The sequence below is a fragment of the Medicago truncatula genome, chromosome 2, assembly GCF_003473485.1.
Source record: "Medicago truncatula cultivar Jemalong A17 chromosome 2, MtrunA17r5.0-ANR, whole genome shotgun sequence".
Taxonomy (NCBI): domain Eukaryota; kingdom Viridiplantae; phylum Streptophyta; class Magnoliopsida; order Fabales; family Fabaceae; genus Medicago; species Medicago truncatula.
The window spans coordinates 38,985,035-39,045,982 of record NC_053043.1 but is presented as its reverse complement, the minus strand read 5'-3'; the positions used below and the strand labels follow the sequence as shown (position 1 = coordinate 39,045,982).

At 32.0% G+C, this 60,948-nt stretch overlaps 4 protein-coding genes and 1 non-coding gene across 7 annotated transcripts; 1 reads left to right on the top strand and 4 right to left on the bottom strand.

Annotated features, from left to right (window-relative positions):
• Positions 1-4,893: 4,893 nt before the first annotated feature.
• LOC25487306 (germinal center kinase 1) lies at positions 4,894-17,822 on the top strand. Of its 3 annotated transcripts, none has more exons than XM_013609199.3 (22): positions 4,894-5,032; positions 5,677-5,805; positions 7,282-7,338; positions 8,513-8,540; positions 8,624-8,746; positions 10,947-11,058; positions 12,169-12,206; positions 12,339-12,392; positions 12,800-12,868; positions 12,997-13,113; positions 13,395-13,463; positions 13,910-13,989; positions 14,279-14,410; positions 14,489-14,762; positions 15,036-15,125; positions 15,434-15,523; positions 15,607-15,771; positions 16,121-16,245; positions 16,334-16,466; positions 16,971-17,095; positions 17,179-17,352; positions 17,456-17,822. In XM_013609199.3, exons 2-22 carry the CDS (start codon positions 5,711-5,713, stop codon positions 17,493-17,495), a joined length of 2,190 nt encoding a protein of 729 aa, XP_013464653.1. In that variant the 5' UTR covers positions 4,894-5,032; positions 5,677-5,710; the 3' UTR covers positions 17,496-17,822. The 3 variants fall into 3 exon arrangements, with proteins under 3 accessions (XP_013464653.1, XP_013464654.1, XP_024632446.1); XM_013609200.3 differs by having other exon boundaries at positions 14,486-14,762; XM_024776678.2 differs by lacking the exon at positions 4,894-5,032 and adding an exon at positions 5,238-5,347 and having other exon boundaries at positions 14,486-14,762.
• Positions 17,823-20,064: 2,242 nt separating this feature from the next.
• LOC112419540 (U2 spliceosomal RNA) lies at positions 20,065-20,260 on the bottom strand. Its single transcript, XR_003009673.1, has one exon. It is a non-coding gene; the product is annotated as a U2 spliceosomal RNA (small nuclear RNA).
• Positions 20,261-20,495: 235 nt separating this feature from the next.
• LOC25487305 (D-amino-acid transaminase, chloroplastic) lies at positions 20,496-23,363 on the bottom strand. The gene is made up of 5 exons (XM_013609197.3): positions 23,056-23,363; positions 22,838-22,890; positions 22,116-22,291; positions 21,243-21,916; positions 20,496-20,820 (listed from the first exon to the last, which is right to left on the bottom strand). The coding sequence occupies exons 1-5, from the start codon at positions 23,087-23,089 to the stop codon at positions 20,723-20,725; spliced, it is 1,035 nt and encodes a 344-aa protein (XP_013464651.1). The 5' UTR covers positions 23,090-23,363; the 3' UTR covers positions 20,496-20,722.
• A 15,558-nt stretch (positions 23,364-38,921) lies between these two features.
• LOC25487304 (protein CUP-SHAPED COTYLEDON 2) lies at positions 38,922-41,263 on the bottom strand. The gene is made up of 3 exons (XM_013609196.3): positions 40,896-41,263; positions 40,534-40,817; positions 38,922-39,889 (listed from the first exon to the last, which is right to left on the bottom strand). Exons 1-3 carry the CDS (start codon positions 41,101-41,103, stop codon positions 39,236-39,238), a joined length of 1,146 nt encoding a protein of 381 aa, XP_013464650.1. The 5' UTR covers positions 41,104-41,263; the 3' UTR covers positions 38,922-39,235.
• A 12,910-nt stretch (positions 41,264-54,173) lies between these two features.
• LOC120578405 (putative pentatricopeptide repeat-containing protein At3g15200) lies at positions 54,174-55,914 on the bottom strand (the record flags this gene model as incomplete). The annotated part of the gene is given in 1 exon segment (XM_039831097.1): positions 54,174-55,914. A coding segment is annotated over 1 exon segment (1,473 nt), but the record flags the coding sequence as incomplete, so codon positions are not given.
• Positions 55,915-60,948: the final 5,034 nt, after the last annotated feature.

Below are 60,948 nucleotides of genomic sequence, written 5' to 3'. Positions count from 1 at the left end.
AAAATTATCTTTTTAAAAGAGGAATCAGTTATGATCCATTGTGTGTTTTTGGTAAACATCATAACGACAAAATTTCACACATCTTTATGATGTGTTATTGGTCAAAACATATATGGTTTTCCTCCCTTTTAGATATGATATTTAATTTACATAATCTCATATATGTATCTTTTCAGGAGCGTGGTTGGAAAAAAATGTTTTGAAATATGATGTGCTAGAAATAAAAAATACTTTGAAAGCACTAATTTTGATTTGACTACCATTGTTCAAAAGACATAAAGATCTATTGTTAATTTTAATAGTGTCGGTGCGGTGTTGTTGGAGACGTTGAGTAGACGTGTTGAGGCAAAATCCCTAATTAATTTTAAAGATAATAAACTTTAATGATTAAGGATTAAATGGACTTTGATTAATTCCTTGGTATTTAACTTGTGCTCTTGAGTGTTTTCACTAAGACAGGAACAAGGTTTGAATCATACCAAGATGCATAAAATCAAAGGACATTGAATCCATGAACTAATTCTGAAGTTCAGAAAGTTAGTTCAGAATGTTGATCAGAGAGTTTGATCAGAACGTTCTGATGAGAGCTCAGAAGGTTGTTCAGAACTCAGTTCAGAAGGTTGTTCAGAAGCAACTCTGTTCAGAAGCAACCCAGTTCAGAAGGTTGTTCAGAACCCTGTTCAGAAGGTTGTTCAGAAGCAACCCAGATTCATCAAGAACATGCAAGACATGAAAAAAAGGTTCAGAAAAGTACATCTGCATGGATCTATCAACAAATAAAGGCATGGACAAGGAACTATGTCAAAAGGATCTTTAATGTTCATCCAAGACTATGAACATTAAAGTACTAGGAATATTCCAAAGAGAACATTGTCCTAGATGATGCATTCACTGCACTTCAGTTGTATCTTACTATTAGGTTTGATTACATTAAAAGTTAAGTCTTACAAATCAACCTAAAGTAAGAACAAATGGAACATTCTGAGATCAGAATGTTCAATTCTGCACATGCTTCCAGCCATGAACAGTGTAGTTGGTGGAAAGATGGAAAAGCTAGCAAAAGGAGATCTTGCATCAGAGGTAACGTGTACTCTGAGATGAATCAAGCAAATCTCCTTGAAGCATGGGCCTGAAGATTGCAGATCCACTATCCTCTCTCTCTCTCTCTCTCTTTTGCACCAAATCCAAGACAGATTTGATTCAACATTATCCTACTTTTTCAAGCAACTTTTGATGCATATGGAGAAGTAACTTTTAAAGGATAACACTTGAACAAATCTCATGTCACGTATGGAATGGATCCAGAAACTCATCTGACATTCATCCTTGATGAACCCAGATGAAGAACATCATGAATATCAAACATTCTGATGATCAGAATGTTCAAGCTTAGCTCATGCTTACTTTATGAACAGTACAGTAGATGAAAAGCAAAAAGCAAAAGCAAAGCAAATCTCTCATCTTCAACAAGAGATAGACACGTCTGAGAGTTGGTACTGAACAAGGACAACACAATCTCTCAAAGCATGGGCATGAAGATGCAGAATCCCACAAAATCCTCCTGCACCGATTCCAAGACAAAATCTGGGAAAGGAACATTCTGATGTATGAAGAAAAGTCCATACATTGGTTATTGTCCAGAAATTCATATGAAAAGCATATGCATAGCCCAGAACTTCATGTGTTCATTCATACATGATGAACCCAGATGAAGAACATGATGAACCCAGATGAAGATCATCATGAACACAACAACATTCTGATGTTCATCAGAGATCAGAATGTTTGTCCAGAATTTCAAGTTAAAGCTTGTGGGACCCAGGACACATGACATAACACCATTGGACACCCTACAACGGCTATATGAGCCCAAAGACTCTATAAATAGAGGACTTGGCATTAGCAAAACTTGCACCATTGCAAAGCATACAAGAAAACAACTTGATTTTGTTTGAAGCTCTTGCAATTGAAATTGATCAATCTCTAAGGCTCTTGTTTCCTTAGTGCACATCAATACTCTTTGTTATCTCATGCAAAGATAACTTTCTTCCTCCTCCTCCTCTGTTTGATTCTCAAACATTCAAACTCCACACAAATTGCAAAGCATACAAGAAAAACAACTTGAGGTTGTTTTGAAGCTTTAGCATCTGAATTGATCATCACTGAAGATTCTTTAATATCTTCTTGTAGTGTAAATCAATTCTTTCTGCTATCTCTTTAAAGATAACACTTCCTTCCTTTCTTCTCTTGTCTGATTTCATTCATTCAAGCTCCATACAAATTGTAACAAAGTCTCATCTAACTTTTAGAGGTCCTAAAGTGTTAGGTTGAGCAAAGGTTGTAAAAGTCTAAGTGGTTAACTTAGCAAGAAGGTGCAAGCCTGCTGAGGCTTAGAGAATACAGGATTGTAATTGTTCAGGTGAACAAGATTGTAAGGTGCAGGATTTGAGAGGTTATCTCAAGCATCATAGTGGAAACTTTCACAAGATTGTGAGGAGTGGACTAACCCACATTGGGTGAACCACTATAAATTTCTGTGTGTTCTTTCTCTCTTCCATATACTCTTTAATTACAGTATACACAACACACACTTACACATTTACTTTATTAAACTGTTTATGTGTATGAACTTCAGAACGTTCTGAAGTCAGAATATTAACTTAACTATTCCAAGTAAACTACTTGAGAATCACTTTTAAGTTTCAGGTTAATTTTTAAAGGGTCACAATTCAAACCCCCCCTTCCTTGTGACTATTTTATCTACTTCAAGACGTCCAAATCTGCCTGAATCTAAATGGTTGGAGAATGGCTAGCAAATTGAGTTTTTCTCTCACTATTGTTGAGATGGACTACCTCGCAATGGTTAATATGATCATATTCAAGAAGGCTCACAACCTTCACCTGCTTCCCCTCCTACTTGAAACTTTATCTCTCATAGATCGACCAGACTGGAATTATGAGATCAAACATATTTGCTAAGAAGTCAGTTGTTGTGTTGACCGTCTTTCAAATCTATGTCATGGTGACAAGCTTGATTTCTTAGAGTTTCTATATCTTATCTTTTATTTTCACTACTTTTTTTATGATTGTATATAGACCTCTTTCCCCCACATTGTTCCCAAACTTTCATTGTAATTTCAGTTTTTCATTGGAAAAAGGGAAAACTATACACTATGTCACAATATTATGATCATCCTCTTAATAACTCTTAAATGAGATGATAATAGATCCCTTCCATCTTAACTGAATTCTCTGAGTTTAAATCCAACCCTAAGAATACAACATTGTTAAATCACTTAAGAGGGAGCTTTGTCACTCTTAGAGATTTTATCCGACTCAATGGATTAATCATTGTAGTTGCATGCAGACCAGGGATACCCATTCACATAAAAAAAAATACTATGATCCTCTCACGTAAGTCACTTATGAACAATGTTACTCTCATATTTAATGTAGAAAAATATTTTAAATGTAGTTTTGGTCCCCTTGCTTTGGAAAAACTGCAACGTTGGTCCCTCTGTTTCGAATTGCACAATTTAGGTGTTCGAGTTCAAATTTTTGACCAATTCATGATTTCGACCATCCAAATTGATTGAAAATATGATGATTTTTACATGCATAATTGTCACATTTGGTTTAAAATCATGCTATTAGTGAGGCGAACACTTTTTCATTGAACCAGTTTTGAGATTTGACGAAATAGAAACGAAGATATATTTCAAAATGTGAAGAAAGATACTTTGGCTTCAGTTAACACTATACTCTCTTATCATTCTTCAATGGCCCATGCGCTCAGTCCCACTAACAAACATTATGTGACTTGTCAAGTTCGCTGGAATCTCCCTAAAGGATATATTAAAGTGATTGTGGACGACTCTTCTTTTGGTAATCATGATAATCCAGGTTTTGGAGGCCTCAAAGAAACAATATGAGAATTTGGGTTCACAATTTTTTTTGGATCACGTGGTAGAACGTCAAATTTATTGGCTGAACTTTTGACTATTTAGAAAGACCTTGAAATGGCTTGAGATTTTGGTTATCCGTCTATCATCATGGAACCTGATTCCCAGTCAACTTCGGATCTGATCGCTGATACTAACTAGCATGATTTTCATCCCTATGCAAACTTACTTTCCCTCTCATTAAGAAGCTCTCTTATCTTCCTTGGATAGCCTTTTTTACTCGTACCTTTCGAGAAGACAACACATATGCTAATTGATTGGTTAAATTTAATGTTATTAATATCAATCATTTTTTCCTGTCCCTTATTTTCCTTTTAATAAAAAAAATTGATAGAAAATAATTTCTAATTTCTAAAATTATGAAAACCTTTCCATCAAAGAAATAATATTTTTTTTGTCATTCCTTCAAAAAAATAACATTTTTTATTACAATTTTTAATTTCTAAAATTATGAAAATCTTTCCATCAAAAAATAATATATTTTTGGCTAAATTGCATTTTTGGTCCCTTAACTATTTAGGTAATATCGCTTTGGTCCTTTAAATAAAATTCGATTTATTTTGGTCCCTTAACTTCTCTTTGTTACACATTTTGGTCCTTTCCGTTAGTTTTAATTAAAAAACGTTAGGTTTTGTTCATTTTCTTCTAGAATTTTTCTGGGATTCTTGTTGTTGAAGGTTGATGGAGATGATATGAAGATGAAAAAGAGGAGAAGAAGATGAAGAAAACCTGACGTTTTTGAATTAAAACTAACGGAAATGACCAAAATGTGTAACAAAGAGAAGTTAAAAGACCAAAATAAATGGAATTTTAGTTAAGGGATCAAAGTGATACTACCTAAATAGTTAAGGGACCAAAAATGCAATTTAACCTATATTTTTTTTTGACAAAATAAAAAAAATAACATATGAAAATCTATAATATTATTTATTTTTATTTTATCATCCAAAAAAAAAAATCAAGACAAAGTTTGTTCTTCGATCGTTGAAGGAACCTCCAAACTGCAACACAACACTCTTCTCTGTCTCTCAAATTCATCAACAGATCCATCAATCAACCCTAAACCATTGGTAAGTTTCAATCTCAATTTTCCCCAATCTTATGCTTCAAGATATTCATTCAAATGCTTCTATCAAATCTCGATTTCGGTGTTGTTGTTTCGCTCTCCCTTTCCATCGCACTGTTTCGTTTTGTTGGCTAGTCAATTTTGCTTTTTGCACCCTCTCACCTAACTTCTCATACCTGTTATGCTTTGTTTTCAGTCTAAAGTTTCACTTTTTTTTTATGGGTTTTGATTGTTTCATTTACTTTGATAAGAAATTGTAATTGGGTTGTGCAATTGTGTAAAAAGTTTGGATTTTTGGATTGGTTTTGTTATGTTGCTTGTAAGTGGGATATTTTGAAAATTTGTAAATTTTGAATTCAACTTCATTCTGTATTATTATTTTTCTATGATGGGTTTTGATTATTTCATTTAATTTCTTCATAAATTGTGTTGCTTGTGAAATGGGGTTGTGCAATTTGTGTAAAAGTTCGTTTTTTTTGTTTTGTTTAATTTCGTTATGTTGCGTGCAAGTTCTGTTTTGAAAATTTGTATATTTGAATGAAAAAGTTTGTTTTTGATTTTAATTTTGATGGATTGAATTTAGAGAGTGTTGGGGGAGTTGAAGATGTTTGAATTTCACTTTAAGCTCATGGTTGTTTGGTGTTTCAGATGTGTATAAGGCGTTAACGACTTGCTGTTAAAAATGGAGGATCTAGCAGGTCTTGTTGAGGCAACAGGAACGAGATTCACTTCGTTGGAGCTTATTGGACAGGGGTCATTTGGCGATGTATATAAAGGGTAAGTGTTAGTTTTAGAACTGGTTTCATGTGCCCTGCAAAATCAAAATGCCTTCGAGTGTTGACAATAAATCAAAAGAGTAGATCTAGGTGCACATTGGTAATACAATTGGGTGATTAGCAGTTCTTGATGTAAGACTTTCTGTATTGTTGATTCTGATGGTGGAATATTGAGAATTCAATTATTACGGGGCTAAAGTTTTTAGGTTTGTTCATTTGATATCATGAAATAATATAATGTCTGAAATCTGCAAACTTGATGCTAGTGTGAATATAGAACCTTTAGAGGATGCAACTTGTTATTACAAATCATATGCATCAATGAACTCTGTCCTTGGATCTCAAAGAGACTTGTGAGAACATCTTGAATCTGATCACTAGAATTGATAAACTCAATTGGTATTTACTTAGCGAGAACTTGTTCCCTGATAAATAGTGACTATCAATTGCTATATGTTTGGTTCTTATATGAAAGACTGGGTTTGATGCAATGTGGAAAGTTACGTGATTATCACAGTCCATTTTCATTTGATCAATATTTCCAAACCTCAACTCGTAATGTAACTCTGTTCCCTGTGTAAGCTTAGAAGTAACCATTGTTATTACTCAATATTCAGGCCCAACATTGGATCAAGCGACCACATTTTGCTTTTCATTGTTCCAGATAACCACCAAAGGCACAACAGTCCCTTAAACACAAAGGCATGTTTGTATGCAACAGCATATTGCAGCCTCAATTAAGATAGGAATTTTTTCTTTAAGCTAATCTATTTTGTCGAGTTATACACATTGATTGATGTAAGATGTCATGAGTGGACATACATGACAAAAATTTGTGGGAGAAATAATCTTTTGCATTGTCACTCCTCAAAATCTTAATTGATTTCTCATTCTCCAATTGATTTGAATTTTAGTCTAGAAAGACTTGAATATGGATAGTAATTTAGAAAGGTGTGTTAGGGTTTTATCACTATGACGTACTCAGGCAAATAAGTTATTGAATTACTTGAGAACCCCCAAAGCGCAACCAATTATATAAGGAAACTAAGGAAGCAAATTATACGAGAGCTTATATACTAAATAGGTTATGTTCTCTCTATATAGGAGGTACTCTCTGACACTTGGATTTTGCAAACTGAAACCTAATGTGCAGAGTGCAGTTTTTCAAGTTGTGTTAGTTTTCATATATGACAATAGAATTTTGCTTGCAAGGATGCCAGAAAATAATATACTCTAGCAAGTTTGAAGATATTGTTTATAGAGCACTTTCAATAAGAAAATAGTAATAAAAGAATACATTAGAGGAACTTCCAAAAATATGTTTGTTTTTTTGTTAGTTGTCTTTGTAATAACAAATATGTAAAACTGTCTGATCTAAAGAACTAGTTTTTGTTCTCCAAATCTCTTTATTTACAGGCCTTAAGTTAGACATGGACAATTAGTTGTTTATCGATTTGTCATACTATCTTATTTTCAGGTTTGACAAGGAGCTCAACAAAGAAGTTGCCATCAAAGTGATTGATTTGGAAGAATCGTAAGTTTGTTGTCACCCTTCTATTATTTTCAAGAACATTCTATAGGAACATTCTATAAGAACATTCAAGGAACTGAAGTATTGGCCACATTAGGGGCACTGACCAATTTTATAGGAGCATTTGATAAAAGAATTTTCTCCCGTCATATATTCGATTATACCTTAATGAAGTAGTGCTAAGCTCTTACGATTGTGTTCCAGTGATGTGGTAAGGGATCATTGTTGATAGGATCCAGTTTACATACTTTACCAAAGGGTATCCAACACCCGTAAAAAAATGAAGATAAGTAAAATAAGAATATCTGCAGGAGTTGTTTGGGTATTTTATTTATAAATTTAATGGAGTTGTGCTGTCTTTCTCTTTCAAAAAGGAGTGATGTTCTGCATCATTCTCCCTTTGACATTTAGTTGAAAACCAGATAGCACAATCTAAAAGTTCTGTTACCTAAAATTTTCCCATATTCAGCTCTCCTCGTTTTCTTCTGTTGTAAACTGCAAATGGAAGAAGTGAAATATGTTGAGGTTGGGCTAAGAAACGTTTTGACTCAACTACATAAAGGAATAGGACACTGGGTCAGTAGGCAAAAGTCTGGTAATGAAATATGAAGTTAGTCAAATGGGCATTGAAAATTCAAGGTGCTTGATTTGTGCCTTAACAAACAATCTTCGTCTGCAATGTAAATTAGAAGGAATGTTACCACTCACACTGTGTAGGACTTCATATGCATGGAGTTAGAGTCTGACTTTAGAGCTCTTATCTTGATTAAAAGTATATAATAGATACAGATATCATCATCATTAGGCTCCAATATCTACATGCGAGGAGTGATGTATAATTTGGTATCCATACAATAGGTACTGTGATGTAGTAACAAATTTCTGATCCCTATGTATCCTTTGAATTTATTGAACTTTATTGATGGAGCATGGAAGTCTTTTATATCAGTTTACTATGTACATTTCATGTTAGGTATGAAGTTTTGAACACGTAGCAAAGCATTTGGGCCTCATTTTGTAATGTGTATAAGTTTGACATTCTGTGAGTACATTTTTGTAGTTAATATTAGGTTAGGGCGTTAGGCTCATAGTTGTGCCGTGTTGCACTCAGAATCCTTGTGCATTTCATGCTTACAACTTTCTAATTTGTATTTCCTTTCATTTCGGTCCTTTACAGAGAAGATGACATTGACGATATTCAGAAGGTATAATCTTATGGGATTACTTGTGGCTTCACATTTGATGTACCCAAATGATTAAAATTTTCATATCAATTCATTTTTTTCAGGAAATTTCCGTTCTGTCGCAATGTCGATGTCCATACATTACCGAGTATTATGGTTCTTTTCTCAATCAAACAAAACTATGGATAATAATGGAATATATGGCTGGCGGCTCTGTTGCTGACCTAGTAGGTTACTTCTATTTATTTGTTCTATCCTTTCACTTGTTCAGCAATGCTTCTATTTGTGAAACTTCTCCTGCTTGCCCTTAAACTGTGTGTAATTCAATTTAATTTTATGTGTATAACTATAAAAGAAAAACAATTCTGTGACTGAAAAGATTACCGGGAGTAAAGGGTATAGGAAATCCTTGGGAAAAATGCTTTACACCAAAAGAGGACAACTTGGAAAAAAGCTTTACACCAGAAGAGAACAAATAAACAATCAAGAAAAGAAAAAAAATTCTGTGACTGAGAAGATTACCTGGAGTAAGGGTATAGGAAATCCTTGGAAAAAAATGCTTTAAACCAAAAGAGGACAAACAAATAAACAATCAAGAGAGAAAATTGTTACATGAGTTCTTAGAACACAATTATTGTCAGGACAAAATGGTTACAACTTGAAGTGGATGTATAGACATTCAGAATATGGCCGAATGCTCAGGGAAAATGTATGGCTGAGCACTTAGTACTCCATCTTGGACTAAAGGTTCAGACTCCATTGGGAGTTTAAGGGAAGGGGATTGGCTACCCTATCCTGTCTTATATAGACTCGACCAAAGAAAGAATATGCATAAAACTGGATTGTAATGTTGCATATTTCAATAAACATTTAGATGTTTTAGTTATACTTCCTTACCAATGGTACCATATACGTTTTAAGTATAACCTTGTCATTGTCAAGGGCAATAGAATTTAGGGTTAAATGCACTTTTACCCCCTGCCATTTGAGCGATTTTTGGTTTACTCCCCTATAATATTTTTTTTGGATTACAACTTCGTAATTTAAAGATTCTTCTCTTTTACTTGTGGCATCAATTTACAGAATTAAAGGCACTTTCACCCCCTGTCATTTGGGCGAATTTTGGTTTACCCTCTGCCACATCATTTTTGTACAGTCAAATGCTATGAAGGTCTAAAAGCAAAGATTCTTTAAATTACAAGGTTGGAATCCCAATTTTTTTTTTACAGGGGGGTAAATCGGAATTCGCTCAAATGGCAGAGCGAAAAAGTGCATTTAAACTTAGAATTTATAGATATGTTGGTTAATTTAGTTTCGAGGACTTGTACATTTTGGAATTTTGTCTTTTACATTCACTCTCTTTTGTTATGTTTGTTTTATTTGCTGTTCTGGGAATATTTGTTATCCTTCTTTGTACTTTCCTTATTAATTTTTCTTTAGTTAAAAACCTAGAAGCTAAAACACTAGGCTTGTAGGGCGTTATAAATATTTAAACAGTAATATTTTAGGAAAAAATATTCCATTCTGTTCTTTTTTTCCTTTTTTTTGGACAACATATGACCATGATGATAGCCTGTCATTATTTGGACAACATTTAATTTCCGTTTTTCTTTGTTAGCTTGTCATTATTCGGACAACATTTAATTTCCCTTTTTCTTTGTCTTCTGATTATCATATATTAGAATTAGTCTGTATAATAGTATTGATGTTTGTACTTTAACATCATCCGAATTAGTAGTGTTAAGTTTTTCTCTTTCTTCTCAAGGTTAATGATTTAAGGTTTAAATATGTCTTTAGTCCTTGCACTTTCATCAGATTTTGGCATTGGTCCCTACACTTTTTTTTGTTTGGAATTGGTCCCTGCACTTTGTAAAAATATTGGTATTGGTCCCTGCACTTTGTAAAAATATTGGTATTGGTCCCTGCACTTTGTAAAAATATTGATATTGGTGCCACGTGACGTGAAATGATTGGGCCACGTGGCACTCCGTTGGTTTTGTGTTTTTTTTTTAACAGAAAGTTAACAGAGGGACCAATACCAATATTTTTACAAAGTGCAGGGACCAATGCCAAAATCTGATGAAAGTGCAGGGACCAATGACATATTTAAACCATGATTTAATAAGTATGGATTATCTCCATTTCTCCAAAGAACTGGAGGCCTTCAATACCTAGGTCTTTGGTTTTGTAAAGGCTTATATCATTAAAAATGATGACATATATTGTGCATTATTAGACCCTTACGCACTCAAAACATTAGTAATGGAGGCCTCCATTTCTTTTGAGAAATTGAGAGGATGCTTACCCATTTTTAAGGGTCTTTTTTTGTGTACCACTATTCATCTTTTTCTACATTTGTTAACATCAATTTTCTGTATGGTGTTCGTTTGCTATTCTATGGGGTTAATGCTGGTTTTGCTTCTGTAGCTCCAATCAGGTCCTCCCCTAGATGAAATGTCAATTGCTTACATTCTTCGTGACTTATTGCATGCTGTGGATTACCTACACAACGAAGGAAAAATCCATAGAGACATTAAAGGTATCAGCAGCAACCCTTAACATTGGTTTTGCTGTATTTTTAAAGTTTCTTTTCTTTCTTCTGTATGCAGTGACAAAATTATAGGGTTTAGGCATAGGATGACGAAAGGAATACTTAGAATAATAATAGCATGTTTGGATCTGAGTTGCGCAAGGTTTTCTCACATTCCAAAGTTATATGGACATGATAATATCGAATCTATGAATTGTAAATTCAAGTAGATGTGCATTTTCATCTTGTTTTAATGGTTTTTTAAACATGCACTAAAATCATCTTGATATTTGTGTGAATGATGTGATTTAAACGACAAAGAACTGAGTTCTATTTGTACTAATAAAAGACAACTAATGATAATTAATTAAGGATATAAATAAAAAAATATATAAAAAGAAATATAGAAATTATTCGTTAGAGTTCTTCTATGTTACTCGTTACTATAAACTATTCAAAGATATAAGTAGTTCTTATAAAACTTAGGCCATGCTCCCCTTGTACACTAATTTTGTGGGGTTTAGTTAGACCTATCGCCAAAATTTTAAAATGGTATCTGAGCCTATCTATTTCTGTTAGTTGGCCATGATCTGTTTTATTATACCTACACTTGTCCACGCTCCAAAAGTCCTTCGTGTGAGAGGGTGTCAAGATTAGGTTATTCCACCCGTATTAGTCCATGCTTCTGATGTCTAATCCCAAGTGTGAGGGGGTGTGTTGAAGGTCCCGCATCGATTAGAGATATGACCTAAGTTGTGCATGTAAGGCTTGGGTAATCCTCACTTTAGAAGTCAGTTTTCTGGGGTTAAGTTGGATTCAAACCCAAATTCTAGAAACAGCAGTTTACACACGCGCACCCACCCACACAGACACACACACTAATAGAAGATTATTAATCCTAATTAAATAAAACAAAAAAACAAAAATCTGAAAAATTAAGGATAATGGAAACTATTACCAAGAGATGATTTAAGATACTCTAAACTATTTGAAGATATAAATATGATATTATAAGATATCCTCTGGATATTTAACATAGTTCTGTAGTCATGGAAATGTTCTTTTTACATATTTACATTTAACTTTGTAATTGACATTATTTGCATATCTATTATGCAGCTGCAAACATTTTATTGTCAGAGAATGGTGATGTAAAGGTATGCTGTACTCTGAAAGAGTTTATAATTCGTATTTTTGTATTTCACATAACTTAAAAAGTGATGCACATAATATTGTGAGATGTGGACTTAAATGCATAAATCTGAATCTTGTGTAAAAAATGTCACCAGGTTGCAGATTTTGGTGTTTCTGCCCAGTTGACAAGGACTATATCAAGGAGAAAGGTAAACACATTTCATCAAGGTTAAACCATTTATCAATTTAACATGGATGGGTTATTGATATAATATTTATTTGTTGCATCTAAATTTAAACTTATGTCTGTTATTTTATAATTTATCATCCCGCTCTTAACCTCCTCTCAAGAGCACAAAGTGCCTTTTTCAATTGGGTAATCTAATCAATGTATAGACTCACCAAGTGAAAGAAATGTGGTGCTAAGTATTTCGTGTCTTGGTGTGATATGAGTTCAGAAAACTGAATGTCAAATTGCTGGTTTATATTAATAGATCTAAATTTTTGTCGTTACTAGAACAAGTGCATCAAATGCTTTCTACAACGAAAAATATGTGGAATCTAAATTATTATTTTCATCTTTGACTGGATATTCTAATATATTTGATAACAACAGACATTTGTAGGAACACCATTCTGGATGGCGCCCGAGGTTATTCAGAACTCAGAGGGATATAATGAGAAGGTTGTAATATATTATTCAACTACTCTTTTGTTATCTTACTCTTTGGTTCTGTGCTTCCATTTTTATGTTGTCGTGCCCTAAATTCATTTTTTACCCTAAGAATCATCTCTGTAATTCTGTATACGCAGGCAGATATCTGGTCTTTGGGGATCACTGCAATTGAGATGGCAAAGGGGGAGCCTCCACTTGCTGATCTTCATCCCATGAGGGTGCTTTTCATCATACCACGAGAAAATCCTCCACAGGTTGCGTTCTTCAATATCAGACAAATCATTATTTCGTTTTGACTTTTGAACTATCTGAAGCCAACAAAGTGTTCTTAGTGGAGATGTTTGGAAATGTCTTTGTATTTATCTCATGTTTTCACACTGGATTCTGTCCCAAAGATTATTGCAATTTGTTTTCGTCATTTGTTTTATAAATATTTGAAAACACTATACAAAATGAAAACAAATGATATTTTCTAATTATTAGTGAAAATAGGAAATGAAAACAAAGGGTTGACATTTAATCTCCTTTTCTGCAGCTAGATGAGCATTTTTCTCGCCCCATGAAAGAATTCGTTTCATCATGTTTGAAGAAGGTTCCGGCTGAGGCAAGTATCTGTGCTTTCCATACACCTGCTACTGTTTTCTTTGTTTCTATTGACAATACTGGTAGTTCTCATATATTTGTTAATGAACAGGTTCTTTTTTATGTTTTAATTTGAGAAAAATGTTCAGTTTTGTCAATAGTGTGAGAACATCCAATTTTATTTTACCATGCTTTGTCTGGAACATCTTTTTATTGAGAAAAGCTTCATAAGAAATATTAATTAAATTATTTAGCTTTTGATTTCTATAGTTTGCATCCTAATTTAACAAGAACAAAGATACTAGAATTATTGACCCTGTTGAAATTTCTCACTATTATCTTGAAGTGGTGGATTATTTAGTTTCCTTAATTAAAGGCTTTTTTAAACTAGACAAAATTTGGAACTGGTGAAGTTGTTTCATCTATATCAATCTCTTAATTTCTCTCTTGTAATGGTTTCAATTCCAGAGGCCAAGTGCTAAGGAACTTCTCAAAGACCGTTTTATTCGGAATGCTAGGAAGAGTCCAAAGCTTTTGGAAAGAATAAGGTGTGAGTGAGTTATTGATAAATATCTTGCTATATTTAGTTAAAAATGTTCTACTCTTTTTTGCTTTTAGCTACTTTTTTCTTCTCTTCGTTGTATTTATTCTGAAGTTAGTGTATCTTAGAAAAATAAATGCTGAGATCTTAAAGTAACATCTGAAATCCTTTATCTTTTAAAAAAAAACATCTGAAATCCTTTTCACCATGCGTTTTTAGCAAAATTTTTCATTTGAAATTTATAATATAATTTCCCAGCTCGTGGTTTGACAAGATCATGCCTTGTGGTTTCACAGTAGAGAGCGTCCAAAATACCAAATTAAGGAAGACCTGGAGGCATCTAGAAATGGCGCAAGAGGGATGAGCGAGGCATCGAATACTATGAAGGTAGCAAGAGATTCTAGAGTTGAAGAAATTAGTCGACCCAGGTTGGTTGTGACTGTTGGCTACTGGTTTTTAATTTTGAAAATTGATTTTTTTTGTTAACAGTTTGTAATTTGCAGCAGTCAGGTTAAAACCTTGAAAAGTTCTGAATGGGACTTTAGCATTGGTGAATCGGAGGGTACTGGAACCATTCGACATGCTTCGCGGCCACCTCAGTCTAGAGATAAGAAAACCGACGTTTCATATAATCAGCTTACCCAAAGAAAAGCTCTAGACGCTGGCTATCAAGGGGGATATGCCAATAGAAGTGCACCCAATCAATCACTTGAAAGTTCCTTAGGAAAAGATCCTAGAGCTCCTTACCATCACGAGCATCCGGATAATCAGTTTGAAGATGTAATTGATTCTTACTATGAATATCTGTCTTTGTTACAGAAAATGAACTTAATGAATTGAATGATATATTGAGTAGCCATATCTCTAAAGGGGAACCTCGAGGTGTTTCTGGTATTTACAAAACATTGGATATATTTATATTTTTCCATCCTATATTGCTACCCATTTTATCTGACATAAACACCAACTTAAATGTCTTTGGTTTTATAATCATTAAAGGAGTTCACCTTGTCAAACCGTATGTAAATGCATTCTGTAATATTGATTTTGCAGGATGAATTATCTGGGAATGGATCTGGAACTGTTGTTGTACGCTCTCCCAAAGGATCAAGGCCATCTGTGTTTCGTGACCATAGCTCCCAGGTAGTGCTCAAGCTGAGTTACTCTGATAAGAAACTGATCATTTGTGCAGTCAATGTGAATTTTAATCCATTGCTGTCTAGCAGCATCAGTTTCTGTGTCCATCCTTTGTCGCCACCAAACGATTTATTAGCATACACTAAAATTGATTAAAATGTCTGTGGTGGTATAATACAGAGATTTCCTCTTTAGATCTTCAGTGAATGAGTTGTGTCAGTCATAAATTAAAGATGGATTTCATACGAACTCGATGAAGTTTCATTTTAAACAACCATAAAATGTTTTGATCTTCTGAAATCTTCAATTTACAGGATGAATTGTCTGAGAATGGATCAGGAACTGTTGTTATTCGATCTCCGAAAGGATCAAAGCCATCTGTGTTTCGTGATCAGAGCTCCCAGGTAGCATTCAAGCCGAGTTACTCTGATAAGAAACTGATTTTTCATCTTTGCAGTCACTTATTGAGAATTTTAATGCAATGTAGTCGAGCAGCAGTTATGCTTCTTTCGATGATTCTATGAGTGGAACCGTTGTTTTGCGTAGCCAACATGATGATTCTGATTCTCCACGGACTCCAAGGTCCCGACTAGGACTTCATGACAGAAACTCAAATGCCTCCCTTGAAGACAGTGCTGCAAACCTAGCTGAGGTTCTCTTCTTTTGTAATATATGAGTTGTGATTTCACTTGTGAGTTGATCAATGTGCGGCATGATGAGCCTTTTCCCCCTCCCCCATTTCTTGCATGAGTTTGTTTCCAAGATGCATTTGGTTTATTCAAAGAACAGTTACCATTGCATTTTCCCATTTTATATATTTGCTAGTTTACCCAGACAATTTGTAGGGTATATTTGCTTCTTAATCCACTTTTTAAGCACCCTTTTTACTTTTTCTTCTGCATATTTAGCCGTTTATTATTACAGAAGACACATGTTTGTGATTACTTGGTCAAATTGGTATTTCTTATAAATAACACGTTCTTACTTTTTCGTCTCTACAGGCTAAGGCTGCTATCCAAGGAGGTCGAAAAGTGAATGCTCGGGAAAGACATTCCCGGGGGAAAATCAATAGCGATATACAGGAAAGCAAAAGAGACCAAATGACCAGCAGCACTGATTCTTCCAGGTACTTCTATAGCAACAATGGTTAAAGAAAATTCATTTGATGAAATAAAGTTTTGATCGTAAATTATTAAGGAACATTTTGTTTCCAGATCATATCGTGAATATATTGATGCACAAAGGGGCATGTCAAAATCGCATTATGCCAGCGATGATGAAGAAAGTGCTAGAATATTATCATCGTCAGCGCCATTATCAGTTTTACTCATTCCTTCATTAAAAGAGGTGAAGCCGTGCATATATTTGATCCTTATTATTTCCAACTGTATGTTAGAACAAACATTGTGTTATGCCTTCCTCTTGTTCTAAATTAGCTTTCTGTGCCAAGTAGAGCATCTTGCACTGTACTTTGGTTTCTTTCAGACAATATTTTGTTTTATTTGATTCTGGACTGTTCTAAATTATCGTTACATCTATTGTAAACAATAAGGATTTAATTTATTTGGAAATGAAGTGAGTATGATGCACAACACTATTAACTATACATTTAAAGTTGACTACCATTACTATTTGATAAAGCATGATGATTTTTACGTGATGGTTTTTTACACACGCATACTTTTTATATCATTAATTGGACACATAAATTTTTATATGATAAGATGGAAGGTTTTGTATGCTTCAACAACTAAGAGTATGAATAGAATCTTTTCTAATCTGTTATTATTTGTTGTAGCATGTTTGTGTTGGTTGCTTAGGCCATTGCTAATGTTTTTGTTTGCTATATAGGCCATTGCCGACGATCCAGAGGGGCCAATTATGCGGGCAGTTATCAATTCTTTAATAAATATGGAGGGCACAAAGCCTAGATCCTCTGATGTTCTTGTCAAAAAATTGCTTCAGAGATTAGCAAGGTTTGTCTTTTACTAATTTTCATTACGCAAACCAATTTTAACGAAAACGAAAGTATTTCTCTCTCATTCGCTTGTGTGTGCAGTTCAAAGGAAGATTCATTGAAAGACCTGCAAGGATTGGCAAGTCAACTATTCAGCAAGGCCAAGTTAACCGAAGAAACCCAAAATGCAGAGGCTGATAACCGAAGGAAACAACATAGCAAGGAACCTCATCCAAATAGCAACTTAAGCCCACTTGCAAGATTTCTTCTATCAAGGTTCTTGAAGTTACCATTTTTCCCTTTGAATAGTTTTACTATAAATTGTAAATTATATGGCTTGGAGCATGCTTGTGAATAATCTTCATTCTTTGTTTCACAGATGGCAAGGCCAAACCTCACGGGATCTAAACCAGTCTTGAGCCAAGTTAGAAGTTACTATTTTGTCATTTTTGTGTGTGGTTTATTTTGATGCATTTATTTTGATTAAATGTACATATATATCATTATAAGAAATTGCTTTTCAATTTTCTATTAGTATTATTGTTAATCAAATTGTTTTTCTTTTTCTTTTTTTATCCTTCGTAGTGATAGTGATTAGTGACAGCAGTGCTGTATAATTAAGGTTTTCTCACAGTAACATACAAATTGTAACAGACTTCATTGATTCTTATATTCCAATAGTTCTCTCTTTGGGTATGGGAGAACAAGTTAATGCATAAATCACCCCTTCTCCCCATTATTTATCAGTTATACAGGTTTTTGTTTAATGGATGCATAATTAGACTGGTGTGATTCTTCAATGAATAAGTTTGCAGCTACTGAAATATCTCATTGGTTCTTTTCTTTTGTTTATTTTACCAAGAGAATGATGACATGAATTATGAATTCTACAATAAGTTATAGAATGTTGCTGGGCTCAATGAAACAATCGTCATCCTTTTGGATGAAAATTAGAGGTTTCTATTCGAGACGCCTTAGTGGGAGAGTGTTTTATATCTGCCGCCATGGGCGAGTGAGCTTATGCTAGATCTGACTTTACTATATCTGTCCATCAACTCTTCTTCCAATTTCTTAACATGTGCAATCTACCAGCAAACATGTCCTTCATTTTCAAAAAAATATTCAGATTTGTTCCTTTCCTTAAGATTATTGCTAGAATCAAATTATGTAATTTTCTCTTTGTTAACTAACTATTATTGGAATCCCTTCTATAATTTTTCAAATAATTGCATCCACTATTAGAGATCAAGTCATTAGGTGTGGAAGGTTGTTAAGATTTATTGGACAAGTTCTGCAAGTTTAATGCTTTTCTTCTTTACTGTTCCTCTTAAGAGAGAGAGATGAAGGGAAGAAAGATAAATGAGATGTGTAAGGTATTAACGATCCATGATAAATCTGTGAAACATCACTCATCAAACGACTCACATAACTCGTCCACGGTAGGAGATACGAAACCCTCTTCTACCCTAGTCTGAGCCTCTCTTTAATACTAGACGACGCCAATAATTTTTATTTTCTCATTAATTGATTCCTTCTGTCAATATGGTTAATGCAACATAGATTAAAATAAACATGAAAGATTCTTCTTCGGTGCTTGAACAAGGTATGACAATTTGCAGATATGGATTATCTGGATTCAATAATCAAACAAGGGCTAATCTTTAATCTGATGGTCTAAATTACGCAATTGTACATTATCAGACAGTAAGAACTCCACAACAAAATACAGAACAAGGGCTATAAAACAAATGTATTTGTCCTTGATAACCGTGTTCTCCAATAATATTTAAAGTTATTTTGAACAATTATTTTCTTCATTTGATACACAGCATTTGGATGATGAAGACAAAACATGTACTAAGTACTAACATCTCTTATCATTGCAACCTCGGGTGCATGGTCAAAGCAAGTTCAGCCAAAATTTGCTTATCATTGCAAATTCACAAATCTAACTTACCGTCACCCCAGTCCCCACCCCTAACATAAAATTAACAATAAATACGTTTTAGAATGGGAAATCATTCATTAAATTAATGTAAAAATTGATAATAAAATCAATCAATTTAGGGTCCGTTTGTTATAGTTTTTTTCAAAATAGATTTTTGTAGTGTAATATGTTTTTGTTATAATTTTTTTAAGGGTTAAATATGTTTTTGGTCCCTATAAATATATCAATTTTTCGTTTTAGTCCCTCTAAAATTTTCCTTCAACTTTTAGTCCCTATAAAATTTTCAATTACTACTTTTGGTCCCTATTTTTAATTTAATTTTTGTATTTTTTAATGAAATTGTGCAGAAATGTGTCAAATATTCTAAAAACAATTCCTAAAAAAAATTAGATTTTTTTAACTAAACACAAATTAAATATGAATTTTTAACCATAAACAATATAAAAATTCATATTAAATTCATGTTTTGTTAAAAAATTCTTAATTTTTTTTGAAGTCATTCTTATAATATTTTGAATTTTTCTGGAAAATTTTATTAAATAATATGAATTCTACATATGAGTTTACTTTAAAAAAAGGGACTAAAAGTGAAGATTGAAAACTTTATAAAATTGAAGGAAAATTTTAGAGGGACTAAAACGAAAAGTTGACATAATTATAGGGACCAAAAACATATTTAACCATTTTTTTAACAAGGAAATTTTTAAGGAAAACTTCAAATGAAAAATCCGTTTGAATAATCATTTTTGAAAAATATCATTTTGAAAAAATATATAATTTTTACTATGTAAAATCTCGAACAATGAATATTTAGGTTAATGAATGTCAAAATCTCATTTTTAACTTATACCAAATGAGTTTGAAATAACTTATACTATTTTGACTAAATTTCTAAAAAAATCTATTTTTAAAAATACAAAGAAAAATCCATTTTTTAGAATCTAAAACAAATGAGCCCTGCTTTACCTTTGGACCAACAAGACATTGAATGCAAATTTTTTTTAAAAAAATTCCATATACAAAATTTAGAACTAGGATTGGTGAGGTGCGCCAAACTAATGCTATAGTGCAACGCATTAGCGACACAAGAGAAGCAGAGTAGCAAGCTACTGCAATGGCTTCTCCCCCTCAAAAAAGTAATTTAATATCGTGTGGACCATTGGTCCACATATCAGATATTAAACTGATAAGAACAGATACTACACTTGATCTTAGCCAAAAGGCCGAGAAAGGTATGAGTTGAATGTAGACTAGCTGCTGCTTTTATATCTGCATTTTCTATGTTGCTTTCTTGATTCCTCGATGTGGGACTATTTCCTACTGTACGCATGTTCCTTGCTATGTTTGACTCAAATCTAGAAAACCATCTAATATCACACCAGATTAAACAATGTATTTTTATCATCGGAAACTTATGCTAAAATTGCTGTTGCAGATACAAAACTATTAGAAAATAAATGCATGCAATGCATAGTAGCAAAGAACATAGAAATATTCAAATATGAGTCTGCACACTATAGTGCAAAATCTTGTTTACAACAACATGAAAAACTTCAAGGACTATTTATTTATTGCTTCACTTAAAGGACTTGTTCACACTTGAACTACATAATGCAAATACAAAACAGAAACTACATTGTAAATCAATACAACAAGGAACATAAGGAACATGTATTCCCAAATGATTTTGTAGGTTCATTAAACATAAGGAACAAGTATTCTCTGTGTGTCAGGGCCAGCTACCATATCATCCCATAGCAAATCCGAAAGTAACATTGTTAATTCTCCAACCTTACCTGTAGAAACATAGACAATCAAGATTTGTGAATCAGAAGACCTATTTTCCGTATCGTGAATTGAATCTTTTTACGAATCGTAAGATACATTACTAACAAAAATACGACAATTTTTTAGTAAAAGATAATTGGGATGGAAAAATTATAAGTTCATATTTCATCTACTTATGTCATCACAATGAATTAAGATTCAGCATACTGGGACTATATTCAAGATGAGACTCGTACTAAAAATAGATACTTGTTAGAGATTTATATCGGTTAAGCTCAATTTTGTTTCAATAGAGATACGAATCGCATGTATTGTGAGATAATGATAAGCATGGTTCATGTTCTAAAATAATAAGAAGAAAGCATTAAAGGTTAATGCTTCATGCCAAACAAGGATAGATAGACACAGACAATTTCTGTCATTAACTTACCATCACCAATTGGTTGATCATCCCACATGATGATAGGCAAGACAGGAAGTGTGCTTCCTACATACATCATTTCAACAGCACCTCTAGCTTCATCCACAGTCATATTTTTTGTTGTTACACTTTTCAGAACACCTTGATCAACCAACTTTGGTGCAAGTTCAAGAAGCCTTTTAGCAGTGCAACCATATAAAATGTTATCAAAAAAAGGCATAACAAGTTCCTTTTCTTGGGTTATGAAAGCAACATTCACATTTGGTCCTTCAGCAATATAACCAACCTCATCAATCCATATAGAACCAAATGCACCTTTCTCTTCAGCTTCCAATACTGAAAGTACATTAGGAAGATAGTTCACATTTTTCATTGTGGCGAATAACGGTGCCTTCATTGGTACACTGGAAGTAATCACTTTGACACCTTCTTTGCACTGAGAGAAATCATGATCAATTACTACTGCGTAGAATGCAGGTGTTGGACATCCTGAAGATGACAATAAGAAATCTCCAGGACCTGCACTTAACCAGTATCTTAGAGTTCCTTTCTTCAATTTTGATGCTGCCGTTAGTTGTATTAGAATGCTGCGAAGAGTTGATCGCGGAAAAGGCGAGGATATCTTTGCTTTTGAGGCTGACCTTAAGAAACGGTCAAGGTGAACATCCAACTCATAGAGGTGCCTTGAGAAAACAAACAATATAAACATCAAGATCAAAGAAAAAATATGAACATTCAAAGTAAAACCAATAATGTATTTTTTTTAACTCTAGTAGTTCCTGAGAGATTCGACCTTAACTAAAGTTCATTAACCACTTCAAGCCATCCACTTGATTTAATAATGCTTTATTACAATAAAAAAAACAAATAAATTAGCATTACCCTTCGAAAATAATAGCAGTATCAAACACACCATGGCCTCTATGTACCATGTGATCATCTATTGGGATTACCATCATTGCTGGATCAAGTATGATACCTCCATATACACTAGAATACATAGCTGGATATGGTTGTTTCTCCACTGAACTCCATGTTTGATGTAGCTTTTCTAGTAACTGAAGAATGTAAAGCCAATGAAACTTGCAAACTTTAATTTATTGATTGTAGTAGTTAATCAAAGAATATCTCTACAACAACAAGTCTTATCTTTTGAAGCACCGAATACGACACTGACACTAAAATGGTAACACGCAGTGACGCAGACATCGGTAATGATTTGAAAAAATGGAAGTGATTGAATGTAACCACATGCGTAGTGTCGTGTCAAATAAAGACATGTCAGACACTGGAGACACTTCCAAATTGAAGTGCCGATGCTACATAGTTATTATTCCACTAGGTGAAGTCAGCTACATGTATTGAACGAACGACACTATAATGATTTGTGAAAATGGAAATGATTTAATGTAACCAGATGCCTAGTGTCGTGTCAGTGTCAAATAAAGACATATGTCAGACACGAGAGACACTTTCAAAATGAAGTGTGGATGCTACATAGTTCTTATTCCACTATGTAAAGTCAGCTACTCGTATTGAATGATGCTATAATATTCTATCATTATAAGATGGTACTACAAAAAAGTGAAGGCTGAAAATCTTACCTCAGATGATGAAGAGAACACATGAACTTTAAAATCACCATCAATTTCAATCTCTGTACACACCAAGAAAGAAAATAAATTTAGCCACAACAAATACAGCAAGAACATTATACATTCATAATCACTAAAGTTTCAACCAAAATATGAACTAGTAAAGCAAAACCAATGAAATTTCAAATTATAATAGGATCAAAAAAACTGAAGGCAGCCCAACTCACCAGAGGTTGCAGTGGCCTCAGGAGGATTCCCCATGAAGTAAAGGAAAAAGTCAAAATCACAAATGTATGTAAAAAACCTGTGTACTTTGTGAAGAGCTACAAAGCAAGAGAAGGAAGGGTGGTGGTGGTGATATACTAATTAACAGCAGGAAAAGAACAGAAGAACATGACAAAGGTGGTTGTATAAATTATTATTGTTTGTTTTGTTCCTTTGTTTGTTTGTTTGTTTAGGACGGAATGAACACTTTGCTGTGTCTGCTTTCAGATTTTGATGTTGTTATACAATTGGAAACCACTATCTCGCGTCATTATGATAATGATTAGATAACTAGCCATTGTGTTGCTAGTGGAAAAGTGTTACATGTGGTTTATTGTCTCTAGCGATCTATGAAGCACATGTATCTAATCTTCGGATCAGGCGTGTTTAGATGTCAGATATGTAACATATCCGACACCAACACATGATTCCAATAAATCATGTCAGTTTTTTAATAATGTCATTTTTTAAAAATTATTTTCTGTGTCAAATTATTTGTGTCGTGTCTGGGATCCAATTGAAAGTCATTCTAAATTTTGATCATGATTGGAGTTGTCAACTTCAAATAGAAGTTAAGAGTTTCTATATATATGAGAAGGTCACCTAATTGACGTAGATTCAACTAAAACAAGATAAAACGATGTAAGTAGATATTTGAGACACTAAGAGCACCCACATCCATGTCATCCATATGAGTAGTATAAATGGGTCCCATATAATATTTTATATTACTTCACACTTTTCAATTATTTAAACCACTCAACTACATTTTTCTAAATATCCATACCACTCTCAAAAACTCTAAAATAGGTCCCACTAATCTTACAATATACTTCAATTTTATATTTTAAACTAATAAAATATTGATAAAAGGTGAAAAAGGAAGAGAATGGCACCGTTGCCATTCTTGGCACCGTAGTAAACAATTGCCACCACCACAATATCAATTACCAGTGTTCGAGCAGTATCCAAACTGACACACACATGCACACGTTGGTAATACCACTGCCGATATTTGTGCTCTAATATTACTTTGAGACACATAGTATAAATCAACTCACTCGTTAAGATGAATAATATCAAGAGTTTTCTATTTACGGAGAATGACATCAAGAGTTGCTACAGTTTAAACAATTTTTAAGCATTGGTCCATTGTAGACCGTATGAAGGACATTATGTTATTTAGAAAATAATTATAAAAAAATAAAATAAGGGAGAGGTTTTTTAGTGTAAAAAGTACTTTAGCCAAATTCAGGTGTGGTTAGTAATATGTCTGTGTGTGTAGCAGCAGCCATAAATTATTGCAACATAAATTATTACAAGTCCACATGATGAACATGTCACAACATATCAAAAATATATTCGGTCGCTATTATTCTCACCCCACTTTTTGCTACTACTCGGCCACTGCATTATCCCCAATCCGAACGTATACATATAAACTAAACTGAAAAGGGTTTTGCTAACATATTTTTTGAAGAACACATATAAAGGAGTCTAAAAAATATAAACATTGTATTGAAAAAAAAAAAATTTAACTTTTAATAAAATGGATGTATGATTTCCAAGACAACATTTTTATTTCCGTTCGCGTATTATGCATACAATATTTGTCAACCGATTTTCATTTAATAAAAAATAGACACGCCCTTAATCATCTTTAATTTTCATTTTTAATAAATGAGACACACCCTAACTCATCTTTTTTTTTGTTGACAAAAACAAAATGATATTCATTCATTCAAATCGAGAGATTACATCTAAAATCGTAAAGGATGAATCTGCGAACATACTCACAACATCCAAGTTAATAGCATATAACGGCATAATGCATACAAAAATATATGATAAAATTAAAGTGACCGTAATATCCATGGCCTCCGGATCTGCAACGTTGACGCCCAAATCTTTGATTGAATAATCGATCTTCAATATGAATCAGATGAACACCGTAAGAAGACGGAAAATCAAACAGCGCCGCACAAGACGACGAACAACAAACCACCACACTTAGATGATGAAATCACAAAGAAAAAACCTAGATCTATGTGAAAATCACTTATTTAAATTGAAATATAGAGAAAAGGATCAAGAGGGGTGATTTCAGGTCAAGAATTGATCCAAAACCACCCCTCGATTTAAAATCTAGAAGAGAAAACCTAGAGAAAGAAAACTTGTACGTGTGTTTACTGCTTTATTTAGTTTTCTAGTAAATTGTATAATGTAAGTAGTACCCTAACTCATCTTATATGCACTACAATTTCTAATGCCCATTTAGCACTCCATTAATCATATTTTGACACACAACTAACCTCATAACCATTCAATAAATCGTTCTACTGCCTGTCCTTTCCTTTTACACAGCTTGATAGAGATAGTTATCAACCGAGAACATTACTCTCTATATGATATAACTATTTCATTTTTTCTACATAATTTCATATATTTATATTTTTCTTTTGCACTCTCCCGCTTAGGAAAACATATGTTGCATGGTACTTTTCTCCAAATAGTAAACATTTAAGATTGCTTAAACATCAAAATGACACACAATTGTTTGGTACATTTGGTTGCTCCATATAATAAGATTACTTTGAATGTGGTTGGTCACTCTTTTCTGACTGGGATTGTTATAGCAGACTCAATTCAGCGTATGATCCTAAATGGTGAATGCTATTTATTGGTTTCTGCATGATAGGTAAATGAGGTTTATCATGGTTTGGCATGCTGGTTTTAAATTTAGTAGGTTGCTGTATTTTATTATGCAACTATAACTTTGTTTGTTGTCGCAATTCTCTTGTTCATGACCATCATGCATTTTATATGTCACTGCTAGTTGAACTGAAGCACATGCAGTGTTAGTTACTAACGGTGCATTTAGTATTTTGGTTAATTAGCATAATGAATTAGTATGTTGTTGGTTGGTGTAGTTAATATGAAGCTCTTATTAATTGTAACACCCCGATATCCCAAATATATTAAATATAAAATAATCATCAGAGTTAAACATCAAACGGGTATGCTACATTACATTTTCAAAATTTCTTAAATAACATATGAACTATTTAATTAAACCACTTTCAAAACATCATTAATCTTGCAGCGGAATATTTGCATTTAAAACAACAACGACAACGGTTAAATTCTCCATCAAATTATCCTGGCATAAAAGCCTCATCAAAGAAATCTAAACAATCATAGGGCCACATCATCATGTTCCAAAAATTGATACATAGGAAAGAAAACAATAAGAAATCTCATCCCACGTATCAAAGCCCTAGACACGACACTTGAGCCACCACCGACTACTCAGGATCACCTGCAAGTTACCCATAGAAATGGCAACATTTTCAAGCAGAAGGGGTGAGATTCACAACAATAAAATATAGATATTAAAATCGTCAATTGAATCTAACACCTTATTAAACATCAATACGTCATCTTGTAAATATAAATATATATATTTCACAAAGCAACATCATCATCTTCAAATCAATTCATCATAGTATATGTATAAATATATATTCATCAACAACATCATCATCATCATCAATATGGCAATTACAACCAACAACAAAGACTCATGCATGACATGACGACACCACTAAGACCCCTCAATAAATGCAATTATGCATGTGGTACCAAAACAGGACCGAAGCCCTCACCGCTTTTGAATGGTTAAAGCATTCATCAGGACCGAAGCCCTCACGTTGTGAACAACTAGTGCTCCAGGACATGAGTCCTCCCGCTGTTTATGCATATGCTATGCACCCACTTGTGTATATCTACATACAACTTGACCATGCATACATTCTCATATGACTCCGGAATTTATCAACATATATGGTTTAGCAAATACAACATACATCACAGTCATTATCAATATCAACAATCAGTAATCCAGCAATCCAGAAGAAGGTGCACAATTAAACATAACAATGCTCAAACATCAACATCATTCAACAATATTCAAAACAGAATAAACCCCTCAGGTTCTGGGCTACTCGCCTCGCGAGCACATCTGCTCGCTATGGCGAACTCATAAAACGGGTTGCTCGCCATGGCGAGTTCAAGGCGAACTCGAGGCGAGTGAAAATAAGGTGCTCTCGGGAGTTTTGACATTTTTCTCACTAAATCTTCATTTTTAAGTTCCCTATTCATCTTTTTAATCTGAAAATTGTCCCAGACCTCTCTAAAATCATGTAGGCACATAAAACTATCCATATTACAGCTTATAACAACACTTCAAAAATCATGTTTTCAACTGGGTTACTCGCCACGGCGAGTTGGTCTGCTTGCGAGGCGAGCTATGAAGTTGCTCACTCGCCTTGGCGAGCACAAGCTACTCGCGAGGCGAGCGATGAACTTTTGTATGGGCAGAAAACAGGTTTTTCCCCAAAATCCCATTTTCCTCCAAATCACTCCCCAAATTAGTTTACAGATAAACAATGAAGTGTCCTATGCAACCAGAACCTAATTCTAACATCAGAACAGCAATATCTACCCCAAAAACCATTAATTCATCTTAGACCCAATTTCTCAATTTCCACCAAAAACCTGTTAAACTCCAATTCAGAATTTCATATCTATACTACTGAAGTAAAACTCACCCTTACCTTAATTCAATTGAAAGAAATGCACAGCAATTTGGTTCCTTGGCCTAACTTGCTCTTCTCTCCCTTCTCTCCCAACTTGACAGTTTTCACGTAAAATGCTTCTGACCTCTATCTTCCTAACTTCCCATTTACTTAACTCCCCTTATTTTCATTTAACTCCCCCTTAATTCTATTAAATATTAATTAACTCCCTAAACTCCAATATAATATTAATTTCTCACTTAGTCTAATTATTATAAAATAAACTATATAATAAAATACAACACATCACATAAATCACCAAATTTATTTAAAATCACATACAAGACTCTAAATAAATTAAAATAAATAAAACAACAACTAGAGCGTTACATTAATTATTAGTCAAATTCATATATATGTTTCTCATTTAAATTGTAAGTTATAGTGATCAATATGATTTGGTTGCAGAGTTGAATTGGAGGTAATGGCATATAATGCTTGGAATGCAAATGTTGCTTCCATGATCAAGTATCTTTTAAAACCACGTTGCAATAATTTATGAGCACATGTTGCAGCACACCAATTCAGTAAGTTCCTGCTTCTCTTTTGGTGAACTAGTTCATGTTTATAAAATAAGAAGATCAAATAGAGATGAAAAATAGGATCATGCCACTTTTTCTACGGACACAAGTTAAGAAACTAAAACAATAAATAACAGACAAAATTTATTTTGAAAAAATCCCCAATTTTACTTAATAGATAATTATAAATAATTTTGTAATCATACGTTACTTATCTCCCGACAAAACTCTGAATTATTAGAGTCACTTACGATTGAGAATCAGAAGGTTAACCTATAAAAAAAAATACTTATAAATAATATTTAAAATATATGCGACAAGGCCTTGAAAATATTATATAAGTATTAATCAATAATTAAAATAATAAATCATTATAGCAACTATTTAAATTTTGTTTTATAATAATGCAATAAATTAATTATAAATAAATGAATATTATTAATTTGGGTTGTTTACTTATATTATATGAATGACCATTGATCCATGATGAGTTGAAATGTCCAATAGATCAGTCGAGAGGTTCTTAATGTGTGAATATATACTTATTAGAACCTGTGCCATAAGGATAATGATTAAGCATCCAAAATAAATAAGTTTTTATTAAAAAAATGTTATGTAATAATTACTTTATCAAAAGTAATATCTTATATTTCCAAGACAAAATTTATATTTGTATATTTCTTAACCTTTGTTCCAAGGGCACTGATTAACAAGATCTTATTTATCACTATCTCATTTGGTCGTATTAACCCTATTTACACGTTCACAAAGATATATATTTTAATATGTCTATTCATATATTTGTGTGGAAGGAGGAGATGATGGAGAGTGTAGTGAGTTGCTATCTAACATTTTTTTTTGCAAGATGATTCAGAAGATAGATGGAAATGGCTTCTAACACCGGAAAAGGTTATACTGTCAGGGAGGTGTATCAGTTGCTCACGAAAGAAAAAATGAAATAAATGTGAACATCACTTATTTCAATAAAAGGGAATTCGAAAAAACGAGTTAGAGGGATCATCGGTTTTTGATGGATGAAGGAGAAGAAACTAGGGTTTTGGTGACGGCTCACAAGAGAGAAGGGGGAAGAGAGAGTGGATATGGTAATGCACACAATTAAAGTTTTGTTCTACAATTCATAATGTCCAAAGTTTTGTTATTTTAATCTAGCGTTCCGACGGACACTCTATGCTCATTTGTTCGCTTTTTTATTGCATTAACGCATGTAATTATAAATAATATTTTTTATGAAATTTAGAATTTGATTAAAATTATATGTATAGATGTTTGTGACTTACCGTAAAAATGTTTATCCTTTTCATTTGCATAACAATATAGAAAATATAATATAAACTCTTACCTTTTCAATGACACCAACAATATAACATTATTATAGGAAATTTGTTTAATCATATATAATTGGAATAATGAAAGATCCAGCCTAAAATCTTGTATTTCCTTTATATAATTTTATGATAATATATTGTAGTGAGGTAGTTCATATTTTAATGAAATTGAACTATTTTTTAATTAATTTAAATAATATTATTAAATGGATAAAATAGTAAATAAAATACTTTAAATGAAAGGTAGAATTAGAATGGGAAAAAGTCCCCCACTCATTCCCATATATATATACACTTTTTTTTAAAGAATATATGTATATGTGTGTGACCGGAATTTTAAAACTCATGCAACTTTTCTAACACTCTAACTTAAAACCACTCCATAACATAATTATTTTCACGAAATTTAATTTTCAATACACAATCCTACCATCCATTGACTCTATCAACATCATTTCCTTTCTATTTTTTGCGCATTTTTCCTTTAGATATGAAGGAAAAAACAATTTTGGAATGGTCAATATGTTAGATGTTTTCTAGTTTTTAAATTTTGTTTCCATTTCATAGTATCATGTAAGTTATTGTGGAACTCCTAGTTGTTTTGAAATCAGACATTGGTGTTAAGGAACTTGATTTTATGAAAAACTTTATCACTTATAATAAATTTATCTCTCAAAATAATTTGTTGAATTGGGTTGGTTGTGAAACAACTAAGACTAAGTTAGATTTTAATATACTTGTTTCAAAGTCCGATCTTAATTCTAATTGAAGACTTTTCAAAAATAAGAATCTAATTGAAGTAAACAATTTCTTCTATTTGAGTGTGAAAGGGTGGTCCAATGATGCTCGATTGCTCGACATTGAACTCCATATGGACCCTTCTACATGGCTTGCTCCACTTAGGTCTACTTTTAGGTCTTCTTGGTCATATTGAGCCTTTAATTTTTAGTTTCTAGATTTTTTGTTTCACTTTGGCCGGCTGTAAAAGATAAGAGAAAAATTAAGAGTGGGACATGTCATGTACTACCTATCGTTTCTTTAAAAAAAATTACTACTTAATATTTAGTTTCTCATGATATTTTTTTTTTCATATTTAGGTAAATATTTTTCAACTTACAATACTTCATTACAATTTCCCTAAAAAAAAAGAAGAATATTAAAAAAAAAATACTTCATTAGACTTCTTTCGAAATAATTTTTTAACGACGAGCTAATATATATTTTTTGAAGGATGACGGGGTTAATTATGTTAGAAATTTTTCTCATTTGTCAACATTCGAACTCTAAACTTTTAGCTTCTCAACTCCTATAATCTTTTACCTCAATAGTATTCTATGAAAGGTTAAAATAAAACATTGGTTTTCTCAATAGTGATATTGATATTATAAGATAAAATCTTTTGAAAACAAAAACTATTTAAATAAATAAATAAACATCATTGTTTTTCGTAATTCCTTTTTAAAAATGTGGAGTCAAGTCTATTTTACAAATTAATTGTATGGAATTTGAAGCGAGTACGGTGACATATTGTGATTTTGTCAAAGTTTTAGTATGTAGTTTTTGTCAAACTTACACTGGTTCAAAACCACCGGGATTTTGTTAAAGCTCTAACTTACTACTTGAACAAATTTCTACCCTCTTTAAACTAAATGTCATGTTTTTGGAAAAACCATTTCAACAAAAGAAAAAAATCGAACAAGTCCCTCCTATCTTCTGTTTTTTTGTCCCATTTGAAAAACTCTTTTAGGGAAAGAAGAGAAAGCCATCATAAGGGCCGGGAGTACTACTAGGAATCATGTTCTATAATTCACCACAAGGGGAAAAAAAGAGTTGGATGATGTGAAGAACTAAAAAAGTGATTGAACCCTTTCTACATCAATGAAGAAAAAAGCTGAAAGAAAATTTGTGGTTCCATAATGAGACCAAAAATAATGAAAACTATATATAAAAAAAACCCTAGTAAAAAAAAGTTCAAAACCACCTTAGTTTTGAAGCTCATGATTCCATTATGTTTGTATAAGTTCCAAACCTAAGCTTTTGGCGTTTGGCCTTTAGCACTTACTTAATATTCCTTACCTTATTTTTCAAAGCCATCACAAAATCATTATAAAGAGTGTGACCATAAGATCTTAAATTAAATTATGAAAAAGTCCAAAGTATTGTACACCCCGTGGTATTCTATTTTCATGCACACGCAGCTGGCTGCTCTTTAATTCTTTGTCCATATACATAACGTTCAATATATAACTCAAACCAAAATTGGTGCTATACTCATTGCTTATTCAATCATGCACATATCACATATATCCAATTTCAACCTTAATGTACCTTAAATAAAGGACATACTGTCCAATTTCATCATCACTATCATTATGATAAATTTTTGCAACCAATCAAGCAAAGCAATTTCCCTTTGCTAAGGCTATAAGTACATAGCACTATGATGGTTTTGTTAGTGGAACTGTATTTTCAGTCTGGTGAATATTGTTAGAACTGGAAACGATGTTTGTTTCGTTGTTGGGAAGCAAATAATGGGGGTGCAATCATTTTTATTCTATTTTGGAGTATTTGAATCTATGTAACTTAATTCTTTTTACCAAATTATGTGTTTCCTACTTTCCTTAATTTAGTATCATTTCATTTGATTTTTTATATGAAAAAATGACTATGAACTTCGTATCAAATTGATATTCCAATCCTCGATTGAAAGAATTATATTTTTAATGGTAAATCAAATTTTAGTATGATTGTTAAGATACATAATCAATAAAAATAGAGCCATGCTATATAGCACAACACATCTCACACACGAAAGATAAAACAACAAACAATTTACCCAATTAAAACAAATCTAACACTTCCTATGTAAATACTTAATTCACATAACACTTTAACAACACCAAGTATTTGAATGTTGATACTTATCCTGAACCAATTACTAAAGTGCAACACTTAATAAGACAAAAAAGATATAAGACAATAAAATCCAGACTTGATGATGTGTGGAAAAGTGGCAAAAATGAGTTGTAATGTAACTTCTCATAAACAAATCAATTGCCTAGACATTAAATTGATCATTTTATGTCAAACAAAAATTAAAATGAAAGCATTTTGTACTGTCGTACATTTGGCACAAAACAAATTGTCGTGCATTCAAGTATTTCTCATAAAAATATGATATTTTTAAGCAAAAAGCACTTGTTACTAAAAAATATAAGCTAAAATTTAATATACAAACCTTTAATCATTTCCAAAAGTGTAGTCCAATGATATGAGTTTGGATGTTGTAGAGTCAAGTGTTTGATTTCTTATAATATAGTAACATTAATTTTCAATTGTTATAACCAACTAACCACTAACATTTGTCCGTAAAAAATTCAAAATCAAGTCCGAGATCAATCTAAATAACAAAAAATATTATGAGATTTATGGAGTCATTGTGATACATATTAAATCACTTCCAGATTCATCATAGACACAACAATTTTAGATAAATTGGGTTTAGTTCACTTTCGAATCGATCAAGATGCACCTTTTGGGATTTTGTTTTGGTTTAAAAAAATTGCATCAGAGATTCTATAACTCAATTGAAAGATAAGGTAATGTGAATTTGAATTGTCGCGCTTATTTTGTTTTTTAAGAAGTAATTTTACTCAAGAGAAATTATTAAACTTTAAATATGAACATCTTTTTCAACCGTAATTTAAACATTCGTTCGTCACATGTGGAACACTAACCCTTCCTATAGTTCAAATTTCCTTTGGTTTCTATCGCAAAAATAAAATAATTTAGAGACATCAATGTAAAATAAATGTGTCACGCTAACATGTACTCTTAGAGCATATCTTAAAAATTTCATAAATAGTAAATATTTATTACAAAACATTAATTTTCAATCTCCAGAGAAATAAATTAGTACAATTTCCTAAAAAAAAAAATCATTCTAGATTTCTTAACATGTGTCTGAAGGGCACAAGTCAGCATTTTTCAAGATAAATTGATGTTAGCTTCCTTTGCTTTATTAGTAAAAAGTTCTATGCTTTTACTATGTGATTATCACTAACAATCGCTCAATTAGAGACATCAATGTTATCATCATTGAATATCGTTTAGCCATACCAATGCCAAGCACCAATTTTTCAAAGTGTTTTTTTATCCAACTTTCCATTTTCATGCTGTTGGATGGCATCATCTGCATCACTACACTTACAATAATGTAACTGTTGCAATCTTTAGACAATAGGACACAATAGGGAGGGGGCCAACCAGGGGTAAGGGTTTGAATGGATTGATGAGTAGTTTGAAAAAGGTTACTTGCTGATATTATTGGCTTTTAGAGGTTCACTGCACTACCTGCTCTAAAGTTCAAACAAGGCTAAGTAAAAAAATATTTACAATGTTAATAGGAAGTGCATTAAATTTGTCCCTTCCACAAGTAGATAGGTAGCTAGCTATAGTTCTCACTTATCAAGTAGTCTAAAACTAGCTATCAGAACCCCCACGTGAAAATCAACCAAGGCCATCCCCTGGCTACCTCACCTTCTTCAACCACTTATTAAATGTAACAAAACATATGAAAATCGTATGTATCCTTAATTTGGTGGAGCTAGCTATTGAGAAGAGTATGATGTTTTGATTATTTTGTACATACAAGTGTCACTGCGTATTTAAATTTTTGAAAACCCTTGTAGAGCCAAGAAAAAATGTACTCATTGAGAAAAGGTGTTTCATGTAGCACTCTCTCTTTCGGTAGCTCTTGTTTATATTGAAGAGATTGAATGTTTATTAGGTATTATTATGTTATTTCATAAATGAGTGATGTGTACACCTGAAGCCCATTTAAATATTCAAAAATGATGTCTTCATTGTAGATGTTTTAAGAGGTATGTTATTTCATAAAAAAATCATGCAAGAAAGCTTACCTTGAAAGGAACAACATGCATAATAGCGAGGCACCCTCAAACATATATGAGGTGGCCACCTCGGCAAAAAGATTGGCATAGCGTCGAGCTTTACCCCATGTGCCATCTCTAAAGATCATCTCATCTCAACATATGAAATTCAACAGTACCGACATACTCTACCGCATTTGACACTAAAAAACTCTTGGATAAAAAAAAAGTTGTTCGTAGCTTAATGAACGCATTCAAATCGGATGATCATTAGTCTTAATATTCCTGATATTCTATATTTCTTTCAAAAAAAAGTTGATAAGAAAAAAAAAAGTTGTTCCTTCGATGGTCATTGGATTTAAATGCACTCCTTGATGACCATTATCTTAAGAAAAAAGGAACGCATTCAAATCAGTTGAGTGCCCCACCAATTAAAAAAAAGTTGTTTTTTAATGGTCATCCGATTTGAATGAGATCCTTATGACCATCATGTTAGCTATATTGCTTTCTCTAAACAAATTGAACAATATCTAAAGCAATCCTAGAGACAAAGATTGCAACCAACGGGAGTATCTCACTTTCAAATTAACAGTGATTCGGAATTCGTTTCTAACCGGTTCAATTGCGAATATTAGGCCATAGAAGAAGCCCTAATCAGTTACATGGAGAAATTCAAGACACTCATGCAAGAGTTCAAAGAATTTTTCTTAATCACATCTGCCGAGGAGAAAACACCAAAGCAGACGAACTATCAAACTGGGAAATACGAAAGCATATAACTAACATAATTCTATAGTTTTTCAATCCTTGCAAGTACCATCAATTTTAGAAACAAAAGTGTGTATGGTGGCCATTAGTCTAACTTAATGTATCTAGAAATTATAGGACTACCTCTTTAACGAGACAATTACATTGTCATTGCTAACAAATTATACATGAATCTTTCGAACCTTAACTATTATGTCTTGAAGAACATGAAGCAGAACATGTGGCTAGGGAGATTCATGAAGAAATTTTTGGAAATCACTGTGAGCTAGGACCTTAACATGAAAGGTCCTCAACCATGATAGTATTGGCCAATCCTGCAAATAGATTGCAAAGAAATAGTGCAGCAATTCGACAAAGGTCATAGGTTTGCCGGTTCCGTATGAATTTGACCCGTAAGAAAATTGGTCCACCATGGACCACATTTTTCAATGGTTAAATTAAGAGCATTCCTCCCAAATTTATGATGGTTTATATGTATTTAATCTAACTCATTTTAAATTTATCTCTAATACTGCACTCACTCTCTCTATTAACTGAAAAATGATATTTGAATAAAATACCAAATGTAAATATTAGAATACCAAATTCTCAAAAAATCCATTTTTTTTTTAAAATAATAATAATATTTATATAGCCATTTTGTGACAATTTTTGTTTTTATACTCACATAATATTTTTATTTTATTTTTCTATTGTTTTGATTCACATTATATTTTTATTTTCTCTTTTTATTGTTTTAATTTCCGGGGCAATACATATTTTCTTTGTAAACTTATGATTGTTCTAAAAGTTGTCTTTTGGTTGTTCAAATAACAAAGCTTATCAAATTAGGGAAGATTTTAGCCTTGAAAGTTTAGCTAAATTCTCATACGTGGAAAAGGAGATCTCAATTCAAGTTTAAAACTCACATACGTCAATTATTAATTCGACATGTGGGGACATTTTTTTGTGGTGACCGAGGTTTGAACTTCGTACCTTACATATATTATATATTGTCCCTACCGACTGAACTAAGTTCACAAGGACTCGACATAAGGGGACTGAGTTCATCGCAACATTATCGATAAAAATTATTATATATAAATATGTAGCCATGAATTGTGTTCTATATAAAAGGTTCTTGACTTTGCCTATTTTAATAACGGGTTAAATATGTTTTTTTTCGTTTTAATCTCTCTAAAAAAAATTCAACTTTTAGTCCTTAATAAAAATTTCATCTTCACTTTTAATCTCTCCTTTAGAGTAAATTTATATGTAGAATTTATATTTTTTAATAAAATTATGCAAACAAATTCATAATATTACAAGAATCTCTCCCAAAAAATATTAAATTTTTTTAACAAAACATGAATTGAATATAATTTTTTAATATTTTTGACGGTTAAAAATTCATATTTAATTTATGTTTTGTTAAAAAATTCTAATTTATTTTGGGAAAATATTTTACAATATTCTACACATTTATGCATAATTTCATTAAAAAAATACAAAAGTTAACTTAAAAATAGGGACCAAAAGTTGATTGAAAATTTTATAGGGACTAAAAGTTGAAGAAAAAATTTAGAGGGACTAAAACGAAAAATTTGTATATTTATAGGGACCAAAAACATATTTAACCCTTTTCTTTTTTTTGGTGGTGGCTGAGATTCGAACCCGGACCTTTCATATTTTATGCATTATCCATATCAACTGAGCTAAACTCATAAGGACAAACATATTTAAACCTTTAATAACAAACACTTCTTTTATTCCATTTTACTTCTTCTTTTCGCTTTTGACATCTTATATGTATCAAGAACTAATAAAAAAAATTACTTTTAATACCATGGTATCTCTCTTTCTTGCTATACCATTTTTTATTAATTTATCATATTATTTCAAATATTTCTCTTTTTACAACAAATAACCAAGAGTATTATTGATAAATCATCAATTAATGTTGCATTGAACTTTGAAAACAACAACTAAATATCAACAATTGGTTTCGACACTTCAGAGCATGGTCAAGGTTTGGTCATGCTCTTTTCTTCACTCTTTGCTCCGTTTGTTCTCACCAAAACGTCTATAACGACATATGCTTAAAGAATCAATCATGATAAACTTATAAAAAACATAATATGGTCGTGAAGTCGTCCGATCGGAGTGTTTTTTTTAATGGTTTTCGGGCTATTTTTTCATATTTTCCCTTCCTTGACTTTATATCAAATCCTTTACAAAAATTAACTAAATAGAAATAAACTTGCTACTTTAACTCTAAAATGACTCTAAAAAAGAGCTAAACACTGTATGATTTTCTGTCATCACCTAACTAAGTCCACAAGTTGCTAAAGTCCCTATATGGACTCAACCTAGCAAGTAGAAGATGTTATGAGAATTTGACTTCAGTCATAATAGCTAAAAGTTACACTCAATGTTATGAGTTTAGTTACAGTAGGTAACTCTCACTGAACAAGTCACATAGTACAATCTCATTTTATATAGAACTGGTGTACATGGATCAATAAAAAATACAATGAATTTCTTCTACAATTCTCTTTTGTTTTGATCTCATAATAAGTTAGAAGTATTATATTAAAGACCTTAACATCATTCAAGCCCTTAACATCATTCATTAGTCAACCATATATCTCAAAGTTAATATTTATTAAGTTTTGGAACAAAAATATAACTATATTTAAAATAATAGGTTTTATAATGATATTTGTACAACCACTTTGTAATAACTTTTGAAACAACTCTCTATTTTATATTCACGTGTATTTTTATTCTCTCTTTTTCTTTCTCTCTCTATTGTTCTTATCCAATAAAAAGAGAGGAAAATTGGCTATCACAAATGTTGTCCAAAATTAGTTGTACAAATATCACACATTATATTTTTATACAATTTTAAAATAGGTTTTATAAAATTTCAGAAGTAGTAACAGATTATCATAGTTTTATTCAACTAAACAAGTTCAAGATCATTTATATTGAATTGGTGTACTATGACACTTTCCTTTCCATGTATTTCCTCACCCATGCATGATATAAAAAGCACTGGCTGGAGCTGTAATCAAATTCACCCAAACACAAAAAAGGTAAATATTTGGGAAGACATGAGAGAGAGGGGTAAGAGTAAGACGTTTAATATCGTTTCTAAATGGATGCTTCAAATTTATTGATAAGCTTTCTACCTGCCTACACAAACCGTTAGTCAAATTTGTACAATACAATTAATAGTCTAGTAGTCTTATATACTAACCTTATATCTCTAGCTTGTATATATAGTTTTTGAGTAAGACTCTAATAAATACGGGAAAAAACTGCATATATTATTTTAGATAACTTTATTATTGAACCAACAACTCAATTATCTTCAATAATTTTCAATAACACAATTTCACAACATTTTATCTAATATGTTTAGTTGAATTGAGTCTTAAATTTGCATTATAAATTGTTATGTTTCTCCTTATAAATTAATAAGTTAACTTGATGCAAGCTAAAATGGCTAAAATACTCTTATTTTAATAAGGTACCTTTTAAAAGGCTAAAATGGCCTTTGTAGTAGTAATATTCTTATTGTTGAATATTTCATAGATCCCCAAAAAAAATACTCCTTATATATAATAAAAAAACAATTAGTATTTAAACTAATTATCCAAAGAAACCCCTTTGACCCTTGTCATCTGCATCTCTCACACAACAAAATAAAAAACATAGACGTACTTTAGTCAATTTAAAAATACAGAATTCAAACACTTCTAAATAACACATGCTTATAATAATAAATTATAAATATCCACCATAGGTACATCCTATGGCTCCCTAACACATAACAAAACACAATTCCAAAACTACCCTTGGAAACACCAAAACCTAGTAGTAACAACAATCTAGTACAATCAAACCTACGCAACCTTAAACAAGTTAAATCCTAATTAAAATATTTGATTGAAATCATAGACAAATAATTAAATCTACTAATCATAATCCTTAATTAATAGTTCCACATGCAATCAAGCTCAGAAGAACCTAATCCTCCCATGTTGAGACCACCACCACTGTCAACCACCACCCTTTGCTCCTCCGATGGCATCCCCCAGCCACCAAGAATATCACCACCACCGGGAAAAGGCTGCGCCGCGGCGGCCGAGGAGAAAAAGAAAGGAAGCTGAAGATTATCTTGTAGTGATCTCAAGCTAGGAAAAGCAGAAACACCGACATTCCTCTGAAACCTTGCAAAAGGATCCATTGTTGCATTCATAGAAGGTGAAACAAGATCAAAACTTCCATTGCTGTTGCTGTTGAAGTTGTTGTGAACAGAGACAACATTTGATGTTGTAGATGTTGTGGAGAAACAGGACACGTGCTCCTTTAGATCAGTGTTGTTGTTGGAGCTGTTGTAGTTACACATTTGACCACCGTTGAATGAGGCGGTGCTAGCGGCGGTGTAGGGAGATGAATCAAGAAGAGGTGGAAGGTAAACTGAAGAAGGTGAACTTGGTTCAGGACAAAGACTCATGCTGTTGTTACTGGCTGAGTTTGAGGCTATTTTGGTCTTTTTTGCACCACTTGTGGTGGCAACTGTCACGGTGGTGCTTCCATTTCCAGTGTTGCTCTTTTGAAACACACGTGAAATGACCCATTCATCCTTCATAAGTTCAAAAAATAGATGTAAGAATTAGTTATAATAATGAAAACAAAATTCAAAAGCATGTTATTAACTTATTATGTAACTGTTTATAAAGTGAGATTTTGGTAGAAAAAGCTGAACATGGAAGCATTAATATTTTGTAGGTAGTTAATGATAATTGATGATGATAAACTAAACCCTATGCAAAATGAAAACTGTGGTGAAAATGGCAGTGATATACGTACATACTAGTTTTAAGCATAAGCAAAATAGTTTTTGAAAAATGAATGTGAATGGTTATGGTTCCCATGCAAACTCATGTATTCACAAAAGTGTGATAGGAAACTCTTACATGCACCATAGGGTAATAACCATTAACATGTAAATGATGTGTCAAGATTGATTAATTCTCTGCAGTAATCATTCATCTCAAAAAGTACAAAAAATCCTAATCGAGATAAATCATCAACATTGATAAATGAAACCAATGCATATACAAGCCTATTAAGCAAAACAAGATTCCACCTATCTCTCATAGTCTTTTGAAAGGATCAAAATGCGGCTCATATACAAATAATTACAACAAAGTACTACACTACAAAACACTTGAAATTCACTAAATTAAAATAGCTATGATGAAGAAATGAAAGAAAAATTAGTACCTTAGAGTTTCTAGAGAGGAAGTGATAAGCAAATTTTCCTTCAAGGCGATATTCATGCATAACCCAGTTACTTTTTTCACCTTTAGGAGCTCTTCCTCTATAGAAAACAAGGGTTTTCTTCATACCAACAAGAGAGTAAGTTTTTGAGCTATAAATCTCTCTATCTTTCCCAGTTGCTTTCCAATAACCAGCTTCTGTTGCTCTATTTGTACGCAAACCAGTTGGATACTTTCTGTCACGTAGACTGAAGAAGTACCATTCTTTCTCACCCATCTTAGCTTTCTCTGTTAAAAACCAAACAAAGTGTTAGAAAATTTAACTTTATATGGATTCATAAAGAAAAATAATTGATAATTAGTTACCTGGTAGCTCCCATGGTTCACACTTGTTGAGATCAACTTCAGCTATGGCTCTTGCAGTGAAAGTGGTGTCAAGAACTTTTTTGAGAAGGTAGAATGTGATGAGTTCTTCATCAGTTGGGTGGAAACGAAAACCAGGTGGTAAATGTGCATCACTGTTGTTATTACTGTTGTTGTTCATGTTATGATGGTGGTGGAAGAAGCTTTCCATTTGAGAAATTGAAAAGAGAAGTGAAGAAAAAAGAGAATGAAAGTGTTTTGAAAGAGAAGAGAAGAATGAGAATTTAAGAAGAGAAGAAATAGAGAATCTTGAAGAGTGAAACGATCTTAATGGCTTATCATTATATAGGAAAAAGAGTGAAAGCAAAATAGTGAAAGAAGATTATGATAAAGAGAAAGAGAAAGGGTTGCACTTTTTCTTCTTTATAAAGTTTTTTTCATAGGGATTTGATGAATCAAGTAGCAGAAAGAAAAAGTTAAAAAAAAAATAAAAAAAAAATATAAATATTTAATATTATAATATAAGGTGTATGATATGGCTGGAAAATATGTGTATTGTTTATCTTTTTTCTTTGTCTGCAGTGTCCTGTATGTTTCTCTCTCTACTCTCTACTCTCTGACATAAACCCTATCATACATAATAATCCACGTAGATGAAGAAGGAGAGAGAAAATGATGTACGAGGGAGAGAGAGTGGGGTAGCTAGGGTTTGAGTATGCGTGCGTGCGTGAAGAAATATTGAGCAGTGCAGGTATTCCTCTGTCAGTAAAGAAATTGTAACAGAGAGGGAACAGAAAGTAACTAGTTTAACAAGAGAAAAATACCATCAAAGTTTTTTTTCATAAAAGAATTTCAATATAGGTAAATGAAAAAAGAGAATAGGAATGAGAGAGATTTTCACCATAAGTTGATAAAGCTGTAACATATCTTCTGTGTCAGCACAGTACAAATTATTAATGCTTAGAAATATAAGCAGTACATATTATTAATATGATTATTTATTATTTATATTATATAAATTACCAACCATGTTTATTACACTGCCTGCTTTCTTGATTTTTATTTATGTGAAATCTTTTGCTTCAATCTTTCTCATTCTAAAATCAACAACTCTTTAAAATATTGCACTTCTGTCATTCTATACCACTTATTTATTTTTTGTTATATATTTATTTTTTGTAGTTTGTTGTCTCTTAGCAAATACTAGTACGGTTTAATTTAATTAAAAAGAGGTTTATTGTTTATTATAGTAAATTATATCATATATCATGTAGTATAATTGTTGAGACTAATTTTTGAATTAGGTATATTAGATTGAGAATTAAGCTGTTTTTAAAAATCAATGTTTACAATGGTTTTTACTCTATCAATATTGACTCGATGTTAGTCCTTTCTTTTTTGGTAGTTTCATTCATCTATTGATATTCAATAATGTTATGGACTTTAATCCAAGCTCCTAGGATAGCTTTTGTTTTTAGCCCGACTTTTGATAAAAACATTAACGGTTAAGATTTAAGTCTAATAAAAAATTAACTCAAAAGACTAATTTATTTATAAATGGGAGATGTTTTTTACTCTAACACATTGCTATTTTTTGCAAATAGAGAGAAACATAAACCATATCACTCTTCAACCATCTTGTATAGAAGAAAATCAATTCAGTTATAGTGCATGTTTTTGAACTTACAATGAGTTTGCTAGAACTACAATGAATTATCGAAATTTCACAAAAGTTATAAGTATAATTATTACAAAATTATAGTAATTCACCGTAATTTTTATAAATTCACCGTGATTTTAAATATGCATTTACAATACTATGGTGTTATCCTTTCTCAATTATTTATCTTGTAAAGTTTTCACCCAAACTCTCTCCAATAATAAGTATTGTTGTTCACGTGTTTTTGCCCCAAATTATTTTTGCACTATACTATACTATTATCTACTTTGAAATAGCATGATATATTGTAATATGCTAAATTATTAATTATTAATTATGAGAGACAAACCAAACAGTTTATATGAAGAGTTGCAGCCCCCTTTGTGGATGATGCAGTATACATACAGTTGGTGACTACATATATAAGACAAATAAATGTCTCGAAAGCTAGGTAAAAAACTTGGACTTTTGTAAGGGTGTCATTGATATTTTTTTCCACTTCCTTTCCCCATCAAATTATGGGCATGTCCACGCCTTTATAGGTACACATTATAAAAATAATCAATTTTAGGTATTATGAGAAATTGTTTTTCCCTTTCACTTTTTCCTATCATACTTCTTTTCCATGAAGAGAAAAAAGATAATTAATTCTTACACTGTAAAAAATCTAGAATCATGTGGGTTTGGAGATTCACATTCCAAAAGAAAAACAATGAGTGGTAACTCTGAATTACCATGATAGTTAGTAGGATTTACTACATGACATGTCAATAGGGTTGATTGATACATTTAACTGTTCTATCATAATCATAACTAGTGGAAAATTTATTTGTTGAAAGAGAAAGATAATTAGATTAGAACAGCCACATATCAAAAATAGAAAATAGTAAGAAACATTAGTAAAATATTGATGAGAGAACAGGTATATTAATGTACAAATTGTAAATACAAACAAAACTAGAGAATTATTGATGTGGTATCATTATCATGACATGTCCAAAGCTAGCAACTTTTTTTTGAGTACCATAACAAATTGATGACCAATAAGACCATTCACATAACAAAACAAATGTTACTGAAAGTGGGTATTTTGCATTTGGGAGTAAAAAAGTGATACAGAAAGATAAACGCATATAGGTGTGAGAGAGAGATTTGATTCATTGATTTTACACCCACATAATAGGACCAAATCACCAAACATATTGGATATAATGTCCCCCTTTTTGGGAGGCTCCTTTTGGACCTCAATTAATGTTAGCCATAGAAACAAATGTTGGAACAAACATATTTACATAGTAATAGCTCAACAAGGTCCACCAACATGTTGAGGATGGTCATAGTATTCATTTTATTTTACCCACCAACATGTTATTGAATATATATAATTAAAAAAAACAACAACTAGAATGTGTCATCTTAATATAATCAATCATTTGATGGACATAAACTTGACTTGCATGCACATATATAATTTCTCCAAATTTTAAGTATAGGATCTATTAATCATGGAATAATTAATTTAAATTAAGGAAACGAGTAGGATTAATTAAAACATGAATTAAGTAAAACTCATTCAGCCATCACATCCCATCCATCCAATCTAATACATCACCATCGAGCAACAAAGAAAGGAAAGGAAGAAGGTGATGCTATTACAGATTGACGCCATGGGAATTTGACACATCATGCTCAGATTTTGAGAGAACACAAAATCTCTTTCTCTCTCTCTCTCTCTCTATCAGGCTTTACATCAAATCAAATCATCTCTTCAATCTGCATGCTGAGGTCTTCTCCTCCATCCCATCTCTCTCTCATTCCCACCATTGGGCCATTCCTGTATTGCCCAATTCCCCAAAACCCCCACATTTTTCCTTTTGTCAATTACAATTATGTAAATTTATTTAATTTTACTTTCATGTTTTTCAATGCACTCTCTGACCATGTATGTATGTATGTATGTATATAGTTCCTAAATAAAGCAAAAAATTCCCCCCACGATTTACTCTCCTCATCAAAGATCACCTAAACAATCTCACGTTTCATCTAGCTTGTGCTATTAAGTTCTAACTTTTTTTGCTTGTAACTCACGGTTTCTTCATGTTAAGTCCCTCTCCTGCCACACTTACCCATATAAATATTATTCACATACCATATTTTATTTTATACATTCAATAAACTTTACAACTTTCATTTTTTATTTTTTAAATAAATAAAAGGGTACTTAACTTTGATATTATTATTAATTAAAAATTATAAATGTTTTTAGTAAAAATGAGATTGAAATGTGGCAAGACATTAGACAACACATAAATTAAATGGGTATTTAAATATCAAATCATAAGTTAAATAAATAAAAATTGAAATATGAAAAATGAGATTGAAAGGTGGTATAAGACAACACAGAAACTCATTGCAGATAGTGACACACTTATTGTTTTTCGTTGATTGATTGAGATTTTGAAAATTGATAGACGAGGCTGAACCGGCTATGAACCGGTGTTTTCTTTGAAATATGGACAAAACGGTACCGGTTGACTTTTTTGGGTAAAAATTAAAAGGTGCGGTTAAAAAGTGTGTCTCACAATTTCCCTCAAAAGTTACTTTCTTTTTTATTTAAAAAATACTCTATAAGAAAGAAATTTTAAAAGACGATAAAGCGCGTGAATCGAGAGAGATTGCAGATCGCGCGTGACGACAAGCTTAGGTCATTCCCGCCGCCCTCTGGCTATGGCGCATTGGACTCCGAGCTGAGTCGAGAAAATGGGTGGGTAAAATTTTAATTTTAATTTTAATTTAAATAACATTGATTAGTTCAACACCAATTATCATGGAAAAAATTCATCACGAGTAAATAGTCAATTTCCTCCTGAAATTAACAAAACTTCAATTATCCTCTTAAAATTTTACAATATTAGTCAATTTACCCCCTCCGTCAAATTTTTCTGTTAGTGAACATGAAGTTTTGCAAATACCCCTTGAAGTTTTGCACTTATGTGCAAAATGCCCCTCAAACTTAAAAATTTATATTATTTTTTTCTTAAAAACAAACAATTAATAGTTAAATATTAAAGGTAACTATTAATTTTGAAGTTTGGAAAAACTCCATACATATATACATCAAAATAGGAAAAATGTGTATTTTTAAAGTGACAATAATGGTTATTTCTAATAGACAAATTATTATTTTTAGAGGTTTATAAACAAATTAATAATCAGATTTAAATTTATATTTTCTCCTTCACCATCTTAGTCTTTTAACTCCTCCAACTCCTTCAACAATTTGCTCAAACCATTTAAACTACACAACCCTCAATATTAATCCACAAATCATCTCATTATTGTCACTTTAAAAAATACATATTTTTCCCCATTTTGGAGTCTATTTTGATGTATATATGCATGTAGTTTTCCCAAATTCCAAAATTAATAGTTAGTTTTAATATTTAACTATTAATTTTTTGTTTTTAAGAAAAAAAATAATATAAAATTTTAAGTTTGGGGGGCATTTTGCACATAAGTGCAAAACTTCAGGGGGTATTTGCAAAACGTCATCTTCACTAACAGAAAAATTTGACGGAGGTGGTAAATTGACTAACGTTGTGAAATTTTAGGGGGGTAATTGAAGTTTTGTTAATTTCAGAGGGATAATTGATGAAACTTACAATTTCAGGAGAAAAATTGACTATTTACTTAATTCTTTACCGAATTAAATAGCATTGGTGAAGTTAATTATGGGAAATAAAAGTATTTATTTACTCCAATTTTTAGACACATTTTTGGGTAGATTTTACTCATTCATTTACCCATAATTGAGTAAAATTTTTGTGATATTAAACTTTGGGTTATTTGTTGAAATAACTCCCGTAATATACATAGGTAAAAAAAACTCGTAATATACATGAAATTTGAAAATAACTCCTATACAAATAAAGGGAAAATAACAAAACAAATTATACTCATGTAATTTGTGGCTTGAGATCTTCTTATTTTGGTCTTATAAAAGCCAATCACATAGGTGACGACGAGGTTAACATGTAAAATAAAATTATATATAATGGGTTAAGTGATTTTTTTTTGTCAGTCTAGTGGCTAAAATTCACCTTGTAAGATGAATAAGTGGGGTGTTCAGGGTTCGAACCCCAACCCCTGCATATAATAATGCATTGTCCTATATGCTCACGGGACAAGGGTCAAGTGATTTAATAGCCCTTTTTGATTGATGTCGAGCCAACAATTCAAGAGAGAGCCCCCTAGACACGAGGTCTGAAAGGGTGAAGTGCTTAAAATATCACTAGGGTATGGATCGAACTTTTCAATTCTGATTCTACGACGACGTTAACATGTAAAATAAAATTATATATAAAGGGTTAAGTGATTTTTTTTTTTTTTTGTCAGGTAGCCTAGTGGCTAGAATTCATCTTATAAGATGAATAAGTGGGGTGTCCGGGGTTCGAAAACCGACCCCTGCATATAATAATGCATTGTCCTACCAACTGAGCTATGTCCACAGGACAAGGGTCAAGTGATTTAATAGCCCTTTTTGATTGGTGTCGAGCCAACAATTCAAGAGAGAGCCCCCTAGACACGAGGTCTGAAAGGGTGAAGTGCTTAAAATATCACTAGGGTATGGATCGATCTTTTCAATTCTGATTCTACTTTGGGTCACTAACCAGGATGTTTTTATTGAGTGTATTTATTTTTTAATGTGTTTGGTCAAAACAAAATTTTCTCCTTTGTGATAGTTGATTAGTGTTCCCATAAATACTGCTCTTTTGTATGCTTTTATCTATCTTTATCGTTAGTTAGCCCTTAATCCTTGGTCCCTCGTGAGCTTTTGCTTTTTGGTTATGCAAAAAGTTTTTTTTGTTGGTACCGTATTGGCTAAAATTGTTCTTTGTTTGTCAACTGTTAGCTTGTAATTTCGATAGACTCAATTAATGCGGTCAACATTTGTTCACTTTTGTCTTTTCAAGAATCAAAGGCTTTTTCCTTCAACATGAGGATTTCAACAAGAGTCTGGACTTAGCGTTTGGAAGAGTCTAAAAGATTCGAAGTTCGACAAGACGTGTGTCGGATGTAAATCTGTCGAAGTCAAGCAGTTATTATCGAAGAGGAAAGAGTTTGAAATCAAAAGCAGCGGTTTCCTTAGTGAACATGTGGGGGACAAGCGATTTTCGATGAAGGAAGTGTTGATCGTGGCAGTTAGCCTTTTTCAATTATTTTACTATGTATAAATAGTAGTTTTCCATATCGAAAATAGGTCGCAAATCACTTATAAAATTCTAGCACTCGAAGTACCGGCGTCTAGAGAAAATAGTCATACATAATGTATGTAATCTTATTTGTCAAACCACTTTTACATTAATGCAATGAAATTTATCTTTTCTTTTAGTTTATGCGTTTTAAACTTTTAAAGTCTTTTACTTGCATTTTTCTTTACTTTTTTCCTTAAAAAGACACCACACATTCGTCTTGTTCATAAAGCAACCTATGAATGTGATAAACACTCACCCACTTTCTCTAAAACTTTGCACAACATGTCTTAGGATTTATGGTTTGATTCTGCTTGTAATAACCAAAATCAACCCTTCTTATTTACCAAAAACACCGGTAAACAAATTGGCACGCCCCAATGTGACCTTGTTGTGCAAATTTTTGGAAGCAACTTCCATAACTTTTCAATAAAAAATTAAAATGGAATTAACCTTTACTTATATTTTTTATTACCGTACGTAATTTTGGTTTTACTTATATTACAGATGGGAGGAAAGAGTATTAAGATGAATTTAATTTAGGATGTAAACATATAAATTTTTTGTTTTAGTCCCTTTAAAAATTTCTTTCAATTTTAGTCCCATAAAAAATATCATCAACATTTTGTGCTGCATCTTTTGAGTCATTTCTTGTGTAACCATCATATTTTTGAATGATTTTTTTTTAGAAATGTTTAAAATATTATAAGAATCTCTCTAATCTTTTTTTTAAAACATAACATGAATTAAATATTTTTTGCACTCAAAATTCAAAATCAATTAATGTTTTGTTAAAAAAAATTATATTTTTTAGATTCTTTTAATATTCTAAACATTCTTGGAAATTTCTATTTAAAAATATGAAGTTTGCACATGAGTTGACTTAAATTCAAGAACCAAAAGTGCTGATTGAATTTTTTTTTAGAACTAAAAGTTAAAGAACTTTTTTAGGGAAACTAAAACAAAAAGTTGGTATATTTATAGGGACTAAAAACATAATAAAAAAATTTCTTATACACTTAAAGTATTTTTATACCATCAAACGTTCATAAACATTATAAATATTTTATTTTAATACAACTAATTTTAAAACCACATAATTTATTGTAATGTATTGATAACACGTGGCGGAGTTAGAAAGAAAAGTTCGAGTGGACCACCAATATAAATTGTAACATATATACACAATTTATGTTTTGAGCATAAAATTGATCATAAAAAAAATTAAATTACATACCTTAAAAATTCAAAAAAATTATCAAAGTATTTGAATGACTTAAAAGCATGATAATAATATATATTAAAATTGAGAAGAGAGTGGAACACAAAGTGATTTTATTTAAAAGCAAAGAATATTTTTGTTTTATAAAAAGAATTAAATATTTTCTCATATATGGATCGTATCCATCCAATCCCCAATGTGGCTCGACAACTATTAATATCTTAAAAAATTTACACTAAAATTGTATGTAAACTATATTTTCAATAACATTTAAATGAGATTATGTAAATCTCTTTTAATTTTATCAATATAGTTTAATTTAAATTTAGACATGTAATAACGTTAAAGTTTATAGAGACAACTTATGTCGATTTAAATCTTATAAGATTAGATTAATATTTATTTATTTTTTGGTACAATTAGATTAATATTTTTTAGTTGTTTGCATATGATATCTAGCGAAGTAATGTTGGGAGTCCCAATAAATTGTTAGATTGGGTGGTAGCAGAGTGGGTCATTTTGCGCCGTTTGATACATTGATTTTGAATAGCTGCTACTACTTTGCTACCGTGTGTCGGTGTACTCTGACTGGTACGAAGTCTGCACTGTTCCAAACTCCATATTAGGAATCCATTTTACACTTTCAAAATTAATTTTTTTTCAAAATAATAATTTTTTAGACAGAATTCGTTGATAAATCACAGAAACTAGATATTTGCAATAAATTACCATTCATTAACATTATACAGATGCATATTCACGTGGACATGTGTAAGAGTAAGAGGTATACAATTATTTAAATGTGTTTTCTTAGACCATCTCCGGGTCTTAGACATTTAAAATTTGGTACCTATTAGTAGAGGTGTCAAATGGCTTGATCTGGCTCGAGCCTAAGAGGCCCGATTACATAAATGGGTCAGCCCGGTCCAGCTCAATTATAATTGGGCCGCATATTATAGAGCCCGACCCGGCCTGTGTGGGCCAGTCCAGCCCGGCCCGTTTATTTTTTACTTTTAAAATTTATTCACTTTTTTTTTTATATTTTTTATATATTAGTCACTCACCACTATTTTTTCCTAAAATATGATTGGATGAACATAAAAGTGTAAGTAATTTTTACATTAACAATGAATATTAATGAAACTCTATTTTTCATTCAATTAAATCAAATTAATAGTTTATAAACTTTAAAATATTAAAACTTAAAGCAAAATTCATTCATTTTTATTAAGTTTATTTATTTAAATATTTTTTATTGATAAATTTTTAAATAGTTGATAATTTTTTTTAACAAAAAATCAAATTAAATAGTAGTAATGGTCCGGCCCAAATCCCGATGGGTCAGCTAGAGCAGCCCCAATTTTTGTATGGGTCATATGGGCTTGGGCCAAAAAGCCCAAGTGTGTTTTTGGGCTAGTTTTTTAGGTCCGGATAAAAAATATGGACTTTTGGACCGACCCGTTAGTCCGGCCCATTTTTGACAGCTCTACCTATTAGGTACCCTCATTGAGCAAAAACTTTATCGAGGTTTTATAAGATCTGAGGTTTTACTTAAGATCTCAATCTTAATTGGGACCCACACTCTTTTAATATTAAAAAATTAAAATGTAATAATATAAAGTTATTTATAGTTGATTAGTGGATTTATTTAAAAAATTTATGTGATATCTGGATTGGAGAGATTGAATGCTTATTAGGCACCACTATTAAAAAATTATAAATGAATGTTGTATACACGTAAAATCTATTTAAGTACAAAAAAATGGATGTCTGTATCAAGGATGCTTTTAATACTCTCTAACTATTGACCAAAACAACTTTTACCCAAAAACAAAAACTATTGACCAAAACTTTGACAAAAAATATCGTAACAACTTTTTTTTTGTAGTGGTAAGGGTTTGAACACTGAATCTTGCATATTTTATGTATTGTTCCAATCAACTGAGCTAAGCTCACGAGTACAAATATCATAACAACTAAAAGTGAGAGAAAAATTTTATAAGGATTAAAAATAAATTATTGAAATCTATAGAAAAACTTTATCAGGATGCGGTTGAAGGGAATCAACATGTTCATTGATTTGATCAGGTCTTGATTTCGTGAGAAAATGTTGCAAGAATCGGTATTAAATACACAACGTTTATAAGGATTCCCATTTTTAAATACATATAGTGCAGTTTATCACTTCACATATGTCAATACACAACGTTGATTGTTAATATCTTTAATTATCTATAATAAAAATTTATAAAAGTTTAATATTTTGAAAATATTTATCAAGATAAATTGAATAACATCTTACGTGTTAATATTTATATTTGTATGTTAGTTAGAAAATATGATTAAAGTAAGTTATGTGAATAATGTCTATTATAAAAATGTGACACATATTTTAGAATGGAATAAGTTCCTTCAATTGATTTAGTTTTTTGCTCCAAAACACCAAAGTGACTCTTTAGACGCCTAAGTATGCATAATCTAAGTATGCATGCATTATGCTCAATATCGAATATTATAGTTACTCGACTAGCTAGAGCAACTTTGCCATTTAGGTTTGACTCACCAAATACTATGGTTACTCGACCAATTAGAATTGCCTTGATCCTAGAGGTCCCGTGCTTTGGGGATGTTTTTCATTACTAAAATACGAAATACTTGATTGAGATACAACCTCAAATCAAAAGTATTTGGACACACACACAAATGATAAAATTTAAATGAGAAATAGTTAAGTCACATCACTTAATATCATTTCATTTTTAAATTTTATCATCTACTTGTATGCGCTTAAATGAATTTTATTTAGATTTGTGGCTATGTAAGAGTTGCCCTACTAAAATATATGGTCCACTAAACTGAGATTAATTTTATAAGAGGTGAGTTGTTTTGAAAAGTCTTTGGTACAAAATGGTTGAATGGGTATATGTTGGGGAATCAACTAACGACTAAACAAACACTTAGAACACTCTCATCTCATCGATAGTTAATAACTGTTCAACAGCAAACGGTAGTTAAATACAGTTTAAAGTAATCTTTTTAAATGCATGTGAGTAATTGTTAGGTGTCTAAAGAGCAATCTCCATGGTACAAATTAGGGACCTTGTTAGGGAAGTCTTGCTTGCTCAAAAAACCTTACTTTAAGAACCTTGTAAGGGGCCTAAATTTTGGGCCAACTGTTGAGGAATTGCTATTGTTGTTCCACAGTCAAGTTGTATACCATTAGTACATCTAAGAATGGAAACTCAAGAAAAAACTTTTGTCGCACTCAGATGCACACATTCATAAAAATCACTAATTTTATGTCATTTTAAATATGTTTCCAAATAATTAGTTTATCCGAATGTGCAATTCTAAAAATGTTTCACTTAACATGGTTTATATGTAGTAAAGACACCCACCAACTTACAAGTCGGTTGTGTAAGTTTGAGGCCTGACTTAAATTCTAATATGGTATCATAGTCTATCAAAATTCGTTAGATCACCTACTATTAGATTTTTGCTATTGGCCATTCATGTCATGCTCCAAATGTCCAATCCTAAACGTGAGTGGTGTGTGTTAAATAGCCCCAGAAGAATGAAGAAAAATGCATTAGTAACCTACCCCTAGTTATAATGGTCATCTCCTCGCGACATTAAGAATTAATGTTAGGGTATTTTTAGAATAATAACATTAAATGTAAACAGATTAGTTGACATTTGTTTATATTCGAGTCCAACAAATGATTTTTTTTATTTTTTTTTTATAAAAAAGAATGTATTTGTTTTGTTTATAATAGAGTCCGGAATAGTATATCTTATTGATATATTTTGAGTCCAGCAATGAACAGATTTTTTTGTTTACATTAGAGTCTGAAGTAGTATATGTTATTGTTATATTTTGAGTCCAACAAATTAACAAATATTTTTTATTTATTTTTTATAATAGAGTCCTAAGTAGCACATCTTATTGTTATACTGTTATACTTTATTGATTATAAATATATAGCATTATCAATTATCAATATTTTTTTTTTTTGAAGAATCAATTATCAATATGTTAATAACAGATTTTAATTTAGTCGGATTATTGCATTTCATCATGAATTAGAAGAAATACACATAGGCAAAGGGTAAAAAAACATGGGGCTAAACTCCAATATTATTGCTCTAGCCAAGTTTTGAGCAACTCTATTAACTTGCCTCCTAACAAAAGCTAGCTTAATAATTGCTATGAGCAACTATAATTTAGAGATACCTATTCACACAATTGCCATACTCGTTATTGAAGCATCTCGAATCCTTAATAGCATCCACAATTACTTTGATATATGATTCAGAGCAGACATGAGTGAAGCTCAGCAATCTGGAGAGAAAGAAGGATAGCAAAGGCCTCATCTTCTACAACTGAGTATTAAGCATTTGTCCAAGCTGAATGGACTATGATAAATTCTCCATGAAATCCTCCAAAGCAAATTCCAAATCCCAGCTTGTGCTCATTGATAAAATTAGCACAGTCTATATTGCATTTAATGTACCCTTCATTTGGTTTTGTCCAAGACAGATTCGCATCAGCCATGATAATACTAAAAAACTTTAAAAAGAGACTTGTGAAATCATGCACTCGTGGGAGATCACATAACTTGAATATGCACGTAGCACAGGTTGAAGAACAAGGTACTCCTCGATGCAGGAGGTTTACGCGATGCAGTAGGTAATCCCAAGCCATCCTCCAGAAGGAATGCTTCATCTTTGATGGAATAGGAAGCTTTCATGTTAGAGACCAGTTCCCTTCAGTTGGAGCTTGATGCACATATCTGCTCCATGCAGAGGCAATTACCATCATGTGTTAAGTACCAAAATGCAGATGCAATTACCAGCATGCATTAGTTAAGTACCAAATAGTAGAATCCGTGTTATCTCGAGTTTGAAAATAACTGAAATCAAGTACATGTTCCATGAGTTTGTTTCACTGTCAAATAGATATGCTACTGTGAGACGGTGCAAGTGGGGAGGAGGCTGTTTAATATTGTCTAATCATTGATCAAGTACTTTGACCGATTTTTTCAACAAGAAAATAATAATAACTATTAATGTTACATGAACATGCACGATTAATGTTTCAGGGTATATATATATATTATTAGAAATCGTATCGTAGTTGGGCCTAACACAACCCCACAAAACCGGCTTGTGAGGTGAGGATTGCCCCCACTTATAAACAAATTGTCAGGCCAACTCCTAACCGATGTGGGACTCTTAACATATACATTGGAGGTTACGATTGTTTCCCACTCTGATGCTTTACCCATGTTTCAAGTCCTAGCAAATTCTAGATCGTCTAAATGTAGTTCAAACAAAACTCTAGCTGCCAATTATAACTACAAATATGCATAAAACATTGAACAACTCTTTCAATTGGACCAACATTCCAATACCTCAAACATTAGATGCCTCTACTTCAACTCCTTGTTTTTCTATTCTCTCCTTCAACTGACCGTTCATGGAAATCACTAGTTTCTCAGTTATTGGCTCCGGCACTATCCCTTTAGATGTCATCTCCCGGAAATAACGTATAGCATCTTTTGCCCTCCCATTTTCATAGTGTCCATGAATCATAATGGTATACGATCGTCGGTCCGGTCCCAATCCATTCCTCTCCATTTCATCCCATGTTTTTCTCAATCCATCAAGGTCATCTCATTTCATATACAATCTCAAGACCAAATTGCAGATATCATCGCTCATTGCACATCCAATCCTCTCCATCCTCTCCAAAACTGTGGGAACTTCTTCCGATGCCTTCAACGACTGTAGCAAGTAACTATAAGTAACACCATTAGGCAAACAATCCCCCCTCCTCCTCTCCATATCCTCTATCAATTCATAAACCTTCTCCATTCGCCTTATCTTACAAAGATGCTTAATCAGCGAATTATAAGTAGCTACATTCGGTAAACAACCCCATTCCTTCATATCATGAAAAACCTGCAATGCCTCAGGAATCCTTTTCTTAAAACCAAGACCATCAATCACACAATTGCATATCACAACATCAGGTTTACAACTCTCCTCTTTCCACATTCTGTTGAACAACTTTAAAGCAGTTCCCAATTTCCCTTTCTTAGTCATCGCCTTAATAAAAGTTGCATATGTGAAAATATCAGGCTTACATTTATATGCAATTATATCTTTCCACAACCTCTTCGCTTCATGTGTATTCCCTAAAACACACCAACCATTAAGAATCACGTTCCACGTCTTTATATCACGACAAAACCCAAACTTATTCAAATTCCTATGAAACAAAGTTTCAGCTTCTTCAATATGCTTGTATCTACACATCCACATCAAAAGAGTCCGAAAAGCTTCCGAATCAAGCTCATTATCCAATCCAAACTCTTCCCTTCTGTAGAAAATGTTAATAGCTTCCTCCACTTTATGTGCAGCCACAAATCTACGAATTAAAATGGAAAATGTTTCTTCATTAATAAATTCTTTTCTTTGCGACATTTCATCAAGCACTTGGTGTAACTCTTCGAAACACTTCAATTTACGGAGAATGTTGATAATCTCGTTGTACACTTCGCAACTGGGTGTGTAGTTGTTGGTTTTGGAGACCCATTTGAAGAATATAAACGCTGGTTTCCAATCGGAACGATGCCGTTGAAAAACTTCGAGGACAAGGTTGTTGTCGGGGTGAATTCCAGTGAGGTTAAGAGCTCGTTCGATTTGTTCTGTGGGTTTGTCTCTGCGGAATTTGAGAAGGTTTTGGATGAACGAAGCTTGTGATGGTGAATCATGGTGTGAGTGAAGGAATCGTTGATGATGAGTTTCGAGGATTTTGAGGAAACTAAGAGGGGAATGTGGGTTCCGAGGTGTTTGGAGATTGTTGTACAAGGTTGTGAGAATTCATTTGTTGTTTTCGCATGAAAGTGTTCTTATTGCCCGCATGTTGTGTTTCTTGTTGCTGTAAATTTGATTTTGTTTGCATGGGTAGAATGATTTATAGATTCATGATATGAAGACGAAGTGAACCAAGCAATTGATATTTGATAGCATAAATTGTAAATATGTAAAACTTGGTATCTAAAATCAAAGTGTTTGTTTGACCATGCACTCTTGGGTGATTGCTAATGATTGTGTGTATATTTATTCTGCCAAGAATTTGCTACAGCAGTTCATAATTTTAAAGAATGAAACAATGAAATAAGATGATGGCAATAATTGAGGAAAGCAACATTTGAAAGCACCCACATGTTAAGAGTTTTTTTGCAATATCATGAAGGTTTCGTTTAAAATGGACCTATGGAATTTTGGGTTCATCTTGGACCAATTTCATATCAGCCAGATACATAATGTTATTTAATTTGAGTGGTGAAGATTACATATTGGCTACCTTTTCTTTTAGTCGACTGTCCAACTATTTCTTATCTGGGTATTAGTCTTGCGAGTTCATTAAATCTAATAATCAACCACCAGCATTTAATTTATTGGGTTTACTATCTTCATCTTCTTCCCTTATCTTAGTTCTTCATCAGCATATATATAAACTTCATCATTTTCACACAAAAAAATCCCAGAACTTTTATTTGAAATGACACATATCATCTTCATCAAATTAACTTCATCATCTCACAGTTTTTAACTTCCTCTTTGATTAAAGTATCAGTAGACAAAGTTTCCTTAAATATCAAACACCCATTTCCCTCATCTTCCCCATCTCTCTCATGTTTTGTTGAGGACCCGTTGCTCATCAAGCATCACCACAGCCTCCCTCTCCTGAAGATTCATATAAAGATATAAAAAAACAAAACTACTTTATTTTCCTTAAAATTTTGTTTCTTCTTCACTTTTCCAATTCTAAATCCATGAACACAATTTCTCAGATTTGGGTTTGGTTCTGATTTTGTGCCAATTTATTTTGGCTCTGATTCAAAGAGAAGACAAGATCCATGCTTTATAATACCACTAACAAAAATTGGATTTATGCAAAAAAGATATTGGATCTTAGTATTGGTGTGGATATTGTTTTTAGATACTTGTGAAATTAAGAAATGAAAAAACAAAGAAGCACCTTCACTCACCGAAGCAGGTTAGAGCTGATGTGCATTTTTAGGTTTTTTAATTTAATTCTAACGAAGGTGAAAAAGGCTCCTTAACCCACTCACTCTGAAACCCAGAGAAAGAAAATTAGCCAAGCCTAAAGCCCGTAGATGTAAATTTATAATTTAGTCATTATGAGGCTTATTACTATGATTTACCATAAATATAGGGGAATTATACTCCCTCTGATTCTATTTACAAGATAAAGTTGACTTTTTAGATATATTGAATAATATATGTATCTAGTCAAGAACCTAAACCAAATACATAAATTATTTAATGTATATAAAAAGTAAATTGTCTCTTGTAAATAGGATCGAATGAAGTATAATTAAACATGTTACTGGATCAACCCACTATTGCAGGTACTTTCCATGGGTCCCGTCTGAATCAAAAGAAGGATGTGTTCAGCCTAAATGCCACCTATCATGAAACAGGTTTTAGTGGCAAGGCAATGTGATGAAAATTATTACAGAGAAAATGAAGATTCTTAAGGAGAGCAATGAGTTGTGTGGTTACCTTTTATATATGATCACTATGTACTTTTTATATACCACATCTATAAAAAAAACTACCGGGAGATTTTCACATTTCACATGTATACCACTTCACTATTAATTAATTCTTTGGCATGACATTTTGTTTGTTATTAATATGGTTAGCAAAAATTTGCAATCTAAGTCTACGTGCAACAACGCTACCATAAACATGTAGCTCGTGTTTTAACCGAAGAAGTTATGTTATCAGTTAGTTCCAACCATTAGTATTTGACTTGAATCTTAATAGTATTTTAAGAATTACATGTGTATGATTTCGATTTATTAATGGTGTAAATTTTTTACACCGACAATGTATTAAAATTAAGCTCATCAAATAATTTTCTAATACTAATTTTTATACATAAAATCGGAGAGGTAAGTATGTTGTTAGGTTTATGACCAAAGGTGTATCCAGGGTTAAAAATTGCACATATAATTTTAAACTTTGTGCGTATTTTTTTTTTACGGAATGAATATTTATTTATGCACCTCTGATCCAACATACTCAAACTAAAAATATAATAACCAAACAAATTGTTCAATAAATCTGAGGGTACAATCAAAATAATTTGATGGTTTTTTCATATTTTGGTTCAAATCAATCAAACTCAACCACCACCACCAAAAAAAATCACCACAAAAAAAAAAAATCAAACTCTACCACACAATTGGTTCATGTGTTAATTTTACATAATTCAAAATCGATCATCCGAAGTCTATACCAAAATTTTTATTTTATTATTATTTCTTTTATTTTACACTATAATATTAGTGTTGTTTTCATAAATTAATGATAATTTGGCAAAAAAAAAAACATCTCTTTTTTTTAGTTAATGCATTTCTTGATTTGTGTGTAAAAATCTTAAACGACATCATTTTGAAACAGATGGAAAAGCTTATTTGGCATTTACTATCAACATGCTTATCCAATGTTTGCTATCAACCTTTTTATTTGTAATCGGCTACTCTCTCGATTTTAAAATGAATGTCGTGTAAGATTTCTACACATATATTAAGAAATATAAGAATGTTGTTCAAGGACATTACATTTTTACAAAAATAACCTTGTTACCTATTAGTGCATTTTGATCATTAACAATTTTAAATTAAAGTAGAATATATGTTTTGAATGTAGTGTACATAATAATAATTAGGGACCAACTTAAAATCCATAAGAACAATGTAACTACTCGATAATTTATATAGTAAATTATACTATCCTTTTTTGAAAGATGTTTGAATTACACTCCTTCCTTCTTATGTTAAAATATACACTTCTCTCTCCTTTTTTTTTAAAACATATTAGAAAATATTGTACTTCCCTCCCCTAAGAGAAGCTTGATTTATATTCCTCTCCCTCTTATCTTTAAATCTAGAGTAAATTACACTCTCCTCCCCTCAAAGATACTTGAATTACATACCCCTCCACGCCTCCCTTCCTTTGAAAAGAAAAAATTATACTCTCCTCCTCTAAAAGATGCTTGAATTACAACCCCTCCTTAATAATTAAATATCCATTACACTTTAATCTATTTTAACTTAAATAAATATTTTTATGATATATACTAATGAACCACCATTTAAGAAAAATAATTTCATTTCTTTATAATTTAAATGTCAGTGATAATTAATTGAAATATTTTGCTATTAATTTTATATTTTATATTTTAGGGTATAAAGTTAACTTTTAAATAACCATACTTTATTGTCTTTAGTAATTTTTCACATATTTTAATTTTATTTTGGGTTGTTTCATATTTTATATTAGGGTTTAAAACTATATGTTAATGAAATTGTCAATAAAATAGCGAAAAATATGTATTCAAATTTTGATTATATTGAAATAGACCCCCGCAATGCTTTTTTTCCTTCCAAAGCATAGTTTTAAAACTCGGCTCGGTCGTCGACTCGGCGGGGGTACTGGGTCCCTGGGTCAATGGTCGAACCAATGAGTCATTGGTCGAACCGCATAACTGAATCGAATTAAACCGGATAACTCGGATGTATAACTCGGTCTATATAAAAAATGTGTACTTGTATTAAACTGAGATGGATTAGATTAAACTAATCACTCAATCTCAAAAATAAAAATAAAAAAATCATAAAACCTACCAATTGTTAAAATCATCAAAATTAATCACTTTATATACATTTCATACATACACAAATACATACCATATTTAAATGAATATTAAAAATATATATTTAGAGAGAAACAACAATTTTTTTTTTTTTAATAAAGAGATAAACAACAATATTAAAAAAGTATGTATTTTACTTATAAATATGATAAACTAGGAACGTTAGCGATTTATTATAATTTAAAATAGAGTTAAATTAAGTTTTTTTATGAGTTAAATTAACATCTACTTAAATCATGGGAGTAATGGCCAGGGTGTTGCTTTTGTATAGGGAACATTAAAAATATAATAAATAAAAAGTAATAATTATCACAAAAAAGCATGTGGTGTAATGGTTAAGGTTTCTGCCTTGGTTGTTGCTGGTCGTGTGTTCAACTCCTGCCCATGCCAATTTTAAGATTTTTTATTAAAATATCAGAATTGCGGTTCACTGACCCGACCGATTTTCAAAAACCGCCGGGTCACCGGTTTTTACCAAGTTTGACCGGTTCTTTCCGGTTCACACCGGTTTAATAGCATACCCGATTCAATACTTGGCTCGAACCGGTCAGGTTCCCGGTTCAACTGGCCGGTCCGAGCCGGGTCTTAAAACTATGTTCCAAAGTATGTTAGAATATTTTTTTTTCCTAGATTATTAGAAATTAAAAAATTGTTGAGGGATTAAAATGTAAATTTTAACATAAGAGGGGAGGAGAATGTAATTCAAGCATCTCTTAAGGGAGGAGAATGAAATATTTGAAGTAGATAAAATAGTCACAAGGAATGGGGGTTTGAATTGTGACCCTTTAAAAATTAAACCTGTAACTTAAAATTGATTCTCAAGTTGAAACTTGGAATGGTTAAGTTAAAAGCAGACTTCAGAACGTTCTGATGTCTGAGTGCGAAAACAGTTTAATAAAGTAAATGTGTTTGTGTGTGTTGTGTATGCAGTAAGTAAAGAGTATAGGGAAGAGAGAATCAACACACAGAGAATTTATAGTGGTTCCCCCAATGTGGGTTAGTCCACTCCTCACAATCTTGTGAGAGTTTCCACTATGATGCTTGAGATAACCTCTCAAATCCTACACCTTACAATATGTGTTCACCTGAACACTTACAATTCTGTATTCTCTAAGCCTCAGCAGGCTTGCACCTTGTTGCTAAGTTAACCACTTAGACTT

Bases quoted from the DNA above. Each gene is read 5' to 3' on its own strand.
- LOC25487306 (XM_013609200.3), top strand. From the start codon at position 5,711: ATGGAGGATCTAGCAGGTCTTGTTGAGGCAACAGGAACGAGATTCACT. The intron at 8,541-8,623 runs GTATAATCTTAT...CATTTTTTTCAG, and splicing joins ACATTGACGATATTCAGAAG to GAAATTTCCGTTCTGTCGCA. The intron at 8,747-10,946 runs GTAGGTTACTTC...TTGCTTCTGTAG, and splicing joins GCGGCTCTGTTGCTGACCTA to CTCCAATCAGGTCCTCCCCT.
- LOC25487305 (XM_013609197.3), bottom strand. From the start codon at position 23,089: ATGGGGAATCCTCCTGAGGCCACTGCAACCTCTG. The intron at 22,891-23,055 runs GTGAGTTGGGCT...TGGTGTGTACAG, and splicing joins TGAGGCCACTGCAACCTCTG to AGATTGAAATTGATGGTGAT. The intron at 21,917-22,115 runs GTAATGCTAATT...TGTTTTCTCAAG, and splicing joins ACTGCTATTATTTTCGAAGG to GCACCTCTATGAGTTGGATG.
- LOC25487304 (XM_013609196.3), bottom strand. From the start codon at position 41,103: ATGGAAAGCTTCTTCCACCACCATCATAACATGAACAACAACAGTAAT. The intron at 40,818-40,895 runs GTAACTAATTAT...GGTTTTTAACAG, and splicing joins TGAACCATGGGAGCTACCAG to AGAAAGCTAAGATGGGTGAG. The intron at 39,890-40,533 runs GTACTAATTTTT...GAACTTATGAAG, and splicing joins TCCTCTCTAGAAACTCTAAG to GATGAATGGGTCATTTCACG.